The following is a 72,089-nucleotide window of genomic DNA, read 5'->3' as shown; positions in this document are numbered from 1 at the left end:
AAGTGTGGTCGCACTAGTGACTTATATAGAGGTAAAATTATGTTCTCCTCATGAGCATCTATGCCTCTTTTAATGCATCCCATTATTTTATTTGCCTTTGCAGCAGCTGCCTGACACTGGCCACTAAAAGTGAGTTTGTCGTCCACCCATACACCCGGGTCTTTTTCAGTGACTGTTTTGCCCAGTGTTTTACAATTAAGCACATAATTACAGTCATATGTAAAAGTTTGGGCACCCCTATTAATGTTAACCTTTTTTCTTTATAACAATTTTGGTTTTTGCAACAGCTATTTCAGTTTCATATATCTAATAACTGATGGACTCAGTTATATTTCTGGATTCAAATGAGGTTTATTGTACTAACAGAAAATGTGCAATCTGCATTTAAACAAAATTTGACCGGTGCAAAAGTATGGGCACCCTTATCATTTTCTTGATTTGAACACTCCTAACTACTTTTTACTGACTTCCTGAAGCACTAAATTGGTTTTGTAACCTCATTGAGCTTTGAACTTCATAGCCAGGTGTATCAAATCATGAGAAAAGGTATTTAAGGTGGCCACTTGCAAGTAGTTCTCCTATTTCATTTTCCTATGAAGAGTGGCATCATGGGCTCCTCAAAACAACTCTCAAATTATCTGAAAACAAAGATTATTCACCATAGCTTTTCAGGGGAAGGATACAAAAAGTTGTCTCAGAGATTTAACCTGTCAGTTTCCACTGTGAGGAACATAGTAAGGAAATGGAAGAACACAGGTACAGTTCTTGTTAAGCCCAGAAGTGGCAGGCCAAGAAAAATATCAGAAAATGCAGAGTAGAAGAATGGTGAGAACAGTCAAGGACAATCCACAGACCACCTCCAAAGACCTGCAGCATCATCTTGCTGCAGATGGTGTCACTGTGCATCGGTCAACAATACAGCGCACTTTGCACAAGGAGAAGCTGTATGGGACAGTGATGCGAAAGAAGCCGTTTCTGCAAGCACGCCACAAACAGAGTCGCCTGAGGCATGCCAAAGCACATTTGGACAAGCCAGTTACAGTTTGGAAGAAGGTCCTGTGGACTGATGAAACAAAGATTGAGTTGTTTGGTCATACAAAAAGGCGTTATGCATGGAGGCTAAAAAACACAGCATTCCAAGAAAAACACTTGCTACCCACAGTAAAATTTGGTGGAGGTTCCATCATGCTTTGGGGCTGTGTGGCCAATGCCGGCACCGGGAATCTTGTTAAAGTTGAGGGTCACATGGATTCAACTCAGTATCAGCAGATTCTTGACAATAATGTGCAAGAATCAGTGACAAAGTTGAGGTTACGCAGGGGATGGTTATTTCAGCAAGACAATGATCCAAAACACCGCTCCAAATCTACTCAGGCATTCATGCAGAGGAACAATTACAATGTTCTGGAATGGCCATCCCAGTCCCCAGACTTGAATATCATTGAACATCTGTGGGATGATTTGAAGCGGGCTGTCCATGCTCGGCGACCATCAAACTTAACTGAACTGGAATTGTTTTGTAAACAGGAATGGTCACAAATACCTTCATCCAGGATCCAGGAACTCATTAATAGCTACAGGAAGCGACTAGAGGCTGTTATTTTTGCAAAAGGAGGCTCTACGAAATATTAATGTCACTTTTATGTTGAGGTGCCCATACTTTTGCACCGGTCAAATTTTGTTAAAATGCAGATTGCACATTTTCTGTTAGTACAATAAACCTCATTTGAATCCAGAAATATAACTGACTCCACCAGTTATTAGATATATGAAACTGAAATAGCTGTTGCAAAAAACAAAATTGTTATAAAGAAAAAAGGTTAACATTAATAGGGGTGCCCAAACTTTTACATATGACTGTATACTGTACATCTTGTTTGCTCTACCCAAGTGCATGACCTTACATTTATCCCCATTAAAGCTCATTTGCCATTTATCAGCCCAAGCTTCTAGTTTACATAAATCCTCCTGTAATATAAAATTGTCCTCCTCTGTATTGATTGCCCTGCAGAGTTTAGTGTCATCTGCAAATATTGAAATTCTACTCTCTATGCCCCCTACAAGGTCATTAATAAATATGTTAAAGAAGTGGGCCAATACTGACCCCCTGTGGTACCCCACTGCTAACCGTGACCCAGTCCGAGTGTGCTCCATTAATAGCCACCCTTTGTTTCCTATCCCTGAACCAGCTCTTAACCCACTTACACATATTTTTCCCTATCTGTATTGATCTCACATTGACCCCATCCTTATCCTGGTATGCATGGCACCATCCTTACCCTGGTATGATTGGTTCCATCCTTATCCTGGTATGAGTGGCCCCATCCCATTCCTGGTATGATTGGTCCCGTCTTTATCCTGGTATGATTGGCCCCATCCTGTTCCTGGTATGATTTGTCTCATCCTTATCCTGGTATGATTGGCCCCACCCAGGCCTGTTATGCATGGCCCCATCAGAAAAGATTAAAAATAACAAACCATTACTCTTACCTTCCTCCACTCTCTCGCAGCATTCAGAATATTAATTTCTCTTAAGTATCGGCACACGTGACCGCCGGTAGCAGCAGGAAGCTGGTGGCTGACACTGCATGCTACTGAAGAGGAATGAATACTCACAGCTCACTGCGATGAACAGTCCTGGTGAGTATTCCGGCACCGGAGCAGAATGCTGCAAGGGAGCAGAGGAAGGTAAGTGTTATGGTTTGTTTTTTTATCTTTTCTGATGGGGCCATGCATAACAGGACCGGGATGGAGCCAATCATACCAGGATAATAATGGGACCATGCATACCAGGAATGGGATGGGACCATTCAGACCAGGATGCCAGAAAGAAATGAATATTCATTGCCCCCCACACCCATGGGTGTGGAATTCAGTGCATATTCATTTCTCTTTAGTAGCAGGCACAGGTGATAGCTGGAGCCGCCGGCTCCTGTCTTTGTGACCCGTTGCTCCACCAAAACCTCTCCCCCACCTCCCCACCACAGCCAGAGCCGGTACATCCGGACTATAAGATGCACCCCCCCATTTTCCTCCACATTTTGGGAGGAAAAAAGTGCATCTTATAGTCCAAAAAATACAGCATTTATTGAATAATTATTATTAAAAAACATTAAAGTTTACAGGAAAGTGGCTAAGAGGCTTAAAGTCCCGGAGCACCTATTTTGTACAACAGCAACATTGAGGTACAGTTTTCCACTCCTACCTGTTCATCTTTATATATTTTCACTGAAAGTTGTCAGCAATATTTTGACCTTTGTTTTAGGAGCGGCTTATAGAATTGGCAATAGATGTATTGAAGGTACATGTGTTTTGATTTGACAGCTCTTAGACTGAGGCATGAATCTGTATAGCTATATTTCTTGCGGTGACCAAAAAAATGCCCGCAAGAAAATTGCCCACAAGAAAATTGCCCACACGGAAATTGCCCACATGGAAAATTGCCCACACAGAAAATTGCCCACATGGAAAATTGCCCACGTGGAAAACTGCCCAAGCGGAAAACTGCCCACATGGAAAATGCCCACACAGAAAATTGCCCACATGGAAAATTGCCCACACGGAAAACTGCCCTCACGGAAAATTGCCCACGCGGAAAATTGCCCACAAAGAAAATTGCCCACATGGAAAATTGCCCACGCGGAAAATTGCCCACACAGAAAATTGCCCACATGGAAAATTGCCCACGCGGAAAATTGCCCACGCGGAAAATTGTCCACATGGAAAATTCCCCACACGGAAAACTGCCCACACGGAAAATTGCCAATTGCATCATCACAAAGTTTCAGATCTATGATATTTGAGGTGCAAGATGCGGATGTTCAGATGATATGTGAAAAATGCCCACAGAAAATTGCCCACAGACATGAATACCCACAGGAAAACAGTAGCGAGTTATAGGTGAGATGCTCTGCAAGACAGAGAGTAGCATAAATCTATAGGTTAAATGCTCTGCAGGACAGGGGGATAGTATGCAGGTATACGTGAGATGCTCTGCAGAGCAGAAGAATAATCTAGAATTATAGGTGAGATGCTCTGCAGGACAGGGGGATAGTATACAGGTATAGGTGAGATGCTCTGCAGGGCAGGGGGATAGTATACAGGTATAGGTGAGATGCTCTGCCGGACAGGGGGATAGTATACAGGTATAGGTGAGATGCTGTGCAGGGCAGGGGGATAGTATACAGGTATAGGTGAGATGCTCTGCAGGGCAGGAGAATAATATAGAATTCTAGGTGAGATGCTCTGCAGGGCAGGAGAATAATATAGAATTCTAGATGAGATGCTCTGCAGGACAGGGGGATAGTATACAGGTATAGGTGAGATGCTGTGCAGGGCAGGGGGATAGTATACAGGTATAGGTGAGATGCTCTGCAGGACAGGGGGATAGTATACAGGTATAGGTGAGATGCTGTGCAGGGCAGGGGGATAGTATACAGGTATAGGTGAGATGCTCTGCAGGGCAGGAGAATAATATAGAATTCTAGGTGAGATGCTCTGCAGGACAGGAGAATAATATAGAATTCTAGATGAGATGCTCTGCAGGACAGGGGGATAGTATACAGGTATAGGTGAGATGCTGTGCAGGGCAGGGGGATAGTATACAGGTATAGGTGAGATGCTCTGCAGGGCAGGAGAATAATATAGAATTCTAGGTGAGATGCTCTGCAGGGCAGGAGAATAATATAGAATTCTAGGGGAGATGCTCTGCAGGGCAGGAGAATAATATAGAATTCTAGGTGAGATGCTCTGCAGGGCAGGAGAATAATATAGAATTCTAGGGGAGATGCTCTGCAGGGCAGGAGAATAATATAGAATTCTAGGGGAGATGCTCTGCAGCACATTTGCTTCTGCTTTTTGAGGGCAGGAGTCATGATAATGTTCTGTTGGTTCTTGAACTACATTGTCATCTTTTGTTTTGAGAATTGAATGGCACTTTGAGGAGCGATGCAGTCGGCATTTCCAAGTCACCACTGCGATGATAGTATGAAAAGCAAGATATTCAAACCCCAAGTAAACCAGAACTTTATTGTTCCTCTGCCTAGAATACTTTAGATCAGGGGTCTCAAACTCGGCAGAGTAAATGGGCCGCACATAAAAAAAAAATTAAGCTGGCGGGTCGCATTCCTTTCAGGGTATGTGCACACGCTGCGGATTCTGCTGCGGATTTGGCCGCGCGGATTTTGTAAAATCCGCAGGTAAATCTGCAGGTCAAAAGACCTACGGTTTTACCTGCGGATTGCTCTGCAATTTTGCCCTGTGGTTTTTCATCTCCTCAATGGAGGAGATGGCAAACCGCAGCGGAATCCACAGAAAGAATTGACATGTCAATTCTTTCTGTGGTTTCAAAACCGCAGAAAAACCTCACGGAAAAATCCGCACCGTCTGCACTGCGGTGTTTTATTCCCATAGGGAATAATGGTACTATACACCACAGCAAAAACTGCTGCAAACCCGCAGTGGCCAAAACCGCTGCCGAACCGCAGCAGAAACCGCAGCCGTTGCACACACCCTCAAACAATACAGTCACAATTGATAGCGGTATCTAAGGGGTTAAACGGCCGCGATCTGTGCTAATACCGATCATGGCCGTTCAAATAGGTTGTCAGCTGCGATGTACAGCTTACCACATGCAGGTTGTCGGCTCTGCATGTGAGCCAGCGCTACCATCTCGCTGTACACGCACAGCCACACTCACCTGTAAAATCCAGCAATGGGGGGAAAGTCACGGCTCCGCTCTCTGCCCGCTGGCGTGATGTCACTACACAGCGCGAGAGGGATGTCATCACGCAGGGCCACAGCCACTACGGAGCGGCGCACTCCTCCTCTCTTCTAGCGTGAGCAGTAGGGTAGCAACAAAGTTATGGGCCCTGGTGCAAAGTTTCAAATGGGGCCCCCCATGCCAAAAAACACACACATCTCCGCTAAGTACACCTCATACACGCACATCTCCACTCCGAACACCTCGTACACACGCGGCTCCGCTCCCTACACCTCATACACACGCAGCTCCACTCCCTACACTTCGTACATACGCGGCTCCATTCCCTACACCTCGTACACATGCATCTCCGCTCTGTACACCTAGTCCGTACACGGCTCCGCTCCGTACACCTCGTACACACGCGGCTCCGCTCCGTACACCTCGTATACATGCGACTCCGCTCCGTACACCTCGTACACACATGCAGCTCCGCTCCGTACACCTCGTACACACACGGCTCCGCTCTGTACACCTAGTCCGTACACGGCTCCGCTCCGTACACCTCGTACACACGCGGCTCCGCTCCGTACACCTCGTATACATGCGACTCCGCTCCGTACACCTCGCACACATGCAGCTCCGCTCCGTACACCTCGTACACACACGGTTCCGCTCCGTACACCTCGTACACACGCGGCTCCGCTCTGTACACCTCGTATACACATGGCTCTGCTCCGTACACCTTGTACACACACGGCTCTGCTACAACCACCCTGTAAACCCCTCCTGACCCCACACATAAACCCGCATCCAGCACCATGGCAACCAGCACAGATACAGACACCAGCGTCCTGCACACACTGAGGCCCCTGATCATGTGACCCCTGACTTCTCCCCCTCCTGTGACCTCATCTCAAGTCCTGTGCACACAGAGCAGCCATAGCATGCTCCTGAATGCATGTCTTCCCCCTTCTACCTGCCTCAGGGGGTGAGACATGTGGTGCACCACGGGCCACAGATGACTGCCTCAGGGGCTGTATGCGGCCTGCGGGCCGCGTGTTTGAGACGTCTGCTTTAGATGAACTCAAAATACACTTTTATTGAAAAGGAATTAACAAATATGGGGATAGAGCTACTAAAGTACTTGCTTTAACTAACCAAAACCCAATTGGCTGGCACAGCAGGAAAGCCATTGTTCACTGGGGTTGTACCAAAAGGAATGACAGGATTGCCACTTGGAAACAATGGGGGTGGGGAAGCGCTGGAAGGAACATGTGAAATAATTTCAACAAGGAAAGCCCGGTGACTTCCATGGGCTCCATTGAAATACAATACAGCACAACACAAGCAGCAAAGAAAATGCAGAATGGATTTCACCACAGGTCTCTGGGCCAGCTGACTGCTCCGGGCTCTACAGGTTCGGGTCACTCATACCTAGTCCCAGAGGACAGATTCTGTTCTTACGAGTTGTCATTCCACTCTCAGTGTGGTGTGTATGGGCCTAGAGACGCTTAATCAAATCCATTCTGCATTTTCTTTCCTCCTATGCCTGCCTACACCTGCAGTATATGTGTATGATACATACGTAGGATCTGGTCACTCTTACTCTTGGTAGTCATAAGTGGGCAGGGAAGGAAGTGCAGGCACCAGATTCACTGCCACTGAAATCAATGGGAGAGCGGCGCTGCTCTGGCACTTCCGGCTCCTGTGTTGGTCAGTGACATCACTATGGAGACACTTGGGTCAGTGGGTGCTCTTGTCTGCTGATCTGGCTGTCTTTTGAGAGCCCGCAAAAACCAGGGCTCATCCCACTGAATGCCCGCACTCGATCCCCAGGGGTAGAACACCACTCAGACAACACAGGGTGAGGGGAACACACATTGGTAAGACTATTGGTTCACCAACAGAAAAAACACAGAGGTGCAACGACTGTTTTGAAGGTCACGAGCAGGCACAGGGGTACAGATACCTGCTTCTGCTGGATCTCCATCCTCACTGAAGACGCAGATCCAGATGACATGCATGGTGTTGCAGAGACCTGTCGGGTCCCTGCACTGCAATACATGCTGCACTGCAACACATGTAGTGGCTGTGAGCTGATGTCGGAGGTGCAGCCACAGGGAGCGGCGCATGACAATGGCGCACACTCCGATGTCAGCTGCCGGACTGTACGGTGGATACAAAAGACACTGGGCGACAATGGGAGCAGAGGAATGGTGAGAAGAATGTTTTTGTTTCTAATTATGCATTAGGGGCAGAACAGGGACACATACACTAGGATTGGGGGGCCATGTAAACCAGGATGGGGACATACCAGGAAGTGAGCATGTATACCAGGATGGAGACCATTTGGACCATACATACCAGGATGGGGACCATATATACCATCATTGGGACATATACTGTATACCAGGATGCGGACATATTCACCAGGATGTTGGGTATATATACCAGGATGGGGGACATTTCACTACATAATGAAAGGGGCAATTCATAAGTCTTTATAGAATTTAGAACACTACAGGGGCCCATACATCTGACCAACATGTGTGTGTGGGGGGGGCAGGTCCAAATTTGGCACTGGGGCCCATCGGACTCCAGTTACACTACTGCAAAAACATACATTCTCAGCAAGTACACAATGTGGTACAAGTGGCAGAATTTCACCTTTCTGCTGTGCCTTCTGGGCTTCCAGGAACAACTATCTCTGCCAGCAGCTCCCTGCTTTTGGTGGGCTCCCACTGAGATGATAATGTGTTAGATGTGACCTGCAGTCCCATGTAACTCCACAGATAATATAGTGATACTTTTGTGAGTACTGATAGCTGCTCTGGATCACATTGCTGCTGGTTCTGCATGTGCTGCTGTTTTGGGCTGGTGGGAGAAGTAAGGCAGAATCAGTGAGAGATGAGAGCATACTATAGCTATCTATTGCTGATAATGACAGACTGCTACAAACACAGATCTTCATTTTTGCAGTTTTGCACTAGATCAACTGTAAATCACAAGTTAATCACATATCATGTGAACATTCTCACCTTGCACCTCAAAAATCATAGATCGTAAACTTTGTGATGCTGCAATTGGCAATTTTCCGTGTGGGCAATTTTCCATGTGGGCAATTTTCCATGTGGGCAATTTTCCGTGTGAGCAATTTTCCATGTGGGCAATTTTCCACATGGGCAACTTTCCGCGTGGGCAATTTTCTGTGTGGGCAATTTTCCTGTGGGCATTTTTTCTGTGGGCATTTTTCAGGGAGCCGTCTGACAGCCATTCCATTCCAGTGTCAGTTGAATTCCAACCAGAGTACACCTCATTCTACTTAATGTGCTTCTGATTAGGCGATCACCTGAACCAGATCTTATTTAACGAAGGAAAGTATAAAATTCTCTATTGTGGTGTTCACAATCCTCTTGCAGTAGGACAAGCTGGATGCCAAAATAAGTGCTAGTAATATCCCAAAAGTAATAGGAATAAAAAAAGTAACTTTTAATCATGCCAAAGAAGTTGAAAAGAAAAGTCTTGAGTGAGGAAAAGAAGGACTCAATTCTGGCTTTACTAGCAGAGGGATACAGTGAGTATCATGTTGCCTCCATCCTTAAAATTTCTAAGACGGCAGTCCATTACAACAAGGTCAAGCAGCAGAAATTGGGGACAACAAAGCTACAGACCGGCAGAGGGTGAAAACGACTCTCCACTGACCGGCGTGACCGTCATCTTATTCGAATGCCACTTAACAACCGCAGGATGACAACAAGTGACCTACAGAAGTGTCATGACTCTGGACAGGATGGTTCTGCTTCCATCTTGGTCAGGTCAAGGTTAATTTTAGTTTGCCTCTCTTTGGTTCTTGGGTGGCTATTTAATGATGGCAGTTCCTGGATTTGGTGTCGGTGATACTTCCGTATACTCGGTTCGTGGTTGCTGACCCAGGTTTACTCACCGTAAACGTGTGTCTCTGTGCTTGTGTGCTTTGCTGTGTATGACCTGGTTTTGTCCCCTGACTTTTGCCTCTGCATCCTGCTTTGTACTGCCTTGTCCCTCCTGGTTATCTGACCCCTTGGCTTGACTCTGTTTACTCTTTGTATTATCCCTAGGTACCATGCTCTCGTCTGGCCTTGACCCTTCGCTCTCCTTGATGTTTCCTGTCTGTGCCCTGCACTCTGTGTGCTTAGTTTCATTCCCTGCATTCATGCATGGTGACTCCGCCCCCTGGTCTTGTGACTGCCTTGTGCCAGGTCCTGTGCTCACTGCTTTGTCTCAGGTCCTTGCGCGCTGCGTGCCCTGTTCTTGCACTCCCTGCACTCGTTCACGTGCCCCCTGATAGCGCCCCCTGGGCAGCGCCAGTGTCACCAATGGAGTCATCACAAAAAGGAATGGCAAATGGCAGCTGGGGTAAAGTGCACGGCAAAAACAGTTTGTAACAGCCTCCTAGAGGCAGGGCTCAAGTGATGTAAAGCTAGAAAAAAGCCTTTCATCAATGAGAAGCAAAGGAGAGCCAGGCTGAAGTTTGCCAAAAACCATAAGGATTGGACTATAGAGAACTGGAGTAAGGTAATCTTCTCTGATGAGTCTAATTTTCAGCTTTGCCCAACACCTGCTCATCTAATGGTTAGACGGAGACCTGGAGAGGTATACAAGCCACAGTGTCTTGCACCCACTGTGAAATTTGGTGGAGGATCGGTGATGATCTGGGGATGCTTCAGCAAGGCTGGAATTGGGCAGATTAATCTTTGCGAAGGACGTATGAATCAAGCCGCATACAAGGTTATCCTGGAAAAACAGTTGATTCCTTCTGCTCAGGCAATGTTCCCCAACTCTGAGGACTGTTTTTTTTTTCCAGCAGGACAATGTGCCATGCCACACAGCTAGGTCAATCAATGTGTGGATGAAGGACGACCACATCAAATCCCTGCCATGGCCAGCCCAATCTCCAGACCTGAACCCCATTGAAAACCTCTAGAATGTAATCAAGAGGAAGATGGATACTCACAAGCCATCAAAGAACTGCTTAAATTTTTGTACCAGGAGGTGGCATAAGGTCACCCAAAAGCAGTGTGGAAGACTGGTAGAAAACATGCCAAGACGCATGGAAGCTGTGATTAAAAATCATGGTTATTCCACAAAATATTGATTTCTGAACTCTTCCTGAGTTAAACCATTAGTAATGTTGTTTCTAAATGATTATGACCTTGTTTTCTTAGCATTATTTGAGGTCTGCAAGCATTGCGTTATTTTGTTTTTTTTTTACCATCTCTCATTTTCTGAAAATAAATACAAAATTTAGCGCTTGGAAATTCGAAGACATGTTGTCAGTATATAGAATAAAAGTGCAATTTACATTTTATTTAAAAATATACCTATAAAGAGAAAAATCAGACAAACTGAACATTTTGCAGTGGTCTTTTAATTTTTGCAAGAGCTGTATTTAGTAACTGTGTCATTTTATTTTGATATATATTTATATGGACATATTTGGTAACTTTTTATACCTATTTAAACTAAATTATTTAAATTAAATTATTAATTTATTGGAGCACCTGATAGGGCCCAAGGTTTTCAATTGTGTAGAGATACTGTGTTGTGTATAGATATAACAGCTGCTATATATCTATTTAAGAACTTTAACAAAAGCCTCTACTTTCCAGTACTCCCTCTTTCCTGTCAATTTAATGTTTTTAATAATAATGATTCAATAAATACATATTTTAATGTATAGTGTTGTCACTTCAATTGTTTTGTTCTCTAATTTTGAGAACAACCCCTGTGTTCATCATTGATTCAAGAAAGTGCAGCCCTTTTATGGGCAATATTGATTGTTGGACAAACTTGTTATATAAAATTCATTGTTTAAATGGGCCTTGTTACAAGCCTTAAAATAAATCGCAGTCATGATTCTCGGTGCAAGCGGGCGGTCACAGGATTACTTGTATGTGACTTCACAGACCGACTACTTTCCTCCCGCTTCCCACAGTTCTCGTCTATTGAGAGGAGCTGATGGCATCTACTCAGCAAGTGAGCACAAGTGTGCAAATGACATACACGCTGTCAAAGGAATGGGGGGGACTGCATGTGCACCGCACATAGGCACGATTCCGCGGCCTGCAGACACACAATTTGTCTGTGCTTTTGTCTCAAAGCTGGTTAACCCCTTTAAATTTATTTTAAGGGTTGTATCAGGGCTCAGTCAAACAGTTGTACATCCAGCCAGTATGATGCCAGACAGACAGCACACTGAGCCAATCATTTGTCCCAGGCCTGAACCCTTCCTGACATAGGACACAACAGCACGTCTTCTGTCAGATCCCTGTGTATGAGCTCTGGAGGTCAGCCCGCACCATAGCCTCCGACATATTCCGCAGCACTTTACATTTCAGAGGGGACTTGTACAGACGATAGACATTACAGCATAACAATAATCACATAGATCATAACAGATACCAAGAGGAATGAGGGCCCTGCTCGCAAGCTTACAATCTATGAGGATAAAAGGGGAGACACGAAAGGTGGATGGTATCAATGGCATTCATTGTTCGGACAGGTCATAATGTAAGCACTCGATTCTTGCACTATGGTTGGTCCAAACAACGAATGCAATTGTTACCATCCACCTTTCGTGTCTCCCTTTTATCCTCATAGATTGTAAGCTTGCGAGCAGGGCCCTCATTCCTCTTGGTATTTGTTATAATCTATGTGATTATTGTTATGCTGTAATGTCTATTGTCTGTACAAGACCCCTCTGAAATGTAAAGTGCTGCGGAATATGTCGGCGCTATAAAAATAAAATTATTATTATTATACCCTGCAGGTGCATCCAGCATTACACAGCCGGCATCTGACTGTAACAGCAAGGACTGGAGATCGCTCTCATCACTGCTTTTTACCCATGTAAACATTACTGTCAATCATTGACAGCAGCGTTCATGTGATGTGAGAACCCGTGCACTCATGCACCTGCTCCCATCAGCCCCTCCTGAGATTTCGGGGTGGCAATAGGTTGTCACTGCAGCTGGGAGAAAAATTAATTAACGTGAACAAATAACGATATGCAGTGAAAAAAAATTTAAATGCCATATTTGCTTTTTCTTTCTTCACCACATTTCCCCAAAAAATGAAATAAAAACCCAAGAAAACATCATATGCAACTGGGAATGGTGTCCGTACAGATTGTAGCGACATTCAGGCAAGTCCTCACACCACTCCCACGACGTAACACTTAGGATGCTACAAGACACAATCCATTTAAAAAAATTGACACATTTTTTCACAACTTAAAAGTGCATTGCAAATATCGTGTGATCAGAGGGGTCCTCAGACCCCCACACATTGCTCAAAATGCAGCTCTGACGTGCGCTGCTGTTGTAAGCAGCATGGACACAGTGTGTGGACCCACAGGGTCACTATTCACCCTGTACACTGTTCTATGTGTGTGCTGCTTACATGAGTACCCCAGTGTATAGCCATTGGTGGGATCTTTGAACCCAGACCCCCACCAATCATAAGCTATTTGCAGTGCCTATTGTATATTAAACAAAATAATATTATTAGAATACTAAATAAATTGACATACTTTAAAGGAATATATTATTCTTTTCCTGTGGGCCTAAGAACTAACTGGCAGGTAATTGCCAACTACCTGCTTATCCTGCCCAGCGTAGATCTCTTGTGGCAGAGAGCGGTAACAGACGGCTCCAGCCGGCGATTCAGTGGCTTCTGCAGAGAGAAGCCTCCTGTCTATCATCATGACGTTATTAGTGATGTCCCATCAACAGAGCAGCCTGGAAAAAAATGTGAAGCAGCAGAATCACAGGCAGGAGCTGCCTGTGACAGCTCTATGCTGGCACTGGGCAGAACAGGTAGGTGGTCAGCAACAACCTGCCTGTTAGTTCATAGGGCCCATGGAATAAGGCCTAATTCCATAAGATCTCGTGGTATTTATTATTATTTATTATTATTTATTTATATAGCACCATTGGTTCCATGGTGCTGCACATGAGAAGGGGTTACATACAAATTACAGATATCACTTACAGTAAACAAACTAACAATCACAGACTGATACAGAGGGGAGAGAGGACCCTGCCCTTTCAGGCTTACATGCTACAGGATGTGGGGAAGGAGACAGTAGGTTGGTGGGTTGCAGCAGTTCCGGTGTTGGTTGAGGTGATAACACCGGTAGTGGTGAGAGAGAAGGAGGTAGCGGGGTCATTGCAGGCTGTAGGCTTTCTTGAAGAGGTGGGTTTTCAGGATCCGTCTGAAGGATCCAAATGTGGTTGATAGTCGGACTTGTTGGGGCAAAGAATTCCAGAGAATAGGGGCTATTCAAGAGAAGTCTTGGAGGCGGTTGGGTGAGGAGCGAATAAGTGTGGTGGAGAGAAGGAGGTCTTGGGAGGACTGGAGATTACGTGAGGGAAGGTATCGGGAGATTAGTTCAGACACATATGGGGGAGACAGGTTATAGATGGCCTTGTAGGTCAATATTAGTAATTTGAACTGGATACGCTGAGGGAATGGGAGCCAGTGAAGAGATTTGCAGTGGGGAGAGGCGGAGGAGTAGCGAGGAGAGAGATGAATTAGTTGGGCGGCAGAGTTAAGGATGGACTGGAAAGGTGCGAGGGTGTTAGCAGGGAGACCACAGAAAAGGATGTTGCAGTAGTCGAGGCGGGAGATGATGAGGGCATGCACAAGCATTTTAGTAGATTGAGGGTTGAGGAAAGGATGAATTCTGGAAATATTTTTGAGCTGGAGGCGACAGGAGGTAAAAAGAGCTTGGATGTGCGGTTTGAAGGACAGGGCAGAGTCAAAGGTTACTCCGAGGCAGCGGACTTCTGGTACTGGGGAAAGTGTGATGTCATTAATTGTTATAGCTAGGTCGGGTAAGGATGATTGCCGGAGCTTTTTAGTGGTGTTATTGTGCAAGGGTTGTCTGTTGATACGTCACATTCTGCCATGAACGAGAGGGGCAACCGTGACAATAGCTGATGCGAGAGTGGCATTGTAGAAAGCAGTGGCACTGTCTGTGTCATGGAGTGAGGATATTGTTGCTAGTGGTAGAATAGAGTCAGAGAGCGCATGGGTGTCTAGGTGTGCAAGGTTTCTGCGGGGGTGTGCGTGTTGCTGGACATGGGTGCCAGGTATAAGGCCTAATTCCATAAGATCTAGTGGTATAATGTCTAACCTCTAAAAGATCTAGGGATATGAGGCCTAATTCTGTAAGACCTAGTGGTATAAGGCCTAATTCTGTAAGATCTAGTGGTATAAAGTCTAATTCTATAATATCTAGGGATATAAGGCCTAATTCTGTAAGATTTAGTGGTAAAGGCCTAATTCTGTAAGATCTAGAGGTACAAGGCCTAATTCAGTAAGATCTAGTGGTACAAGGCCTAATTCTGTAAGATCTTGAGGTACAAGGCCTAATTATGTAAGCTCTAGTGGTACAAGGTCTAATTCTGTAAGATCTAGTGGTACAAGGCCTAATTATGTACTGTAAGATCTAGTGATACAATGCCTAATAATGTAAGATCTAGTGGTATAAGGCCTAATTCTGTAAAATCTAGTGGTTCAATGCCTAATTCTGTAAGATCTAGTGGTAAAAGGCCTAATTTTGAAAGATCTAGTGGTACAAGGTCTAATTCTGTAAGATCAGGTTGAGTGGAGTCTAGAACTTAGTAATATGTAGAAGCTCCTTGGGGGTATACACTCCTTGGTGGCATACGGCGGCTCCCTGGTAGTTTACGGTGTTACGGCGCTCCTTGGTGGTACATGGTGGCTCCTTGATGATATAAGATGGGTCCCTGGTAGTTAACGGCAGCTCCCTAGTAGTATACAGTTGCTCCTTGGTGGTATACGCCGGAACTCTACTAGTATAAGGCAGCTCCCTGGTAGTATACAGTGGTTCCTTGGTGGTATGTGGCGGGTTCCTGGTAGTATACAGCAGCTGCCTGGTAGCATACAGAAGCTCCCTGGTATTTATCGGTGGCTTTGGTAGTAAACGGTGGCTCCTTGGTAGTGTACGGCGGGTACCTAGTAGTATACGGCACATCTCTCTACAGTATCGGTGTTATCGCCTCACAACAAGGGTGTATAACATGAATATCCCGTCACAGGCAGGTCACCTGGCGGCCATTTTGTACTGTGTGTATTTCACCAGTCAGAAGCAGTAATGATAAACACCATGGCAGCCATGTCAGGTGTTTACACAGCACAAGATGGCTGCCCCGCCTCACGACATGCTGCTCGCAGCACTCACCGGTGGGGGCACACTACATATAATAATAGGTCAAGTAGTGAGCAATGGGGTGGTCTCTTCAAATATAGGCCCACCACATACTAGTCATGGTGGCTGGGCCCCTGCTTATTAGTGCAGGCCAGTGGCTGCCTCCTGTCAGGGTCACACATTTGGGGTGTTGTGGGAGATTTGTCGGTTCAGCAGAGGGGGTATTATATTGTAAGTTCCTCCCTCTTTAGGGAGGAAGAATACATCCTGCGCAGGCGTAGTAGTAAAAATGCTGCGAGGGCGGGGCCATCGGCAATGACGTCAATTACCGCTCCAGTCTCTCTACCACTCAGCAAGCGTTGAGGAAATGACGCCACGATATTCATCCGCCGTGAAAGCACCGTGTTCCTCCGCTCGCCCCTCTTTGTACGCAGTGCGCCTGGTGGCGGGTGTGAGGCGGCGGAGGGAGCCCTGGGTGACACTAAGCTTACGACCGAGGAGAGGAATCCCTGGCGAGGAGGAGGTGAGATGATGGAGCAGATGCGGAGCAGCCGGGAAAGGCACAATGTGGGGTTAGGGCTGCAAGACCAAGGCGAATCAGGCCGAGGTGTAGCCCTCCGCTGCTGCCGCCATGTTGCTCTTGGGGACTATTTTGCAGGGAGGAGCGTGTTTTGGTGGCCCGTAGAGGAAGTGAATGAGGGCCCCTATAGAAACGCATCCTCCTGTACGGACCTGTGCAGCAGAAGCACCTGAGGGGTGGACAGCAACTACCAGCTGGGGGGAGAGAGCAGAGGGAACAATATGCAGCCGGGGGCCAGAAGACCTGATGCACCCAGGACCAAGTGACCAGACGCGCCTCGGCGGAGGCCAGGTGACCAGACGCGCCTCGGCGGAGGCCAGGTGACCAGACGCGCCTCGGCGGAGGCCAGGTGACCAGACGCGCCTCGGCGGAGGCCAGGTGACCAGACGCGCCTCGGCGGAGGCCAGGTGACCAGACGCGCCTCGGCGGAGGCCAGGTGACCAGACGCGCCTCGGCGGAGGCCAGGTGACCAGACGCGCCTCGGCGGAGGCCAGGTGACCAGACGCGCCTCGGCGGAGGCCAGGTGACGAGACGCGCATTCGGCCTCGGTGGAAAGGAAGACTGAGATTTACCCTCTGCTGCAGAGGATAAGTTCATCAGCTTTACCGGCTTCAGAAACCAAAAATTCACTGCCCATTAGGTAAACTGTCCTCATAAATGATGCAAATGCCTCTTCACATCTGTCAAGAGGAGACAGTGTGAAGTGGCCTTTATAGTCAAATTGCTATGTTCTGCAGAGATCGCTAGCCCATCTGCTCTGCACTAAGTGGGACCATCAGTGACTCAGAACAGGCGATGTGACCAACAAGGAGAGGAATGAAGCCTGTGCAATGACACGGCCTCAACCCAATGGTAGGGGTGAAGCCATAGAAGCCAGCAAGCGCTCGACACCTTAGAAATCCTTCATGACTGTTGGAAGACTCCACATGCGACCTGATGAGGCTGCAGAGAAGCCGAGGGGTGTTGTAATTATGTCATCAGAGTAATAAGGGGGCACATGAGGGATCTGAGATGTCACCCTCCCTGTTTGCAAATGTGTTCCTTACTGTCTCGTTTTACTGCTTTCAGTCTGAACCTACAATGTACACGTTCCAATAAGGACAAGGGAAAACCATTACATGAGCGGGGCGTCAGAACTTTCCACCGGTTGTATAACTGGTTTATTGATCTTTTATTTTTCCTCTTTTTCTTTAGATTTGAAGCAAATATCTGAAATCTTCTGGAAACCCACAGACCTTTGATCCGAGGTAATGGAGAATAAGTGAGGGTTGCGGGTGCAGGACTCCAGAAGGAGGTTGAAAATGATCCTGTGGCCCACATTTCTAGATTTGGAAGCCTGATATGTGTATATGTACAGTGCTCAGCATAAATGAGGACACCCCAACAGATTTGTCTGAAAGCCTTTAGTTTACCTTCAGGATGAACATATGCTATGGACACTGTACTCCATTGATTGCAAGCAAGATTATTTTGCAATCAAAAGTAAATTTCCTGACAAATGAAAGTCTTGGGAGAAAAGCTAAAGTTTAGGCGATAATCTTCTAATTAACAAGAATTCGCCCCCGGATCAGTCTTAACCCTTTTCGTACGTTGGGCATAATAGTATGCCCACATCAGACTCCCCCCTGTTTGGTACGGGCTGATTTATACAGCTGACATGGAACCGCGATCCACCTGCGGCTGTTAACTAGTTAAATGCTGCTGTCAATTTCTAACAGCGGCATTTAACTTGCGCTTACCGGAAGCGCGTCCTTTATCCTGCCCATCGGTGACCCTGTCACATGATCGCAGGTCACCGATGAGTCGGTGTCAGAAAAATGTTATTGCCTAAATAACCCAAACACTCATCCAGATCTGCCTGTTGCATCTCCTTGGTTTGTCAATGACATGCTTCACAAACGATTCCCTCCCTCTCTCTGCTCTGTGAGACACTATCCCTCCCCCCTTACCTTCAACACATGGTCATTTTATGACCTTGACTAGTTAAAAGCAGTTCTTCACGCCATGGATTTAAACTATCCTTTGTCTATTCAAGCTCAAATTTAATAACACACAATAATCCTAGAGGCAGGAAACATGTTTTTAGAATCTGTATAATTAAAGCTGCGCCCGACAGCATTTTACGACTTCTAGGGTCACCAGAAACCGTCATGTTTGGTCTTAAATGAAAGATAATTTCATAAGAGAAAATATAATCCCCCTGCCATCACTCTGAGCCCTCCCCCCAGCCAGAGATGTGGAGAGTAGAAGGTTTTTAATAACTCTTCAAAAAGGGGCGTACATTCTGACTCAGCCCCCAGTGAGGTCAGCAGGAGAAAAGCATAAAGTTCAGACGCTCATTTGGTGGGGCTGTCAGATGCCAGGAGTGCCAGCTAAGAAGCTGTGCGGATGGACCATTCTCCGTAGGGAAGGCGCACCTCCCTTTATCAACACGTCATATCGGTGACTGAGATAGAGTAAGTTTCTTATTTTAATCCCTTTTACTTGTAACTGTACATACTGTATTTTGTCTCTTTTTGTAATATATTTTGTAAACACTGCCTATCTTTTTCTGGAGTAGACTTTAACCAAATTTACTAGTTTGTTCTTTTGGCTCTATGATCGAACCAACATGTCCTCCGCTCCAAATCACGCTACCTGAGGGTTGGTGCCTGACCCAATATAGGCTTTAGTATCAAACGAGGAACTGGTGGCAGCAAAGTGTCCTGGTGGTATTGGGAAACCCTGGCAGTGATGGATCGAAGGTTTGTGTGTGTATTTCCTGCCTGAGACTGGTGAGATATACCGCTCTCACTGCAGAGTGCCCGATAGCCAGTACACGACCAGGCAGCCTTTCCGACGACTACTTAACCTAGGTGTCGTTCCTGGACTGACCTGAGGGTAAGGGGGGGGGGGGGCAGAGAGCTGCAAGTTCCTAACCAAAACTGGAAAGTTGGTCAGTTGAAATCCGTGAAAAAATGGAAAAGACGAATCCGTTCCGTTGTGGCTGGCCCAACGTATGCCACCGGACCGTTGATTTGACGGATCCGCTGAAGTCGGAAATTTAAAGGAACTGCAGCCAGAGAGAGAGAATTTTTCCTGCCGCCAGAACGGGATTTGGAGTTAAATTTCTGGAGAGGAAATTCTTCCGGGCATGCTCAGTGTGAAAAAGCAGATCCGTGCAGAGAAAAAAACGTTTCATTGTCCATCCACTCAAGTAAGCAGATGCCAAAATTTTGGCGGATCCATCAAAAAACGGATCCAACGGATGACCATCCGTCAAAATCCGCCGCTAATGCAAGTCAATGGGAAAAAAACGGATCCGCCAAAAAAATGGTGGATTCATTTTTTTTTTTTTTTGCAAAACGGTGGATTTTGACTGATAGAAACAAACGGAAGAGTGAAACATGCCTTAGCTACATCGGGGGTCTCCAAACGCAACATGGCACCTGCCATTGATTCCAGCCAATTTTGCATTCAAAAAGTAAAACGGTGCTCCCTCCCTTCTGAGCCCTGCCGTACGCCCAGTGGCTTTCACCCACATATTGGCGTACTCAGGAGAAATTGCACAACAAATTTTGTGGTCCATTTTCTCCTGTTACCCTTGTAAAAATAAGTTTGGGTCCATAGTAAATTTTTTGTGAAAAAAGTAAAATATTTAATTTTTCCTTCCTTATTGATTTAGTTCTTGTGAAGCACCTGAAAGGTTAATAAACTTCTTGAATGTGGTTTTGAGCACTTTAACGGGGGCAGTTTTTAGAATGGTGTCACTTTGTGGTATTTTCTGTCATATTGACTCCCCCAAACTCACTTCAAATGTGAGGTGGTCCCTAAAAAGGTTTTGTACATTTTCTTGGAAAAATGAGAAATCACTGTTCACCTTTTAACCCTTTTAACTTTCTAACACAAAAAAATTGTTTCCAAATTTGTGCTGATGTAAAGTTGACATGTGGGAAGTGTTATTAACCCCTTTGAGACCTAGCCTTTTTCGTTTTTGCGTTTGTTTTTCGCTCCCCTTCTTCCCAGGGCCATAACTTTTTTTATTTTACCGTAAATATGGCCATACTAGGGCTTTATTTTTGCTGGACAAATTCTACTATTGAACGACACAATTGGTTTTACCATATCGTATTCTCAAAAATGGGGGGGGGGGGAAATTCCAAGTGCGGTGTCATTGCAAAAAAAAGTGCAATTCCACAACAGGTTTTTGTATTTTTTTTTTTTTACAGTGTTCACCGACTGCTAAAACTGACCTGCCATTCTGATTCTCCAGTTCATTACGAGTTCATAGACACCAAACATGTCTAGGTTCTTTTTTAAGTGGTGAATAAAAGTCCAAAGTTTGTTTAAAAAAAAAAAAAAATATTGCGCCATTTTCTGAGACCCGTAGCGTCTCCATCTTTCGATTTTTCGTGATCTCGGGTTGGGTGAGGGCTTATTTTTTGCATGCTGAGCTGCCGTTTTTATTGATACCATTTTGGTGCAGATATAATATTTTGATTGCCCGTTATTGCATTTTAATGCAATGTTGCGGCGACCAAAAAAGTGTAATTCTGTCATTTTGACTTTCTTGCTACGCCGTTTAGCGGCCAGGTTAATCCTCTTTTTTTTTTTTTTTTTTTATTGATCGGGCTATTCTGAACGCAGCTAAACAAAATGTGTATTTTTATTTTTTTTTAATTTTGAATGGGGCAAAAGGGGGCTGATACTTTTTTTTACTATAATATTATTATTTATTTTTTTTTTTTATTAAAACTTTTTTTTTACTTTTGCCATGTTTCAAGTCTCTATGGGAGACTAGAAGGTGCCATAATCTGATCAGTTCTGCTACTTACCAGCGATGATCAGATCACCTGAATGTAGGAGAATGCCTCACTTGCTATGAACACTGATAACCGGGCGGCGCTCACAGCAAGCCGGCAGTGACAACCATAGAGATCTCCAGGGGACCTCTGCTTGACGTGCCAACCCACCGGTGACCCAAGATAATGTGACTGGTCTCCGGTGGGCGGAGACAAGCATGTGTTAAATCATAGAATCGTAGAGTTGGAAGGGACCTCCTGGGGCATATGTCCAACCCCCTGCTCAAAGCAGGATTCGCTAAATCATCCCAGACAGATGTCTGTCAAGCCTCTGTTTAAAGACTACTATTGAAGGAGAACTCACCACCTCTCGTGGCAGCCTGTTCCACTCATTGATCACTCTAACTGTCAAAGTTTTTTTCTAATATCTAATCTGTGTCTCTTCCCATTCAGTTTCATCCCATTGCTTCTAGTCTTTCCTTGTGCAAATGAGAATAAAGATGATCCTTCTACAATGTGACAGCCCTTGAGATATTTGTAGACAGCTATTAAGTCTCCTCTCAGTCTTCTCTTCTGCAAGCTAAATATTCCCAAATCCTGTAACCTTTCCTCATAAGACAGGGTTTGCAGACCGGTCACCATTCTGGTTGCTCTTTTCTGAACTTGCTCCAGTTTGATGTCTTTTTTTTAAAATGTGGTGCCCAAAACTGGACACAGTATTTCAGATGAGGTCTGACCAAAGTGGAGTAGAGGGCAATAATGACTTCACGTGATCTAGACTGTATGCTTCTGTTAATACATCGTAGAATTGCATTTGCCTTTTTTGCTGCTGCATCACACTGTTGACTCATATTCAGTCTGTGATCTATTAGTATACCCAAGTCTTTTTCACATGTGCTGTTGCTTAGCCCTATTCCTCCCATTCTGTATATGCTTTTTTCATTTTTATTGCCCAGATGTAGTACTTTGCATTTTTCCCTGTTAAAAACTATTCTGTTAGTTGCTGCCCACTTCTCCAGTTTATTTATATCTTTTTGAATCCTCTCTCTCTCTTCTCTGGTATTAGCTATCCCTCCTAGCTTTGTGTCATCAGCAAATTTAATCAGTTTACCCTCAATTCCTTCATCTAAATCATTGATAAAGATGTTGAACAATACAGGGCCCAGGACAGAGCCCTGTGGTACCCCACTTGAGACATTCTTCCAACTGGATGTGCAGCCATTTACGACCACTCTTTGGGTCCGATCACTAAGCCAGTTATGAATCCACCTACCAGTTGCCTTGTCCATTCCATACTTAGTCATTTTTACAATAAGGATTGTGTGAGATACTTTGTCAAATGCTTTGCTGAAGTCAAGATATACTATACAGCATTTCCCTGATCCACCCAATCAGTGATTCTGTCATAGAATGAAATTAAGTTAGTCTGACATGACTTATTAGTTACAAACCCATGCTGACTCTGTTTAATCACTTCATTCTTATCCAGGTACTTACATACATGTTGTTTAATAATTTGTTCGAAGATCTTTCCTGGTATAGAAGTCAGACTCACCGGCCTATAGTTGCCTGGGTCCACCTTCTTCCCCTTTTTGAAGATAGGAACAACATTTGCTCTTCTCCAGTCTTTTAGGACTTCTCCTGTTCTCCAAGAATTTTCAAAGATTATGGAGAGGGGGTTCAAAAATTTCTTCTGCTATCTCCTTCAGTACTCTGGGATGTAATTCATCTGGACCTGGTGACTTGAATTCATTTAGGTTAGCTAAGTGTTTCCTCACTATTTTTCTGTTTATAGATATCCTGGATTCTTCTATTCCCTTAATGGAACAGTGAAGAACAGTTGATGTTACATTTCCTTTGTGAGAGAAAACAGATGCAAAATAGGAATTTAAAAGTTCGGCTTTCTCATTGTCCTGTCTTACCATTTCATCATTTTCATCCTGTAAAAATCCTATAGCATCTTTGACTTTTCCTTTACTTTTGACATATCCCCAAAATCCTTTATTCTTGCTTTTGATGTCTCTTGCAAGCTTCAATTCATTGTCAGCTTTAATAATCTGATTTGTGCCCTGCAAGTTCTGCAGACAGCATTATATTCTTCTTTAGATATGCCTCCCTGTTGTGAGTTCATTCTCTGGTTCACCAGTTGTGAGTTCCTTCTGGACTCCCTCTGGTGGTGACGGGAGGTGGTGCGGCTGGTCTGATCGGTGGAGATCTGTCACCTGAGAATGAGGATGACGATTGGATCTCAGGATTCTCAGATTGGATTTAAGACAGCCGACGCCCTATTCAGTTGCTGGTGATTCCTTCTGGCTTGTCAGCTCTTGGCTTTCAGGTCTGTTCCAGTCATCTAAAGTTAAGTTTTTCTGCTAATATTCACACTTGATTTTGTTGGTCTATTCAGTTTTTTGTGAGGTCTGCCAGCCCCGGCTGGGGGCTGAGCTGAATTTCCACTCTCATTTATCAGTATTTTGCCAATTGGCTTTTTGTCCCTTACTAGTTCGGTCTCTTTTTGCTCTGTCTCAGAATATTTCAGAGTGCTGATATAGTGGGAGAAGTCTAGTGACTTCAGGGTTAATTTTGCTATCAGAAGTGTTGGACATTATTTTTGTAGGGTTTTTTGCAGGTTGCAGACAGTGTCTTCTCTTTCCTTTCCTGTCTAGTTAGTTAGTTTGGGCCCCATCATTTGCTCAGGATATTTTCCTGCCTGTGTTTGTGCCTTCATCTTGTTTCACCGTCAATACATGTGTGGGGGCTATCTATTCCTTTGGGGTCTGCTCTGGGGCAGTTAGTTTTCCCTTTTCTTGCTTTAGGCTTATGTAGTCCTCCGGCCGTGACGAGGCGTCTAGGTGCATCGTAGGCACGCTCCACGGCTACTGCTAGTTGTGTGGTAAGATCAGGGATCTGCAATCCGCATAGTTACCAACCACTCTGGTTTCCTGTGGCTTAGCTTGTTTTGCTTTTTCCTCCTCAGTGACCCATTCATAACACCTCCCTCTTTCCATTTTATAAACATTTCATTCTTCCTTTTTAGCATGTGCTTAAGTTCTGTGTTCATCCATCCTGGTTTCCTTAAATGCTTCCTATTCTTCCCTCTTTTCGGAATTGTTAACAATTGTGCTTTGAGAATTTCATTTTTCAAGATTTCCCATCCTTCCTGGACATTTTTGTCCTTAAGGATATCCAGCCATTGGATCCCTCCAATTCTCTTTCTGAATCCCTTAAAATCTGTCTTTCTGAAATCTAACCTTGACGTCTGAGTCCTCACAGGTCTTCCTCCTCTAGTTATCTAAAATTCTAAAATAGCATGGTCGCTACCTCCTAGGGTCCCATCCGCTTTTACCTCCTCAACCATTTCCTCCCTGTTCATAAGGATTAGACCCAAGGTAGCAGTTCCCCTTGTTTTCTCCCCTACCTTTTGGAAGATAAAGTCGTCAGCAAGAGAGGATAAGAGTTTCCTTGCCCTGTTAGTTTTGCCTGAGAGAGATTCCCAACAAATGTCAGGATAGCTGAAATCTCCCATGACAACTGTCATATTTCTCTTTCCCCCATGACGGCACCACGGAGAGGGGGGATCCGCCCCATGGGGACAGGAAACCTACAGATAAAAAGGCGGTACCTCTCTCCCGCATCAGTTGGTTTCCTGTCCCCATAGGGAACCTACGGACTCGCCAATCTTCTTTGATGTCGGGGCTGACCAGTCCGGGGGATGACAGCGGGGGTTCCCTGTCCCGGCTGGGGTGGTGACCAGAGGCGCCACCGCCGGAGGTCAGCGGGCTTCCAAGGTGTGCAGGGGGGGAGAGGCGGCAGAATACACTCCAGAAGACCGCCTCTACCTGGATTAGATGGCCGGGTGCATGAGGAGGCCGCAGGAACACACTCCAGGGACAGCGGCGCAGGAAGTATCCGGTGGAGCCGGGGCGCCGCGAAGCATCCCTGGGAGCGGGCCCTATGCCGCCGCCACCAACGCAATGCATCTCTGGGACCAATCTCAGTGCGCACGTGCGGGGGCGGGATCGAATGACGTCGGCGCCGGGTGCAGTGCAATGCATCCCTGGGAGCCTGGAGTGCCAGGTAGGGGTGGCGTGCACCTAGGGAAAGGGGGAAAAAAACCTTCCCCCAAGTGGCAGTGGCCGGAAGGGGAGCGGCCATATTTAAAGAAACCAGCAGACAAAAGACGGCTGCATCTGCTGGGAGCATGAGTGAGCCTCCAGAAGAGCAACCGCAGCTGGATATGTCCTCCCGACAGGGCGGCAGCCGCGGCAATCACCCCAACAGCAGCAACGAGAAGGATCCCAAGGAACAGCCACAGCGACACAGCAGCAGCCGCTCTGAATCCCGTCGCAGCAAAGAGTCCAGTGGGGCAGTGGCCCCAAAAGACAAGATTTCGGCAGATCTGGTGGTCCCTCCAGATCTGGTATCCTTCTTCGGCCTGGTTGATAAGTGGACTACGTGAATGTACAAGCTGTAACTAGGGCCTGTCCTCTTTTAGGGGAAGAAGTGCATGCAGAAGGCCAACCACAAGATTTGCCCACTTTGTAAAGCGCTTCCCACGGGGTGGGTGAAAAGGCTCTGCCAAGCGTGCATTGATCACACAATTTGTAAAGAATCTCCAAGGTTCGCCTCCGACCTTAGGGCCCTAATCAAACACCAGGTAGAAAACACCGTTAAAACCCTCCAGGGAGGAAGTAAAAAGCATAGCAAGGCTAAAACGAGGGACCCCGAATCAGACCTCAGCGATAGGGAGAGCAAACCTTCAACATCAAACTCTGACAGCTCAGCATCCGACTCTTTGTCCTCTGAAGAGGGGGGGTCGCAGCTGTTTCCCTATTGAGGAAACGGATAATTTAGTAAAAGCAGAACCACTATGGGGCTGGTAGACACCAGACCCAAAAGAACTATCCAGGATGCCATGTTCAGCGGGTTGGAACAAAAAAAGAGAAGAGCATTCCCCATGAACAAGAAAATCCAAGCACTAATTCAGAGAGAATGGAAAAGGCCAGAAAAAAGGGCCTCCTGGCTCCAAAAGGGAAATATCCCTTTGAAGACCCAAGCTGCTCATATTGGGAGAAAGCGCCAACGGTAGATGTAGCCATAGCAAAAGCCTAGAAAAAATTCGCTCTGCCGTTTGAGGATATGGGAACATTAAAAGATCCCATGGACAAAAAAGCAGAAACATTCCTAAAAGGTTCATGGGAGGCAGCCTGAGGACTGAAACCCGCCATAGCTGCCACATGCATAGCAAGAGCCTTGATGGTGTGGTTAGATCAGTTGGAGGACCAACTGAAGAACAAAACCTCAAGAAGCGCGATTTTAGACTCCGTCCCATTGATGAGAGTAGCGGCGGCCTTTCTGGCGGATGCATCCGCAGATTCAATCCGACTGACAGCCAGGGCAGCTTCATTTTCGAATGCGGCAAGGAGAGCTCTCTGGCTCAAATGCTGGACGGGGGGACCTGCAGACAAAATCCAAACTTTGCTCTATCCCCTGTGAAGGCGAATTTCTTTTCTGCCCCACATTAGATGATATCCTTGACAAAGCAGGGGATAAAAAGAAGTCTTTCCCCAACCAGTCCAATTTTCCCTTCAAACGTTTTCGGAGCAGGAAATTTTATCCAGAGAAAGCCGCCTAAAAACTCCCAGGATAAGTGGGAGGACAGGAGAGGAAAAGGGAAAGGGTTCATGTTCGGGAAACCAGCGGACCAGAAACAACCCCAATGAAGGTGTCGCCCAGGTAGGAGGAAGATTGGGCCACTTCTTCCCAACCTGGGAAAAGATATCAAACAGTTCCTGGATCTTAAATGTGGTTAAAAACAGGCCTCAAATTAAACTTCCACACCTCACCCAAACCCTCTTTTGTAGTGACCCCCGCAGAGACGGTCAGCGAAAGAGCAAGACGTGGTCCAACAAGAGATTCAGACCCTGGTGGAGAAATCGGTGCTACAAGAGGTCCCCCACCGGGAAAAAGGAGAAGGCTTCTATTCCCCTATCTTCCTAAGAAGGAAGCCAGACGGGACATTCAGGACGATGATAAACCTGAAAAGGTTAAACAAGTGCCTAATAATCCATCCATTCAAAATGGAAACAATAAAATCTGCAGTAAAAATGCTATTTCCAGCCTGTTACATAATGGTACTTGACCTAAAAGACTCGTACCATCACATCCCAATACACACGGACTACCGCAAGTATCTCAGGATAGCAGTCACTATAAGGGGGGAGATAAGGCACTACCAATTCAAGGCTCTCCCATTCGGGCTGGCCATCGCTCCGAGAGTCTTCACAAAAATCGTAGCGGAAGTCATGGCACATTTAAGGGAACAGGACATGCTTATAGTCCCATACTTGGATGACTTTCTAGTGATAGACCACTCCCCTTCTCACTGCAGGGATCAGCTGAACAGGACTATGGAGGCACTGACCAGCCTAGGTTGGCTGCTAAATCTGCCAAAACCTCGGATGGTTCCGAGCCAAGTACAAGAGTACCTGGGCATTACCATAGACTCGCTCAGACAAGAGTGCTGTCTCCCAGAAGGGAAAGTGATACACATGAAACAGATAGCGACAGGGGCAAAAACTCACACAGCGACAACTGAGTAAGGCCATGTCCCTGCTCGGCTCAATGACAGCCTGCATCCGGGCTGTGCAGTGGGCCCAAGCCCACACAAGGAATCTCCAGTGGGAGATACTGGCCGCAGAGGTTTCTCTTCAAGGAGATTTAGAAGGGCGATTAGACATCTCACCCGAAACAGCTCTCACTGCAGTGGTGGACAGAGCCATCCAACCAATCCCGGGGGGTGCCTTGGGTATTACCGATATCTCGAGTCCTTACCACAGATGCAAGCCCCAGGGGGTGGGGGGCTCACTTAGACAACCAGGCAGCACAAGGGGTCTGGACGGAGGGCGAAGAAGCAGCCTCCTCAAACATGATGGAGCTCTTAGAGGTAAAACTCGCCCTCCTGTATTTTCTGGGCTCCCTCAGGTCCCACCACGTAAGGGTGTTTTTGGACAACCGCACAGTAGTTGCTTACTTGAACCATCAGGGGGGTACAAGATCCCGCGCCCTAAGGGAAGTGACCAAATCAATCTTCCAGTTGGCAGAAGAAAATCTCAGCTCACTACACATAAAAGGGGCAGACAATGTAACGGCAGACTTCCTAAGTCGCACACAGCTAAGACAGGGGGAATGGGAGTTGAATCAGGAAATTTTTACTCAGATCACGAAGCTATGGGGGAAACCCAACATAGATCTATTCGCCAACAGGACAAACCGGAAGGTGAGAACCTTTTGCTCCATAGACCCCTCCGGGAACCCGGTAGCCCTGGATGCCCTCATGATCCCCTGGCACTTCCCCCTTGCTTATGCGTTTCCACCAATAGCCTTAATTCCATCAGTTCTGAGGAAGATTCGGGAGGACAAAGCAAGGGTAATACTAATAGCCCCCTTCTGGCCGAGAAGGACGTGGTTCTCGTGGTTGAGGAGAATGCCCTTCTCTGACCCTTGGGTTCTGGATATCCCGAACTTACTCTCCCAGGGCCCAGTAATGCACCCTCAGGTGAAGTACCTACATATGACGGCCTGGAATTTGAAAGGGCTCTGTTGAGCAGCAGAGGCTTCTCCAAAAATTTGGTGTCCACTCTCCTATGGAGTAGGAAATCGGTAACCACTAACTGTACGGGAGGATCTGGAGGAAGTTCCTCTCAGTATCAAACACCAGGGCAGGGGGGTGGTACCTCTATCTAAGATCTTGGAGTTCCTGCAGAAGGGCTTAGAGCAAGGGTTAGCTACCAGCATATTGAAAGTTCAGGTGGCGGCCCTAGGGGCCCTTTACAACTATGACTTGGCAGGGAACCGTTGGGTGGCCAGGTTCATTAAGGCAGCTGGTAGATCCAGACCTCTGCCTTCCCTAAACACTCCTCCCTGGGATCTAAACTTGGTCCTCTCAGCCCTGTCCAAACCTTCCTTTGAACCGTTACAAGAGGCCCCACTAAAACTGATATCACTCAAGACCTCCCTCCTGATAGCCCTGACATCGGCCCGTAGAATCAGTGATATCCAGGCCCTGTCAGCCTTCCCTCCGTTTACACAGATCCTAGATGACAGGGTGGTACTTAGAACAGACCCAGCCTACCTGCCGAAGGTAGCATCCCAATTCAACAGAACTCAGGAAATCTCCCTCCCCTCCTTTTGCCCCAATCCCAAAAACGGTGAAGAAGTGTTACACACATTAGATGTGAGAAGATGCCTAATTGAGTACCTAGCGGCCACCAGGGATTGTAGAAAGGATAGGTCTCTTTTTGTTTGCTTCCAGGGACCAAGAAAGGGGCGAAAGGCATATCGAAGGGCATGCTGGCGAGGTGGATAAGAGACGCCATCACCTTGTTGTACTCGTCGCAGGGGGCGGATGTCCCAGACAGAATAACAGGCCATTCTACAAGAGCGGTGTCAACTTCCTGGGCAGAGAGAGCAGGCATCTCCATTGAGCAGATATGTAGAGCCGACACTTGGTCATCTCCCTCAACTTTCTTTAACCACTATCGGCTGGACCTAGCCACCTCCTCAGATTTAACCTTTGATAGAAGGGTGCTGGAGGCAGTGGTCCCCCCCTGATAGTCTCTGCAATTCTCTCCGTGGTGCCGTCATGGGGGAAAGAGAAAATCGTAGTTACTTACCGTTAACGGTATTTCTCTGAGCCCATGATGGCATCCGTATATTCCCTCCCTACACGCGTGGGTGCGCACTTATTGTAAATACAGTTTAGTCAGAAAGTCACGTGGTGTCTCCTCTACGCAGTTTAGTGATTATAGAAATTTCCTTTTTTTTTTCTTAAAGTTGTTGTGTTCGTATTAGGCCGAAGTTCCGTTAATGCTCTGTAAAACAACTGATGAGGAAGAGAGGTACCGCCTTTTTATCTGTAGGTTCCCTGTCCCCATGGGGCGGATCCCCTCTCTCTTTGGTGCCATCATGGGCTCAGAGAAATACCGTTAACGGTAAGTAACTACGCTTTTTTGGAGAACTTGGCCATTTGATGCATAAAGAGTTCATCCATATCTTCAGCTTGTACAGGCGGCCTGTAGTAAATGCCTACAATGGTGTCCTTTCCATTGTCCTTGTAATCTTACCCAAACAGTTTCCACAGAACTCAGTCTCTCTGAAGCTTCAATCTCTGTGCAGATATACGCGTTTCTAACATACAATGTGACACCTCATTTATCAAGTCTGTTTCTTGCAAATAAGTTGTATCCTAGCCTTGTATTCCAATCATGTGTATTGTCCCACCAAGTTTCAGTGATTCCAATGACATCATATTTCTTTTCCTGCGTTAGTAGTTCCAATTCTCCTTGTTTGTTGCCCATGCTTTGTGCATTAGTATAGATACATTTTAGTTTGTGATTGGTTTGTTTCTCTTTCTCCAATATTTTTATTATTTAGATTCTTTTGTCTTTGTTTGTTCTTCCTTTCCACTTCTAATAGCAGAGTTCTCAATAGCATTTATCAGGTAGTATGGGTTTTTCTGGCCTTTTGCTTCCCTTCCCACATTTTTCTGGTTTAAAGCTCTCCTGATGAGTGTAGCAAGGCGACTTCCAAATACATGTTTTCCAGTCTTCGTAAGGTACACCCCATCTCTAGCAAGTAGTCCATCGTGTAGGTAATTCACTCCGTGATCCAGAAATCCAAATCCTTGCTGACGGCACTTTCGACGTAGCCAGTTGTCCACCTGCAGAATCTTATTCCACCTCCTTGATCCATGGCCATCCACTGGGAGGATGGAAGAGAAGACCCCCTCGCTCCCAGTTCTTTCACTTTCTTACCTAAGTTTTCAAAGTCACTGCAGATGGTTTCCAGGTCGTTTCTTGCTGTGTCATTTGTCCCCACATGTATTAGCAGGAATGGGTAGTCATCTGTAGGTCTGAGGAGTCCTGGTATCCTGTCAGACATATCTTCAATTTTTGCACCTGGAAGACAGCACATTTCCCTTGAGGTTATGTCCGGTCTGCAGATAGCGGCCTCTGTTCCTCCGCTGTCAGAGTTTGACAGCGGCATTTAACCCCTTCACACCCGAGCCTGTTTTTGCCTTCGTGACCGGGCCAATTTTTTCAATTCTGACCAGTGTCACTTTATGAGGTCATAACTCTAGAACGCTTCAACGGATCCTACTGATTCTGACATTTTCTCATGACATATTGTACTTCATGATGGTGGTAACATTTTTTAGATATGAGCTGCGCTTATTTGTCAAAAAAATCAAAATTTGGCGAAAATTTAGAAAATTTTGCAATTTTCAAACTTTTAATTTTTATGCCCTTTAAATCAGAGAGTGATATCGCACAAAATAGTTAATAAATAACATTTCCCACATGTCTACTTTACATCTGCACAATTTTGGAAACATATTTTTTTTTTTTTTTTAGGAAGTTATAAGGGTTAAAAGTTGACCAGCGATTTCTCATTTTTACAACAAAATTTGCAACACCATTTTTTTTTTTTAGGGACCACCTCACATTTGAAGTGAGTTTGGGGGGTCAATATGACAGAAAATACCCAAAAGTGACACCATTCTAAAAACTGCACCTCTCAATGTACTCAAAACCACATTCAAGAAGTTTATTAACCCTTCAGGTGCTTCACATGAATGAATGGAATATGGAAGGAAAAAATAAACATTTAACTTTTTTTCACAAACATTTTACTTCAAAACCATTTTTTTTTATTTTCACAAGTGTAAAAAGAGAAAATGAACCACCAAATTTTTTGTGCAATTTCTCCCGAATACGCAGATACCCCGTATGTGGGGCTAAACCACTGTTTGAGCACACGGCAGAGCTCATAACGGAAGGAGCGCCGTTAGACTTTTTCAATGCAGAATTGGCAGGAATTGAGATCGGATGCCATGTCGCATTTGGAGAGCCCCTGATGTACCTAAACAGTGGAAACCCCCCACAAGTGACCCCATTTTGGAAACTAGACCCCTTAACCCCTTCACCCCCAAGGGTGATTTGCACGTTCATGACCGGGCCAATTTTTACAATTCTGACCACTGTACCTTTATGAGGTCATAACTCTGGAACGCTTCCATTGATCCCGGTGATTCTGACATTGTTTTCTCGTGACATATTGTACTTCATGTTAGTGGTAAAATTTCATTCAAATAACTTGCGTTTATTTGTGAAAAAAATGGAAATTTGGCAAAAATTTTGAAAATTTCGCAATTTTCCAACTTTGAATTTTTATGCCCTTAGATCACAGAGATACGGCACACAAAAAACTTGATAAGTAACATTTCCCACATGTTTACTTTACATCAGCACAATTTTGGAACCAAAATTTTTTTTTGTTCGGAAGTTATAAGGGTTAAAAGTTGACCAGCGATTTCTCATTTTTACAACACCATTTTATTTTTAGGACCACATCACATTTGAAGCCACTTTGAGGGGTCTATATGATAGAAAATACCCAAAAGTGACACCATTCTAAAAACTGAACCCCTTAAAGTGCTCAAAACCACATTCAAGAAGTTTATTAACCCATTAGGTGCGTCAGGAATTTTTTTGAATATTTAAAAAGAAATGAACATCTAACTTTTTTTCACAAAAAAAATACTTCAGGTTCAATTTTTTTTATTTTACCAAATGTAACAGGAGAAATTGGACTGCAAAAGTTATTGTGCAATTTGTCCTGAGTACGCTGATACCTGATTTGTGGGGGGGAACGACTGTTTCGGCGCATGGCAGAGCTCAGAATGGAAGGAGCGCCGTTTGACTTTTTCAATGCAAAATTGGCTGGAATTCAGATCGGACGCCATGTCACGTTTGGAGAGTCCCTGATGTACCTAAACAGTGGAAACCCCCTACAAGTGACCCCATTTTGGAAACTAGACCCCCCAAGGAACTTATCTAGATATGTGGTGAGAACTTTGAACCCACAAGGGCTTTACAGAAGTTTATAACGTACAGCGGTACAATTAAAAAATCATATTTTTTCCACAAAAATGATCTTTTCACCCCAATTTTTATTTTCCCAAGGGTAACAGGACCCTAAAAGTTATTGTGCAATTTGTCCTGAGTATGCTGATACCCCACATGTGGGGGTAAACCACTATTTGGGCGCATGGCAGAGCTCGGAAGGGAAGCAGCGCCATTTGACGTTTTTGGCTGGAATTGAGATCGGACACCATGTCGCGATTGGAAAACCCCTGATGTACCTAAACAGTGGAAACCCCCCACAAATGACACCATTTTGGAAACTAGACCCCATAAGGAACTTATCTAGATGTGTGGTAAGAACTTTGAACCCCCAAGGGCGTCACAGAAGTTTATAACATAAAGCCGTACAATTAAAAAATCATATTTTTTCCACAAAAATGATCTTTTCACCCTCAATTCTTATTTTCCCAAGGGTAACAGGACCCTAAAAGTTATTGTGCAATTTGTCCTGAGTATGCTGATACCCCACATGTGGGGGTAAACCACTATTTGGGCGCATGGCAGAGCTCGGAAGGGAAGCAGCGCCATTTGACGTTTTTGGCTGGAATTGAGATCGGACACCATGTCGCGATTGGAAAACCCCTGATGTACCTAAACAGTGGAAACCCCCCCACAAATGACACCATTTTGTAAACTAGACCCCCCAAGGAATTTATCTAGATGTGTGGTGAGCACTTTGAACCCCCCAGTGCTTCACAGAAGTTTATAACGCCCGGGCGTGAAAATAAAAAATTCGTATTTTTTCCACAAACATGATCAATTAGTCCCCAATTTTTTCATTTTCCCAAGGGTAACAGGAGAAATTGGACCCCAAAAGTTGTTGTCCAATTTGTCCTGAGTACGCTGACACCCCATATGTGGGAGAAAACTACTGTATGGACACACGTCAGGGCTCGGAAGGGAAGTAGTGACGTTTTGGAATGCAGACTTTGATGGAATGGTCTGCGGGTGTCATGTGCGTTTGGAGAGCCCCTGATGTACCTAAACTATTGAAACTCCCCACAAGTGACCCCATTTTGGACACTAGACCCCCCACGGAACTTATCTAGATGTGTGGTGAGCACTTTGAACCCCCAAGTGCTTCACAGAAGTTTATAACGCTCGGACGTGAAAATAAAAAAATCATTTTTTTCCACAAAAATGATATTTTTGCCCCCAAATTTTTATTTTCCTGAAATTGGACCCCAAAAATTGTTTTGCAATTTGTCCTGAGTAGGCTGATACCCTACATGTGGGGGTAAAACACTGTTTGGGCGCATGGCAGAGCTTGGAAGGGAAGGAGCACCATATGACTTTTTCAACTCCGAATTGGCTGAAATTGAGATCAGACGCAATGTTGCATTTGGGGAGCCCCTGATGTGCCCAAACAGTGGAAACCCCCAATTCTAACTCCAACCCGAACCCCAACACACCCCTAACCCTAATCTCAGCCCTAACCCTAGCCCTAACCCTGGCCCTAACCCTAGCCCTAATGGAAAAATGGAAATAAATACATTTTTTTTATTTTATTATTTTTCCCTAACTAAGGGGGTGATAACGGGGGGTTTGATTTACTATTTGTGGCGGTTTTTATGTTTGGCAGCTGTCGCACGCTAAAAGACGCTTTTTATTGTAAAAATAGTTTTTGCATCACATATTGAGAGCTATAATTTTTCCGTATTTTGACCCACCGAGTCATGTGAGGTCTTATTTTTTGCGAGACGAGTTGACGTTTTTATCGGTACCATTTTCGGGCACGTGACATTTTTTGATCGCTTTTTATTCCGATTTTTGGGACGCAGAATGAACAAAAACCAGCGTTTCATGAATTTCTTTTGGGGGGGGGTGCGTTTACACCGTTCCGCGTGCGGTAAAATTGATAAAGCGGTTTTATTTTTTGGGTCAGTACGGTTACAGCCATTTAGGTCGTTTTTTTATGTTTTGTCGGTTTTATGCAATGAAAACTATTTTATATAAAAATTAATTATTTTTGCATCGCTTTATTCTGCGAGCTATAACTTTTTTATTTTTTCGCAGATGATGCTGTGTGGCGGCTCGTTTTTTGCGGGACAAGATGACGTTTTCAGCGGTACCATGGATATTTATATGCGTCTTTTTGATCGCGCGTTATTACACTTTTTGTTTGGCGGTATGATAATAAATCATTTTCTGCTTCGTTTTTTATTTTTATTTTTTAAGGGGTTCGCTAAAGGGGTTAACTAATGGGACAGTCTTATAGGGCAGGTCGTTACGGACGCGGCGATACCTAATATGTGTACTTTTATTGTTTTTTTTTTTTATTATTTTCAAAAAATGAATTTATTGGGGAATATTTTTTTTTTTTTTTTTTTAATTTATTTTTACATTTTTTTTAAATTTTTTTTTTACTTTATTACATAGTCCCAGGTGGGACATCACTGTCCTGTGACAGATCGCTGATCTGTCACATCACAGATCACTGTGACAGATCAGCGATCTGTCACAGGCAGTGCCGAAGGCTTCCTCATGCCTGCGCTTTGCAGGCACTGAGGAAGCCAACTTCCTCAGGTCCCCGAAGGCCCCCGTCGCCATCTTGGATTCGGGGGCCTGGAGGATAGGAGCCCCCCCGCAGCAGCGCTGCACATTGCGCTGCCGTGGGGGGCTCAGGGAAGCACGGAGGGAGCCCCCTCCCTGCCGATGCTTCCCTTTAACTCCCGATACACCGCGATCATGTTTGATCGCGGTGTGCAAGGGGTTAACGTGTCGGGGGCGGTCCGTGACCGCCCCTGACACATTGTGCTGGGTGTCAGCTGTGATAATCAGCTGACACCCGGCCGCGATCAGCGGCGCTCACCACGTGGGCGCCGCTGATCGCGGTAGACGTACTATCCCGTCCACGGTCATACGGGCCCGGGTACCGTGGACTGGATAGTACGTCGGATGTCAGGAAGGGGTTAAAGAACTTATCTAGATGTGTTGTGAACACTTTGAACCCCCAAGTGCTTCACAGAAGTTTATAACGTAGAGCCATGAAAATAAAAAATCATTTTTTTTTCCACAAAATGACCTTTTAGCCCCCAATTTTTATTTTCACAAGGGTATAACAGGAGAAATTGGACCCCAAAGGTTGTTGTCCAATTTGTCCGGAGTACGCTGGTACCCCATATGTGGGAGAAAACTACTGTTTGGGCACACGGTGGAGCTCGGAAGGGAAGTAGTGACGTTCTGAAATGCAGACTTTGATGGAATGGTCTGCGGGTGTCATGTGCGTTTGCAGAGCCCCTGATGTACCTAAACAGTGGAAATCCCCCACAAGTGACCCCATTTTGGAAACTAGACCCCCCAAGGAACTTATCTAGATGTGTGGTGAGCACTTTGAACCCCCAAGTGTTTCAGTAAAGTTTATAATGTAGAGGTGTGAAAATAAAAAAATCATTTTTTTCCCACAAAAATGATCTTTTAGCCCCCAATTTTTATTTTCACAAGGGTAACAGGAGAAATTGGACCCTAAGAGTTGTTGTCCAATTTGTCCTGAGTACGCTGGTACCCCATATGTGGGAGAAAACTACTGTTTGGGCACACGGTGGGGCTCGGAAGGGAAGTAGTGACGTTCTGAAATGCAGACTTTGATGGAATGGTCTGCGGGCGTCATATTGCATTTACAGAGCCCCTGATGTACCTAAACAGTGGAAACCCCCAATTCTAATTCCAAACCTAACCCCAACACACCCCTAACCCTAATCTCAGCCCTAACCATAACCCTAACCACAAACCTAACACCAACACACCCATAACCTTAATCCCAGCCCTAACCCTAGCCCTAGCCCTAACCTGTGTACCTGCTTTTTTCTTTTTTTTTTCTTTACTTTTTTTTATTTTTGTGACAAAATCGCTGCACTGCGATCTGACTCATAGTAACGCCACTTCTCCTCTGAACTCACACTAACAGATGATCAGAAGAGAAGCAGCGTTACTATGTGACAAGATCGCTGCCTGGCACACAGTAACGTGACTTCTCCTCTGATCTCACAATGACAGATGATCAGAGGTGAAGCAGCGTTACTGTGTGACAAGATCGCTGCCTGACACAGCTGTGCCAGGCAGCGATCTAGTCACACAGTAACGCTGCTTCACCTCTGATCATCTGTCAGTGTTAGATCAGAGGAGAAGCCGCGTTACAATGAGTGAGATCGCCGGGAAACAAGCAGCTTTCCCAGTGATCGCTCGCATTGGCTGCTGTGACGCTGACGTCATCAGGACCTGAACCAATCAGGTCTCGATGACGTCGGGGGTCCCAGCATGCATTGTGCACCGGGATCCCCGCGTTGTAAGGTATGTGGGGGTCCCGGGGGGCACAAAACCGCCGACAGTAGATAAACGTCGGCGCTGCACAAAGCCCAGCAAGCGCCAACGTTTATCTACTGTGGGCGGTCGGGAAGCGGTTAACAGGTTATTAGCCATGGGTGGATCGCGATTCCACCCGGGGCTGTTTCAGGCCAAAACAGCTGACGTGTCCCGGGAAAGATGTGGGCTCGCCGCCAGAGCCCACATTAAAGGGAGTGAAGTGACCTGCGCAATACTAAAATTGCAAAATATTCAACATTTTTGCCAAATTTCCATTTTTCCTAAATAAACACAAGTCATATCAAATAAATTATACCACTAACCTGAAGTACAATGTCACAAAAAAACAGTCTCAGAATCAGTGGGATATGCTGAAACATTCCAGAGTTGTAACCTCATAAAGTGACAGTGGTCAGAATTTTAAAAATTGTCTTGGTCGCTAAGGGGTTAAAGTGACAGTTCTGTGCCGACAGCTGAGAGGTGTGGGGACCCATGCCGTCGCTCCCAGCACCCACAACGCTGTGATCGGTCAATCTGACAGACCGATCATAGCACGATCGGGCAGGAGATGCTGAAATTTCGGCATCTCCCGCACGGTCAGTGCAGGAGCTCAGCGCTGCCATCTTGTCCCTCAAAAAACAAGCCACCATACAGCTCCATAAGTGGAAAAATAAGTTATAGCTCTCAGAATAAAGCAATTCTAAAACAATTATTTTTTCTATAAAAGTTTTTATTGTATATTGCTGTAATCGTAGTGACCTAAAGACTCAAGCCCCCGTTACACACTGCGATATCGCTAGCAATATCGCTGTAAAGTTACCAATTTTGTGACGTTGCAGCGATATTGCTAGCGATATCGCTGCATGTGATACCTCCAACTGGCTCCCCCGCTGGTTATCACTGATCGCGCGAGAAGCTCCTGGACCATGCCTCGTCGGCCACTTCCTGCTGGGCTTCCTGTGGCGCCGACGAGCGACGTGTGGAGCCGGGCGGGAGGACGCAGGATCGCCGCGTCTGACAGGTAAGTAGCGATCCCCGTCCCCAGCGATGTCGCTGGTGAGATCTGCCTATGTGGCAGCTCACTAGCGACCACCTAGCGATGCACCAGCGATCCTGACCGCGTCATATCGCTGGTCGGGATCGCTGGTGCATCGCTAGGTGTAACGGTACCCTCAAGCTGCCTTATCAATTTTACCACACCCGGAACGGAGAGAAAAAAAAAATTCCTGAAGTGCTGGATTTTGTTGATTCTGCCTCCACAAAAATAGATAGCGATCAGAATAGATAGCGATCAAAAAAGTTATGTGCCCGAAAATTGTAACAATAAAAACGTCAGCTCGTCCCGCAAAAATGAAGCCCGCATATGACTGTTGGCCGAAATATGGAAAAATTATAGCTCTCAAAATATGGCGATACCCTAAAAGACGCTTTTTTGCATGTGCTCACGTTGCGGATTTTGATGCGGATCTATCTCTACCTATCCGCAAGCGTTTGTGCTGAACAGTCCGGTATGTGCACATACCCTTAGTATGTGACAGAAGCTAAATATAAAAAAGGATATAAATTTGGTATCACTGTAATCGAGGAACAGCGTAAAAAAATAAAAACAATTCTTCACTTTTTGTGGATTCAAAATCTCAAATGATGCTCCTTCCATTCTGAGCCCTGCCGTGCGCCTAAAGATTGGTCTTCCTCCACACATGGTTTATCGGTGTACTCAGGAGAAATTGCACAACAAATATTGTGGTTTATTTTCTCCTGAAACCCTTCACAAAATAAAAAAATAAAATTGAAGTAAAATTTTTGAAGAAAAAAGTTAATGTTCATTTTTCCCTTCCCCATTGCTTCAATTCTTGTGGAGTACCGAAAGGGTTAATAAACTCCTTGAGTGTGGTTTTGCGCACCTTGAGGGGTGCAGTTTTTAGATGGTGTCACTTTTGGGTATTTTCAGTTGTACTAACCCCCTCCCCCCCAACTCACTTGATGTGGTCCCTAAAAAAAAAAAATATGGTTTTGTAAATTTTGTTGGAAATGAAGAATTGGACAGAGCTGTGGTTGGATTCTTGTTCATTAGTTTTCTAGTCCTGAACTTTACATACCCTTCCATATCTTTACTGTACTGGAACTTGCCGTTCTTTTTCTATGTAGCTGTAGCCCCCTGTCATTGCTGATATGTTGTGTTTTGCAGGAGCCATGGACACAGATTTGTTCATGGAGTGTGAGGAGGAGGAGCTGGAACCGTGGCAGAAGATCAGCGACGTGATCGAGGACTCTGTGGTGGAGGACTACAGCTACCTGGATAAAGCCAACACCGGTAATGCTCCAGTCTACTCTCACTAGACTTTTACATGTGGTGAGCTTATATTGGTGGGTGTCCACGAAGCCTAGACCATAGTGACCGCTAAAAGGCAGTTGGGTGTCTGGCTGATAAGACAAGGGTCTCTAGCCGTTCATTTTACCAATCACTGGGGACTCGGGTGTCAGACCTCCAAAGGACAAAACATTTGACATGCCTTCCTGACTGATGCTGATCTGGGCACATGTTGCCTTGTACAGATGGGAAGATACAGCTGGCCTCTGTGTATTGCCTTGTAGTGGTTACTGCCTCCATGGAGCATCAGAGAATTGCTGCTGTGATGCTACCCCCTCGTTACCGAGTCCAGGGACCTCCAAGTGATTATCTGTAAATATATCACATGTAGAGGGTAGCAGGATTTTGGCATGCCGCCTGATCAGTGCTTTCTTCTCACAGTTTCCATCAACCTTCAGCCGGCCACTGTGTCTGTGCCTGTGGTGCATCAAACCCTGGGCAGTCACTACACAACTGCCACCACCGTGACCAACACCATCAGCCAGAATACTGACCCCACGAAGAAAACCGTAGTCACACTGATCACAAATAACAGCGGTAAGTAGCAGTGCACACTGGCGGCATCACTGCCCTGTAAGAGCCGCCATAAAATCGGTCTTTCTGTTCTAGGCACCGCACCGATGGTACAGCAGAGCCCTCAGCCGCTCATACTCACCCAGAACGCAGCCCCGGGCCTAGGCACCATGGTTACTCAGCCTGTGCTTCGTCCCATGCAAGTGATGCAGAATGCCAACCATGCCACCACCAACTCCATGGCAGCTCAGCCCATCTTCATAACAGCACAGGTAGGAGCAGCTAGCGACCTAGTTCCCACCCATGCTCCTCTCTGAAGGAATTACTTTCTAAGGGGATGATAGGATGATAATCCTCCATGTCAAAATGACTGTATTCCTTGTTATAGGGCTTTCCTGTAAGAAACGTCAGGCCGGTCCAAAACACTGTGAACGCAATGAATCAGGTGGGCATCGTGTTGAATGTCCAGCAAGGCCAGACGGTCCGGCCGATCACCATTGTTCCAGGTAAGTCAGATCTTTGCTAAGTCTCCAGTATCTGCTGCATGTCCTGAGTTTTCTCTCCCTCTCTCCAGCAGCGGGCACACAGTTCATGAAGCCAGCAGTAGGTGTTCCACAAGTGTTTTCTCAGGTGACACAGGTCCGGCCGGCGACCACTGTCTCCGTGCGTCCTGCCACAAACACCTTCACCACCGTCATCCCTGCCACCCTGACCATACGCAGCACGGTGCCACAGTCGCAGAACCAGGTGAACAAACCCATCTCCAGCACCTCCACCACATCTGCACCCAGTCAGCAGCCTCTCCGACAAATCACCGTGCAGCAGCCAACCCAGGCATTGGCTATCTCCCAGAACCAGAACAACCCCAAGCTGGGTGAGTACTTGCCAGGGATTTGGCACCACCACTAGGTGCAGGACGTGCGTTTTTGTGATACTGGAGCCCGAGCAGTAAATATCCTCTCTCCGTCATGGCTGATGGGACAGCGGACTGTTCCTCTTCATGCTCCTTGCTTTTGCCCGCCTTTCATTCTCCCATCTGAACTTGCTGTGAGCTTGTGTCCTCCATGTCCGCAGCCTGATGGGTATCGCTTTGTGCTGTCTTTGTGCCTTGCAGTGAATATTTCAAGCCTGGTGACTGTTAAGAGATCTGGAGAAACCACGGATGTGGTGAAGTTTGTGAATGCAGTGAGCGGTAGCCAGACCACCACCCAGAACTCTACGCAGCTCATCCTCTCCAGTACCATTGGCAACAATGGCACAAGCCCAAATGTGGGCACCATACAGGGGGGCGTTCAGTTGGAGTCTCTTGGACTGAAAGGTACCGTTTTCTCCTGGATCATACAGTAGGGTGTGTGTCTGTACTTACACATTCTCAATTACATTTGTCTCCTATGCCCCCCAGCAGCAGCACCCGCTGGAGCCCAGATGGAGAACCCCGACTCTTCCAGGAAGTACTGCCCGAGGTGTCAGACGCCATTCCGGGTTTTGGAAGCTCTTCGGGGCCACATGTGTGTAAGTATCAGATTGATGGTAAATGCTTGTATCCAGGAGGTGACCGGCGCCATCCTTTGCTATGAAATCGCCATGCGATGGTAGTGGGATAAGTCTCTCGTTGTGTCCCTCTCTCTATGTAGTACTGCTGTCCTGACCTTGTGGACTTATCCCAAAAAGGGAAGTCTGACTCTGAGCTGTCCAACCAGCCTAGCCCAGAGAAGTCTGCCAGTGCACCCAGCAGCACAGTGCCCCCAGCTGTCAAGCCCCAGGAGACCCCAGCAGATGACGCCTCGCAGGGCAAGCTCATCATGCTGGTAGACGACTTCTATTATGGCCGAGATGTTGGCCAAACCTATCACATGCAAGGGCTTCCTAAAGTGGCCACCACCTTCCGCTGTATGCACTGCTCGAAGCGGCTGAAGAATAATATCAGGTGAGCGCAGTAATAAAGCCGCAGCTGCCTGTGTGACTTATCTTGTCCTAGTTCTGAAAGTTTCTGCTTTCTTCCAGGTTCATGAATCACATGAGGCACCACGTGGAGCTGGACCAACAGAATGGCGAGGTGGACGGGCACACCACATGCCAGCACTGCTACCGACAGTTCTCCACCCCGTTCCAACTACAGTGTCACCTGGAAAATGTACACAGCTCCTATGAGTCCACTAGTGAGTAACGGGCACTATGCCCAGTTGTAATTGTACCAATTGCATTAGTCCATATGGAGACTAATGTGCCACCCTGGTATTTCCCAGCCACTGACGTCTGCTTGGCATTGGTGTAATCTATTGCCTCCTTGTTTGCAGCAAAGTGTAAGATTTGTGAGTGGGCGTTTGACAGCGAACCGCTCTTCCTGCAACATATGAAAGACACCCACAAGCCCGGGGAGATGCCGTATGTGTGCCAGGTAAGGGCAATGTTGGCATGTGCTCACTCCCAGATGCCTGGCTTTTTCGTGTGAACACCTCTCCTTTTTCAGGTTTGTTCTTACCGCTCCTCAATCTACGCAGAGGTGGACACTCATTTCCGGCTGAATCATGAGGACACGCGGCATTTGCTCTGCGTCTATTGTCTGAAGGTATTTAAAAATGGCAATGCCTTCCAGCAGCACTTCATGCGGCACCAGGTAAGGTTGTGGTTCTGTGCTGTGCCTCATGTCTGCTCGATCAGCTGCTGTGCTGCTCTTACAATGTGAACTTTTACTTTTTTGCGTGATGGTCTCCATCTTCGGCCAAGCAGAAGAGCATCTACCACTGCAATAAATGCCGGCTACAGTTTCTTTTTGCAAAAGACAAGATCGAACACAAGTTACAGCACCACAAAACCTTCCGCAAACCTCGTCAGCTGGAGGGTCTAAAGCCGGGCACAAAGGTGAGATCCACAGTGTACTTAGCGAGTAATGGTCATGAAAGCAGTCAGCCCGTAAAGTGTAAGTGCTCTGCCCACAGGTAACCATTCGCGCCTCACGAGCACCTTCACGGGCGCTTCCATTGTCCTCTGATACCCCCACACTGCCTCTTCCGGACATGATCCCCAGCACTCTCGTTCCACCAGCTGAACCAGAGGAAGCTGAAGACTACACACAACGGTCAGTCACGAGAGGCGCCCACTGGCCTGAAGTAGGAACCTCCTATTTTACTATTTCTCAATATTTAGGGTTATATTCTAAATGTTAATCCAAGGGGAATGACAAGGTGGGGTGTGTTATGTGTTTCACTAGCCATGTGTGTGGCTGGGTGTCCTTATGTCATGTATGCACCTCCTAGGGTTCCAGCGCCGTTGCTTCCAGCTGATTCCTGACCTGCTAAAAGATGGCTAACATTTTGCTTCTTTGACGTTGGTTTCAGGGTCACCATAGGAAAGCAGTCATGCCTGGAGTGCCGCTTTAACATCTCTGATTTCCACAATCACTTCCCCACTTACGTGCACTGTTCTCTCTGCCGCTATGGCACCTGCTGCTCCCGAGCCTATGCCAACCACATGATCAAGTGAGTGGATGATGGTGGTACTAGACGACTATATTATCCTGTTGTTGTTAAGTCCGGCAGAGGGCAACGTTTGCGATAACCTGACTGTCTGTAATTCTTCAGCAACCATGTCCCACGGAAGACTCCAAAATACCAGTCGCTGTTCAAGAGCTGCTTGCCCAGGTGAGTGGTGGGCCAGTAGGGGAATGGAGTGCTGCCCAGTGATGGCTGATTGTGGCTCTTCTCTGCAGTGATGAGATGGTGCTAACCTGCTCCTCCTGCCCTTTTGTCACGAGGATTGGCGACGCCATGGCAAAACATTTGGCTTTCAACCCAACCCACTGCCATGCTTCTGTAGTGTGCACAAGTAAGTGTCCTCCATGTCCTCCGCTAGGAGATGATATCATGATCCCTCTATTGTAACTTCACTGCTTTTTCTCCGCAGGTTCTCCCTCTCCAGACCTTTCATGGTGAGTAGATCTTCTTTATCCTCTGACTATTGTAGCAGTGTCTTGTCTAGTCATTAGTGACAGATGCCGCTCGTGTCGAACTTCTCCTTATTCATATGCCTTTTTTTTTTCCGATGCAGGGTCTTGGGACCTCGGGAGGAGTTAAATGACAGGACCAGTCCACAGTTATTAGAGGAAGGTGAGGTAAAGGATGACCAGGATGTGTCCAACACCCCCAGCCCCAAAGAAAAGGAGCAGAGAATAGATGTGGATGAGCTGGAAGACGGTGAGGTGGAGTCCGGTGAGGCTGGCATAGGCAAGGAGAGTCAGGAGCAGCTCAGTGTGAAGAAGCTTCGCGTGGTGCTGTTTGCCTTGTGCTGCGGCATTCAACAGGCAGCTGAACACTTCTACGACTCTCCAAGACACATCTGCCGCTGGCTGCGGAGGTTCCAGGCTGAGATCCAAGGCAACCTGGCAGAGGGCAAATATCTGGGCACCGAGGAGGAGGAGAAGCTGGCAGAGTGGGTGCTGACCCAGAGAGAGCAGCAACAGCCCGTCAACGAAGAGACTCTCTTCCAGAAGGCCACCAAAATTGGCCGTTCCCTGGAAGGAGGTTTCAAGATCTCCTATGAATGGGCAGTGAAGTTCATGCTTCGGCACAATCTGAGCACACACGACAAAGTTGCAGTGGCCAACCGCCTGCCCAACGAGATGGAGGACAACGCCCAAACATTCATTGGGTTTGTGCAGCGGCAGATACTCAGCCAAGATCTCCCGCTCTCCATGATAGCGGCTGTCGATGAGATTTCACTTTTCCTTGACCAGGACCTCCTACATAGCAAGGACCGGAAAGAGAGCGCGCTGCAGACTGTGGGCACTGGGGAGCCATGGTGTGATATCCTGCTGACCATCTTGGCTGATGGAAGCCTCTTGCCGACACTGGTGTGTTGTCGCGGTATCCTCAAGAGCGCAGCACACGTCCCCGAGTGTGTCAGGCTAGAAACTAGAGAAGATGGATTTACTGACGATGAAGTCATGGGGCTCTGGTCGTCCATTGTGTGGCAGAAACACGTGGATGGGCCAAACAACAAAGGCATGGCAGTTTTGGACTGTTACCGATCACACCTGTCAGACGAGGTCCTGGCGCTGCTCAGCTCCACCTGCACACTGCCGGCCATTGTTCCTGCCGGATGCAGTGCGAAGATACAACCTCTGTACGTGTGTATCCGGAGGGCAGTCACCAACTTCCTGCACAAGAAATGGCAGGAGCAGGCCCGTTGCATGGCGGAGGGAAGCTGCAGCTTGGAAATGCTGCTGCAGCTGGTGGTTCGCTGGCTGACTGAGGTCCTAGATGTAATAAGTGACCACCCTGAACTGGTCCAGCAATCGTTCCTTGTGGCCAGTGTCCTGCCGGGAACTGACGGCACTGCCAACACAAGCAAGCGCAATGCCGAGATGCAAGAAGAGCTGATCGACCTGCTGGAAGGACAGCTGCAACTCAACCTAGACGAACAGGACGAGGATAGCGACAGCCCTGCTGAGGAGTACGCCGACCTTGAGGTACTGCATCAGCTCTTCGAGGGAGATAGTGACCCCGAATCCTTCTATGGCTTTGATGACACCGATCTATAGACCAGGAGACTGATGCCAAGTTCCCCCTTTGTTAACCATTCCACCGTATTTAGGACTTCATGGCATTCTGTTTATGATCATTTTTTCAAGGGTGGGGGGGACCTTTAGTCCTCTTGGTCCAGAGATGCTACCTCTCCTCTAAATGAAGACCCCCCCCCCCCCCCCCCAGGACTTGTAGCTGGGGGAACAGGCACCTCCCTTCCTGTAGTTTGGTTTTCCATTGAAGAGGTTTAGATCCTTACCCAGACAATATATAATAGAGCCAGTAAAGACTGAGTAGGTTCCACCTGACGCTGGTCTCCTTCGTTATGACCTCCGGAGCAGCGCTCCCTCGCGTGCGGTTAGTTTTATTTAGCTTTCTTTGACAGTTTTGGCTCCCCTGGAGTCGGATGGTTCTGGCCCAGTCTCTAGCGTGTACATTACTGGATCCATAGCTTGTATATAGTGAGATGCAGAATACAGGCAGCACCAGGATATTGTGTTTTATTAGGTGAAGATGTGAATTTTTTTATATAATATATATAAAGTATCCTGTATTACACCCTGCTGGTACCAATAAACCATTTTCTGTGAGCGTGCCCTGTACAGATCCTTCATCCAACCCCCAACATGTCACCACACTTACTGCTGTTTTGTATTGTTGATTCCTGTGCCCCTATAATGTACGGGACTCTGCACTGTCTGCCCCCACCGTGCAGAGGAGCCTGGGGGGAGGTGCCGTCACAGCAGGGTCACCCTTACAAGACAAACACTAGTGGATGCTGGGGTTAGAGAGCAGGGGTGTAGACCTCTGGATGAGCCCTGGATGGAGGGGGGATCCTAGGTTTTTAATGTTTTCTTTCATTTTATTTCTAATAAAATTGTATAAACTTATATCTTGTCTGTGATGACTTGGTTGTGTCTTCCCCAAACAAAACAAATCGGGTATGGAAGGAAAACTTGGCCACCCCGTTACTCCTCTGGGAAATCCTATGACTTGCAATTGGTTCAATTGTTCATTTTTGGGATAGCACAAATGAGGTCTACTCCACTGTGTCCACATAGGAAGTGAGACACTGCCAGAAAGGAGCCCAAAGTGACTCCCTCAGAATGAGGGGCTCTGTGCGAAACGTGTTCTAGTCCGAGCACAAGTCCTAAACTAGCCGGCAGACGATCAACTATGCAGTACACAAGGCACGGCCTCCATCCGCTGCAACGTGTGGGACACTGCACCACATAGGACATGGCCTCTGTACTGGGCACAGCCTCCATACACTGGACAAACTCCATATGGGGTATAGCCTCCATCCACTGCACAGGAGGCAGTCTTGACATCAGGCTTGCTTTCTCACTAGTTCAGATTCTAGAGCTTTATAATGGAGCAATTTTCAGTCTGGTGTTTCTCAAGTTTCTACCAAATATCAACTTCGGACTGCATCCATGCATTTGGGCTCCATATATGTGGATTGATGAATTTGATCCTACACTATAAACAAGGATCTCTTTCTAGGGACCACTTAGTTCCTACACAAACTCGGACGTGAACGGCAACAAAGACTATAATGGATAAGTATTCTACCCGCAAAATGTGAATGAGGACGAAGCAGTGTGGCTTATGGTGTTCCAGACCTACCATGTATGTCCTGGGGGACACTCATCTACAGAGCATGATCCCATCATACATCTAAGGATCTGTACATCACTTGCCGATGGAGGAGCCAAGATGGCATTTGTGTGACCCTGCACCCGTCATCTAATCAGGGCTCATGAGTAGAGTTGAGCGACTTTGGTCGGATCGGGTTTCGTGAAACCCGAATGAAACAAAATTTGATTCGGATGAAACTGGTCCGACTAGGGCAAAAAAAAAAAAGTCAGTTTCGTCTGAAACCCGACCCCAATGCAAGTCAATGGGAAATAAAAGTTGGCATTGAGCGGATGACATTCATCCACTCAATGCCAACTTTTATTCCCCATTGACTTGCATTGGTGTCGGGTTTTGGACAAAACTCCGACTTTTTTTGCCCTAGTCGGACCAGTTTCATCCGAATAAAATTTTGTTTCATTCGGGTTTCGCGAAACCCAATCCGACCAAAGTCGCTCAACTCATGAGATGTACTGGCAGCTGCTGTAGACCAGGGTTAACGCTCGGGCTGTGAAGGTGAGTTTTACTCCAGCAGTAGTGAGCAAACCACTTTCTTCTGGGGTCCGCAATGGCCCTGGTGTCAGGATGCCAGTTGTGTGATGTCGAATTTACCCCATTAAATACTTAATCTCCTGTCTATCCATTGCATTACAATTGGCAGCTGATCTCCTTTATATGGGATCACCGCATCATTAAAATGTGCTGTTACCACGTCGAGGAGCGGACCCATTCACAGCATTTCGGTCCAGGGCCATGGTACCTGGCAGCTTGACAGGAGGCCTACCACTCTTACTTTATAGCAGGTCCAAACCGAGTCTCATCAGGCACACTTACTACCATTTTTTTGGCCCGTGGCTTAGTAAATCAGGCCCAATGTTTCATCTCTTCACTATCTGCGCATGATGACAGGAGAGCAATGTAGACCCCATTATGAACACAGGCTGGGTATCAGATTTATTTTTCATATATAAAGAAAAAAAAAAAAAAAGCAAGAAGAATCACAGTCTTCAGGAAGCAGCAGCCACGTCTCATTCAAATCCACTGCAAGAAAAGAAGGTGCGATTAGGGTTGTATACAGCTCATTATTCCAGAAGGGGAGGGGCGCATCTCACCTGATCAGATGTGCAATCTCCCAGTTGGTTTCAGATGACAGCGGTCCCTCAATCTCCACTCCTTTCTCTGTGACGGTGGCGATTTCGTACTATAAGGCAAGAGGACGGTGAGTCGTGCACAGCACTCCAAGCTTGGGCAGTGGCCGCTAACGCCAGCAACTTACTCTGTTATAGGACCTGGCATCTCGGTAATACAGCACCTTCATACAGCGCTCTATCAGCTGCCGGGCCTCTTCCCGTGTCAGTGTGGGCTTATTCTCCACCACGTCTCGCATCAACGGCTGCAGAAGGAAGCCATAACTAAGCATGGAAGCCAATCTCCGGCCAACCGCTCACTGCCCGTGATGTCCACATACCTGAGCCAAGTAAGCGCCAAACCCTGTGGCTATTGTGGGGGCTTCATAGGCAACTCCCAATTTGTCTACATAACCCAGGAAACTGTAGAGACAGATAATCAGCTCACTACGCATTGGCTAATAAATGGCAGCCCTTCGTGCTGGCAAATTACAGGCACATGAGGCCTGTGACCCGTGTGAGGCACAGTGCGCAGCCTCCATATACAGGGTAACACCGCCGGCATATATAGTATCTGCACATTACCAGGAAATGAGGGCCAGATCCAGCCTGCGCACCGGTGTACTTGCCTCTCTCCTTTGTAGTACCCCCCCAGCACCACGGTGTTCCACAGAGGATTCATCTTGCTCCTACGGTTGTACATGACACGTGTGAGCCACGAATGGACGGCCTTAGGACTGTAGTTGTGCCCATCACCCACCAGCTCCTCGTCAATCCTGCAATACAGTCATCACATTACGGGAGGTCACTACAGGCCCGATCCCAGACCACACTTCCCCACAATGAGACATCAGACATTCGCACTTACACCATCTGGTCTAGCACCTGCTTCAGGTACTGGTAGTCGGCATAGTCTCCGGATGCCCCCAGCATGGTGCAGGAGTTCACCTTCATTATCCTGGAGATGTTGCGGAATCTGGCCAGCGAGCCATACGAGCCCAACATGTCCGCAGCGATCATCACCCCATTATCAAACTTCACCCCCAGAACTGAGGTCCCTGTCACCATCGGATTCCTGCAGAGACAAGAGCCGTTGTGTCAAACAGATCATGTGTGTCTTCTATAAGCAGTATATACAGATGTGGGAGCAAATATACACCCCATGTATAGAGAATGTTATGAATTATACAGACAGAACAATATACACACACAGGATACATATACAGGGGTTACAGACAGAACTGAACTTACATACAGGGGGTACAGACAGAACTGAACATACACACACAGGAAACACATGGGGTATAGACAGAGCTGAATATACACTCCCTAAAAGAAGTTATGTCGCTTATCCATGTTATGTAAATAAAAGCTTATAACCTGATGTTAATTATACAACCAATGGATGAATTAATTTTTTTGAAAGCTGAAACCCTCCGAAATGTGGGTTAGGTTAAGAAAATAAATTGGCATCAATGCAGAAATATTGATCATTTAATGGACACGGAATGGTCAGATTTTGGCAAGACAAAAGTTTTGTCGCCTGGTCATATAATGCACCCAATCCTAGTTTACATCCTCACCTGTGCTTAGTCAATGATCGGTTAATTAGTGGGTGTGTATAAAAAGAAACCCAGCACCCTAGGCCTTCACTTGAGCTCTGACAACATGCCAAAAATCCACCCTGCGACCAAAGCCTGGATTATCAAGAGGCTGAAGACCAGATCCACTGCAGAGGTGGCTGGCACCTTTAATGTGTCTCAGCGTCAAGTACAAAGAATTAAAAAAAGATTTGAAGAGACTGGAGATGTGTTTGACAAGCCCAGGTCCGGCAGACCCCGCAAGACAACTGCTCAGGAGGAACGTTTGTTGGTTCGAAAATCCAAAGCAAGCCCCTCTTCCACTGCAGCAGAGCTCCAACAGGCCTGGTCTCCTCAAGTCCCTGTGTCAACTAGAACAGTTTGTAGGATTCTGTCTCGAAATGGCCTCCATGGTCGAATCAGTGCTCAGAAGCCAAAACTAAACAAAAGGCAAGTAAAAAACCGTGTGGCATTTGCAAAGTCCCACGGCCTGCTAAACAGATGGATGCTGGAAAAGTGGCAGAAGGTGGATTTCTCTGATGAACCTTCAGTAGAATTACACCACAAATACTGCAGGATACCTACTGGAGCCTGTAAGGATCCAAAATACAGTCAGAAAAAGTTAAATTTGGTGGTGGAAAGATCATGGTCTGGGGTTACATTCAGTATGGAGGTGTGCGAAACATTTGCAAGGTGGAAGGCAATATCAATAGCCTAGAATATCAAGAAGTATTAGCTACCTCATATTCCAAATCATAAAAGCGGTCAAATTGTGCAGCAGGATGGTGCTCCATCTCATACATCCATCTCTACAACAAAGTTCCTCCAGGCAATAAAGATCAAGGTGCTCAAGGACTGGCCAGCCCAGTCACCAGACATGATCATCATTGAACTTGTTTGGGGTAGGATGAAAGAGGAAGTTTGGAAGACAAAACCAAAGACTCTAGATGAATTCTGGGAGGCATGTAAGACTGCAATCTTTGCTATTCCTGATGACTTCATTAATAAATTGTATGAATCACTGTTGAACCGCATGGATGCAGTCCTTCTAGCTCATGGAAGTCACAAAATTTTAAATATGACTCTAATAGCACCACAACTTCATTCACCAATGTTATGCAACATATATTTGTATTTTAAGTTAATTATTTGTTTGAATATCACATTACTTTCTGTGGGCGACAAAACTTGTCTTGCCAAAATCTGACCATTCTGTGTCCATTAAATGATCAATATTTCTGCATTGATTAACGTCAGGTGATAAGCTTTTATTTACATAACATGGATAAGAGACATAACTTCTGCCAGGGAGTGTACACAGGATACATATACAGGGGTTACAGACAGAACCAGACACACACATGGGCTACATATACAGGGGAATTTTATTGGTATATAAAAGATCATACAGACAGGCACAAAGTGAAGCTAGAAGATGGAAAGGTCATTCTAACCACATGTAGGAGGCCCAAGGTAGGCATGTCAGAAGGCAGGTACATAACATTATAATAGTGAATAGTGTTGAGCATTCCGATACCGCAAGTATCGGGTATCGGCCGATACTTGCTGTATCGGAATTCCGATACCGACATCCGATATTTTTTCAATATCGGGCATCGGAATCGGAAGTTCAAAGTTGATTGACAGCCGAAATTACGTCATCATGATGCGCGGTGTGTGCGCATCATGATGCGCCGTCATTTCGGGCCTGCGCCGGCCTGCCGGGGGGCTGTGTGGACTGCCCAGGGTCTGTACCGGCCTGCCGGGGGGGGCTGTTCACCCTGTGGGGGTCTGTACCGGCCTGCCGGGGGGCTGTGCTGATGTCCGGGGGTCTGTGCAGGCATCGTCCGATGGGACTACAAGTCCCATCTGGCGATGCCTGCTACCATGACAGTGATTGACACATTAGCCAATGATGGGACAGTAGTAGTCCCATCATCCGGCTAATGTGTTAAATGTTAAAAAAAAAAAAAATGCTACATGCATGCTACATGCATGCTACATGCATGCTACATGCATGCTACATACATGCTACATGCATGCTACATACATGCTACATGCATGCTACATACATACTACATGCATGCTACATACATACTACATGCATGCTACATACATACTACATGCATGCTACATACATACTACATGCATGCTACATACATACTACATGCATGCTACATACATACTACATGCTACATACATACTACATGCTACATACATACTACATGCATGCTACATACATACTACATGCATGCTACATACATACTACATACATACTACATACATACTACATACATGCTACATACATACTACATGCATGCTACATACATACTACATACATACTACATGCATGCTACATACATACTACATGCATGCTACATACATGCTACATGCATGCTACATGCATGCTACATACATACTACATATATACTACATGCATGCTACATACATACCACATATATACTACATACATACTACATATATACTACATGCTACATACATGCTACATACATACTACATGCATGCTACATACAATACATTCATACAATACATACATAGACATACAGTACATATAACATAGAGTAACATACTTACCAATACTTATCACATTGTTCCCCGAAGCCATTGTCTTTTACGGAATAAATATTAACATAACAAACCACAAAAATACTCACCCATGATCCGAAGCAGTCCACGAGTGTGTCCCACAACGATCTTGGGTAGAGAACTGCAGCATCAGCTGATGCTGCCGCTCTCTACGGGCTGCAGGAATCCAATGACGGGAGGTAGGTATCCTTCCGCACTGTATTACTCCGCCACTGTAAAAAAAAAAAAAAAATAGTCCCTAGTCTCACTTTTGACATTGCTGTGTGAGAAAGTTCCCACGTAGCTTTTGCCATAAAGTGAGACTAGGGACTTTTTTTTTTTTAAGTGGCGGAGGAATACAGTGCGGAAGGATACCTACCTCCCGTCATTGGATTCCTGCAGCCCGTAGAGCGGCAGCATCAGCTGATGCTGCAGTTCTCTACCCAAGATCGTCGTGGGACACACTCGTGGACTGCTTCGGATCATGGGTGAGTATTTTTGTGGTTTATGTTAATATTTATTCCGTAAAAGACAATGGCTTCGGGGAACAATGTGACAAGTATTGGTAAGTATGTTACTCTATGTTATATGTACTGTATGTCTATGTATGTATTGTATGAATGTATTGTATGTAGTATGTATGTAGCATGCATGTAGTATGTATGTAGCATGCATGTAGTATATGTGTAGTGTATATGTGTAGCATGCATGTAGCATGCATGTAGCATGCATGTAGCATGCATGTAGCATGCATGTAGCATGCATGTAGCATGCATGTAGCATGCATGTAGCATGCATGTAGTATGCATGTAGCATGCATGTAGTATGTATGTAGCATGCATGTAGTATGTATGTAGCATGCATGTAGTATGTATGTAGCATGCATGTAGTATGTATGTAGCATGCATGTAGTATGTATGTAGCATGCATGTAGTATGTATGTAGCATGCATGTAGTATGTATGTAGCATGCATGTAGTATGTATGTAGCATGCATGTAGTATGTATGTAGCATGCATGTAGTATGTATGTAGCATGCATGTAGTATGTATGTAGCATGCATGTAGTATGTGTAGTGTATATGTGTAGCATGCATGTAGCATGCATGTAGCATGCATGTATGTAGCATGCATGTATGTAGCATGCATGTATGTAGCATGCATGTATGTAGCATGCATGTATGTAGCATGCATGTATGTAGCATGCATGTATGTAGCATGCATGTAGTATGTATGTAGCATGCATGTAGTATGTATGTAGCATGCATGTAGTATGTATGTAGCATGCATGTAGTATGTATGTAGCATGCATGTAGTATGTATGTAGCATGCATGTAGTATGCATGTAGCATGCATGTAGTATGTATGTAGCATGCATGTAGTATGTATGTAGCATGCATGTAGTATGTATGTAGCATGCATGTAGTATGCATGTAGTATGTATGTAGCATGCATGTAGTATGTATGTAGCATGTATGTAGCATGTAGTATGTATGTAGCATGCATGTAGTATGTATGTAGCATGCATGTAGTATGTATGTAGCATGCATGTAGTATATATGTAGTATATATGTGGTATGTATGTAGCATGTAGTATGTATGTAGCATGCATGTAGTATGTATGTAGTATTTTATTTATTTATTTTTTTTAAACATTAGCCGGATGATGGGACTACTACTGTCCCATCATTGGCTATTGTGTCAATCACTGTCATGGTAGCAGGCATCGCCCGATGGGACTTGTAGTCCCATTGGACGATGCCTGCACAGACCCCCGGACATCAGCACAGCCCCCCGGCAGGCCGGCACAGCCCCCCGGCAGGCCGCACAGCCCACCGGCAGAGACCCCCGGCAGGCCGGCAGACCCGTACAGACCCCCGAGAGGCTGTACAAGGGCACGAAAGGGTTTTTCCAATTCCGATACCGGAAGTCTCAGACTTGAATGGGACTTCCGGTATCGGCATCGGCGATACCGATACTTTTTTTAAAGATCGGCCGATCCATTCCGATCCGATATTTTGAAGTATCGGACGGTATCGCTCAACTCTAATAGTGAACACATCACATTGCTCATACACGCACAATGGCAATAAAGGATACCTGAATTAGGCAAAATTACCAGAGCCAAAGTTAGGCCACATTCATCAAGTAGATAGGTAGCGCTAAACGTGTACCATGTAAGAAAATATATATACAGGTACCTTAAAGGAGCAGAGCTGCCTTCCTACACAGTCCTATCCGCTCCGCGTTTCGGCGTACCTTTATCAAGGGTGCACGTTTAGCGCTACCTATCTACTTGATGAATGTGGCCTAACTTTGGCTCTAGTAATTTTGCCTAATTCAGGTATCCTTTATTGCCATTGTGCGTGTATGAGCAATGTGATATGTGTTCACTATTATAATGTTATGTACCTGCCTTCTGACATACCTACCTTGGGCCTCCTACATATTGTTAGAATGACCTTTCCATCTTCTAGCTTCACTTTGTGCCTGTCTGTATGATCTTTTATATACCAATAAAATTGATTTTATTTGCTATTTGACCCTATGACTGGATTGTCCTCTGTGAGTATATTATTACAGTTGTTCATCTACTGTCCGTACCTGTTGTGGGTGTGTGAGATTGTAATTTGTTCTATCCTACTTTAATTCTCCACTCACTATGTTCATTGGATTTACCTTATACATATACAGGGGGTATAGACAACTGAATATACACAGAGGGAATAGACAGACCTGAACATACACACATAGGATACATATAGACAGATAGCACTACAAGGCAACAGAGTGCAATGGAAGGGTGTGTGCACACCTTGCGGATTCTGGTGCGGTGTACAGTACCCTTTTAATCAATGCAAAATGAAAAACGCTGCGCACGTGCTGTGGAAAATTCTGCGCGTAGTAACAGCGGTTTATTTTCTGCAGCATGTCAATTGTTTTTTGCGGATCCGCAGCAGCGTTTTCCATTCTGGCACATACAAAATCTCTCTCTCTCTAGAAGCACACGAGACAAAGTTTTGCTGCAATCCACACAGCCAAAACGCACTAGAATCCGCAAGCAATGCACAGGAACAATGCACGCGTTTTACCCTGCGGTTTCTGCCAAGAGATGCGGATTATCTGCAGAAAAACCCACAGGCTAATCCGCAACGTGTGCACACACCCTAACAGCAGAGAATGGTACCTCATATACACATACATGGGGTCAAAATTGTTGGTACCCCTCGTTTAACCCCCTTAGTGACAAAGCCAATTTGCTACTTAATGACCGGGCCAATTTTTACAATTCTGACCACTGTCCCTTTATGAGGTAATAACTCTGCAACGCTTCCATGGATCCCGCTGATTCTGTGACTGTTTCTTCGTGCCGGGGGGCTGTGCTGATGTCCGGGGGTCTGTGCAGGCATCGTCCGATGGGACTACAAGTCCCATCTGGCGATGCCTGCTACCATGACAGTGATTGACACATTAGCCAATGATGGGACAGTAGTAGTCCCATCATCCGGCTAATGTGTTAAATGTTAAAAAAAAAAAAAATACTACATGCATGCTACATACATACTACATGCATGCTACATACATACTACATGCATGCTACATACATACTACATGCATGCTACATACATACTACATGCATGCTACATACATACTACATGCATGCTACATGCATGCTACATGCATGCTACATGCATGCTACATGCATACTACATGCATGCTACATGCATACTACATGCTACATACATACTACATACAATACATTCATACAATACATACATAGACATACAGTACATATAACATAGAGTAACATACTTACCAATACTTATCACATTGTTCCCCGAAGCCATTGTCTTTTACGGAATAAATATTAACATAACAAACCACAAAAATACTCACCCATGATCCGAAGCAGTCCACGAGTGTGTCCCACAACGATCTTGGGTAGAGAACTGCAGCATCAGCTGATGCTGCCGCTCTCTACGGGCTGCAGGAATCCAATGACGGGAGGTAGGTATCCTTCCGCACTGTATTACTCCGCCACTGTAAAAAAAAAAAAATAGTCCCTAGTCTCACTTTTGACATTGCTGTGTGAGAAAGTTCCCACGCAGCTTTTGCCATAAAGTGAGACTAGGGACTTTTTTTTTTTTTTAAGTGGCGGAGGAATACAGTGCGGAAGGATACCTACCTCCCGTCATTGGATTCCTGCAGCCCGTAGAGCGGCAGCATCAGCTGATGCTGCAGTTCTCTACCCAAGATCGTCGTGGGACACACTCGTGGACTGCTTCGGATCATGGGTGAGTATTTTTGTGGTTTATGTTAATATTTATTCCGTAAAAGACAATGGCTTCGGGGAACAATGTGACAAGTATTGGTAAGTATGTTACTCTATGTTATATGTACTGTATGTATGTATGTATTGTATGAATGTATTGCATGTAGCATGCATGTAGCATGCATGTAGTATGTATGTAGCATGCATGTAGTATGTATGTAGCATGCATGTAGTATGTATGTAGCATGCATGTAGTATGTATGTAGCATGCATGTAGTATGTATGTAGCATGCATGTAGTATATGTGTAGTGTATATGTGTAGTATGTATGTAGCATGTAGTATGTATGTAGCATGCATGTAGCATGCATGTAGCATGCATGTAGCATGCATGTAGTATGTATGTAGCATGCAGTATATGTGTAGTGTATATGTGTAGCATGCATGTAGCATGCATGTAGCATGCATGTAGCATGCATGTAGCATGCATGTAGCATGCATGTAGTATGCATGTAGTATGTATGTAGCATGCATGTAGCATGCATGTAGTATGTATGTAGCATGCATGTAGTATGTATGTAGCATGCATGTAGTATGTATGTAGCATGCATGTAGTATGTATGTAGCATGCATGTAGTATGTATGTAGCATGCATGTAGTATGTATGTAGCATGCATGTAGTATATATGTAGTATATATGTAGTATATATGTGGTATGTATGTAGCATGTATGTAGTATTTTATTTATTTATTTTTTTTAAACATTAGCCGGATGATGGGACTACTACTGTCCCATCATTGGCTATTGTGTCAATCACTGTCATGGTAGCAGGCATCGCCCGATGGGACTTGTAGTCCCATTGGACGATGCCTGCACAGACCCCCGGACATCAGCACAGCCCCCCGGCAGGCCGGCACAGCCCCCCGGCAGGCCGGTACAGCCCCCCGGCAGGCCGCACAGCCCACCGGCAGAGACCCCCGGCAGGCCGGCAGACCCGTACAGACCCCCGAGAGGCTGTACAAGGGCACGAAAGGGTTTTTCCAATTCCGATACCGGAAGTCTCAGACTTGAATGGGACTTCCGGTATCGGCATCGGCGATACCGATACTTTTTTTTAAAGATCGGCCGATCCATTCCGATCCGATATTTTGAAGTATCGGACGGTATCGCTCAACTCTAATAGTGAACACATCACATTGCTCATACACGCACAATGGCAATAAAGGATACCTGAATTAGGCAAAATTACCAGAGCCAAAGTTAGGCCACATTCATCAAGTAGATAGGTAGCGCTAAACGTGTACCATGTAAGAAAATATATATACAGGTACCTTAAAGGAGCAGAGCTGCCTTCCTACACAGTCCTATCCGCTCCGCGTTTCGGCGTACCTTTATCAAGGGTGCACGTTTAGCGCTACCTATCTACTTGATGAATGTGGCCTAACTTTGGCTCTAGTAATTTTGCCTAATTCAGGTATCCTTTATTGCCATTGTGCGTGTATGAGCAATGTGATATGTGTTCACTATTATAATGTTATGTACCTGCCTTCTGACATACCTACCTTGGGCCTCCTACATATTGTTAGAATGACCTTTCCATCTTCTAGCTTCACTTTGTGCCTGTCTGTATGATCTTTTATATACCAATAAAATTGATTTTATTTGCTATTTGACCCTATGACTGGATTGTCTTCTGTGAGTATATTATTACAGTTGTTCATCTACTGTCCGTACCTGTTGTGGGTGTGTGAGATTGTAATTTGTTCTATCCTACTTTAATTCTCCACTCACTATGTTCATTGGATTTACCTTATACATATACAGGGGGTATAGACAACTGAATATACACAGAGGGAATAGACAGACCTGAACATACACACATACACTCACTGGCCACTTTATTAGGTACACCTGTCCAACTGTGTGTTAAGACTTAATTTCTAATCAGCCAATCACATGGCGGCAACTCAGTGCATTTAGGCATGTAGACATGGTCAAGACAATCTCCTGCAGTTCAAACCGAGCATCAGTATGGGGAAGAAAGGTGATTTGAGTGCCTTTGAACGTGGCATGATTGTTGGTGCCAGAAGGGCTGGTCTGAGAATTTCAGAAACTGCTGATCTACTGGGATTTTCACGCACAACCATCTCTAGGGTTTACAGAGAATGGTCCGAAAAAGAAAAAAAATCCAGTGAGCGGCAGTTCTGTGGCCGGAAATGCCATGTTGATGCCAGAGGTCAGAGGAGAATGGGCAGACTGGTTCGAGCTGATAGAAAGGCAACAGTGACTCAAATTGCCACCCGTTACAACCAAGGTAGGCAGAAGAGCATCTCTGAACGCACAGTGCGTCGAACTTTGAGGCAGATGGGCTACAGCAGCAGAAGACCACACTGGGTACCACTCCTCTCAGCTAAGAACAGGAAACTGAGGCTAAAATTTGCACAAGCTCATCGAAATTGGACAGTAGAAGATTGGAAAAACGTTGCCTGGTCTGATGAGTCTCGATTTCTGCTGCGACATTCGGATGGTAGGGTCAGAATTTGGCGTAAACAACATGAAAGCATGGATCCATCCTGCCTTGTATCAACGGTTCAGGCTGGTGGTGGTGGTGTCATGGTGTGGGGAATTTTTTCTGGGCACTCTTTGGGCCCCTTGGTACCAATTGAGCATCGTTGCAACGCCACAGCCTACCTGAGTATTGTTGCTGACCATGTCCATCCCTTTATGACCACAATGTACCCAACATCTGATGGCTACTTTCAGCAAGATAATGCGCCATGTCATAAAGCTCGAATCATCTCAGATTGGTTTCTTGAACATGACAATGAGTTTACTGTACTCAAATGGCCTCCTCAGTCACCAGATCTCAATCCAATAGAGCATCTTTGGGATGTGGTGGAACGGGAGATTCGCATCAGGGATGTGCAGCCGACAAATCTGCGCCAACTGTGTGATGCCATCATGTCAATATGGTCCAAAATCTCTGAGGAATGCTTCCAGCACCTTGTTGAATCTCTGCCACGAAGAATTGAGGCAGTTCTGAAGGCAAAAGGGGGTCCAACCCCTTACTAGCATGGTGTACCTAATAAAGTGGCCAGTGAGTGTAGGATACATATAGACAGATAGCACTACAAGGCAACAGAGTGCAATGGAAGGGTGTGTGCACACCTTGCGGATTCTGGTGCGGTGTACAGTACCCTTTTAATCAATGCAAAATGAAAAACGCTGCGCACGTGCTGTGGAAAATTCTGCGCGTAGTAACAGCGGTTTATTTTCTGCAGCATGTCAATTGTTTTTTGCGGATCCGCAGCAGCGTTTTCCATTCTGGCACATACAAAATCTCTCTCTCTCTAGAAGCACACGAGACAAAGTTTTGCTGCAATCCACACAGCCAAAACGCACTAGAATCCGCAAGCAATGCACAGGAACAATGCACGCGTTTTACCCTGCGGTTTCTGCCAAGAGATGCGGATTATCTGCAGAAAAACCCACAGGCTAATCCGCAACGTGTGCACACACCCTAACAGCAGAGAATGGTACCTCATATACACATACATGGGGTCAAAATTGTTGGTACCCCTCGTTTAACCCCCTTAGTGACAAAGCCAATTTGCTACTTAATGACCGGGCCAATTTTTACAATTCTGACCACTGTCCCTTTATGAGGTAATAACTCTGCAACGCTTCCATGGATCCCGCTGATTCTGTGACTGTTTCTTCGTGCCGGGGGGCTGTGCTGATGTCCGGGGGTCTGTGCAGGCATCGTCCGATGGGACTACAAGTCCCATCTGGCGATGCCTGCTACCATGACAGTGATTGACACATTAGCCAATGATGGGACAGTAGTAGTCCCATCATCCGGCTAATGTGTTAAATGTTAAAAAAAAAAAAAATACTACATGCATGCTACATACATACTACATACATACTACATGCATGCTACATACATGCTACATACATGCTACATGCATGCTACATGCATGCTACATGCATGCTACATGCATGCTACATGCATGCTACATGCATGCTACATACATGCTACATGCATACTACATGCATACTACATACATACTACATGCATGCTACATACATACTACATACATACTACATGCATGCTACATACATACTACATACATACTACATGCATGCTACATACATACTACATACATACTACATACATACTACATACATACTACATACATACTACATGCATGCTACATACATACTACATACATACTACATGCATGCTACATACATACTACATGCATGCTACATACATACTACATACATACTACATGCATGCTACATACATACTACATACTACATGCATACTACATGCATGCTACATGCATACTACATGCATGCTACATGCTACATACATACCACATATATACTACATGCTACATACATACTACATGCTACATACATACTACATGCATGCTACATACATACTACATACTACATGCATGCTACATACATACTACATACTACATGCATGCTACATACATACTACATGCATGCTACATACATGCTACATGCATGCTACATGCATGCTACATACATACTACATGCATGCTACATGCATGCTACATACATACTACATGCATGCTACATACATACTACATACATGCTACATGCATGCTACATGCATGCTACATGCATGCTACATATATACTACATACATACTACATATATACTACATACATACTACATATATACTACATGCTACATACATGCTACATACATGCTACATGCATGCTACATACATGCTACATGCATGCTACATACATGCTACATACAATACATACATAGACATACAGTACATATAACATAGAGTAACATACTTACCAATACTTATCACATTGTTCCCCGAAGCCATTGTCTTTTACGGAATAAATATTAACATAACAAACCACAAAAATACTCACCCATGATCCGAAGCAGTCCACGAGTGTGTCCCACAACGATCTTGGGTAGAGAACTGCAGCATCAGCTGATGCTGCCGCTCTCTACGGGCTGCAGGAATCCAATGACGGGAGGTAGGTATCCTTCCGCACTGTATTACTCCGCCACTGTAAAAAAAAAAAAAATAGTCCCTAGTCTCACTTTTGACATTGCTGTGTGAGAAAGTTCCCACGCAGCTTTTGCCATAAAGTGAGACTAGGGACTTTTTTTTTTTTTAAGTGGCGGAGGAATACAGTGCGGAAGGATACCTACCTCCCGTCATTGGATTCCTGCAGCCCGTAGAGCGGCAGCATCAGCTGATGCTGCAGTTCTCTACCCAAGATCGTCGTGGGACACACTCGGGGACTGCTTCGGATCATGGGTGAGTATTTTTGTGGTTTATGTTAATATTTATTCCGTAAAAGACAATGGCTTCGGGGAACAATGTGACAAGTATTGGTAAGTATGTTACTCTATGTTATATGTACTGTATGTCTATGTATGTATTGTATGAATGTATTGTATGTAGCATGCATGTAGTATGTATGTAGCATGCATGTAGTATGTATGTAGCATGCATGTAGCATGCATGTAGCATGCATGTAGCATGCATGTAGCATGCATGTAGCATGCATGTAGCATGCATGTAGCATGCATGTAGTATGTATGTAGCATGCATGTAGTATGTATGTAGCATGCATGTAGTATATGTGTAGTGTATATGTGTAGTATGTATGTAGCATGTAGCATGTATGTAGCATGCATGTAGTATGTATGTAGCATGCATGTAGTATGTATGTAGCATGCATGTAGTATGTATGTAGCATGCATGTAGTATGTATGTAGCATGCATGTAGTATGTATGTAGCATGCATGTAGTATGTATGTAGCATGCATATAGTATGTATGTAGCATGCATGTAGCATGCATGTAGCATGCATGTAGTATGTATGTAGCATGCATGTAGTATGTATGTAGCATGCATGTAGTATGTATGTAGCATGCATGTAGTATATGTGTAGTGTATATGTGTAGTATGTATGTAGCATGTAGCATGCATGTAGCATGTAGCATGCATGCATGTAGTATGTAGCATGCATGTAGTATGTATGTAGCATGCATGTAGTATGTATGTAGCATGCATGTAGTATGTATGTAGCATGCATGTAGTATGTATGTAGCATGCATGTAGTATGTATGTAGCATGCATGTAGTATGTATGTAGCATGCATGTAGTATGTATGTAGCATGCATGTAGTATGTATGTAGCATGCATGTAGTATGTATGTAGCATGCATGTAGTATGTATGTAGCATGCATGTAGTATGTATGTAGTATGTATGTAGCATGCATGTAGCATGCATGTAGCATGCATGTAGTATATATGTAGCATGTAGTATGTATGTAGCATGCATGTAGTATGTATGTAGCATGCATGTAGTATGTATGTAGAATGCATGTAGTATGTATGTAGCATGCATGTAGTATGTATGTAGCATGCATGTAGTATGTATGTAGCATGCATGTAGTATGTAGCATGCATGTAGTATATATGTAGTATGTATGTAGCATGTATGTAGCATGCATGTAGCATGTATGTAGCATGCATGTAGTATATATGTAGCATGTATGTAGCATGCATGTAGTATGTATGTAGCATGCATGTAGTATGTATGTAGCATGCATGTAGTATGTATGTAGCATGCATGTAGTATGTATGTAGCATGCATGTAGTATGTATGTAGCATGCATGTAGTATGTATGTAGCATGCATGTAGTATGTATGTAGCATGCATGTAGTATGTATGTAGCATGCATGTAGCATGCATGTAGTATGTATGTAGCATGCATGTAGTATGTATGTAGCATGCATGTAGTATGTATGTAGCATGCATGTAGTATGTATGTAGCATGCATGTAGTATGTATGTAGCATGCATGTAGTATGTATGTAGCATGCATGTAGTATGTATGTAGTATATATGTGGTATGTAGCATGTAGTATGTATGTAGCATGCATGTAGTATGTATGTAGTATTTTATTTTTTTTTTTTTAAACATTAGCCGGATGATGGGACTACTACTGTCCCATCATTGGCTATTGTGTCAATCACTGTCATGGTAGCAGGCATCGCCCGATGGGACTTGTAGACCCCCGGACATCAGCACAGCCCCCCGGCAGGCCGGCACAGCCCCCCGGCAGGCCGGTACAGCCCCCCGGCAGGCCGCACAGCCCACCGGCAGAGACCCCCGGCAGACCCGTACAGACCCCCGAGAGGCTGTACAAGGGCACGAAAGGGTTTTTCCAATTCCGATACCGGAAGTCTCAGACTTGAATGGGACTTCCGGTATCGGCATCGGCGATACCGATACTTTTTTTAAAGATCGGCCGATCCATTCCGATCCGATATTTTGAAGTATCGGACGGTATCGCTCAACTCTAATAGTGAACACATCACATTGCTCATACACGCACAATGGCAATAAAGGATACCTGAATTAGGCAAAATTACCAGAGCCAAAGTTAGGCCACATTCATCAAGTAGATAGGTAGCGCTAAACGTGTACCATGTAAGAAAATATATATACAGGTACCTTAAAGGAGCAGAGCTGCCTTCCTACACAGTCCTATCCGCTCCGCGTTTCGGCGTACCTTTATCAAGGGTGCACGTTTAGCGCTACCTATCTACTTGATGAATGTGGCCTAACTTTGGCTCTAGTAATTTTGCCTAATTCAGGTATCCTTTATTGCCATTGTGCGTGTATGAGCAATGTGATTTGTGTTCACTATTATAATGTTATGTACCTGCCTTCTGACATACCTACCTTGGGCCTCCTACATATTGTTAGAATGACCTTTCCATCTTCTAGCTTCACTTTGTGCCTGTCTGTATGATCTTTTATATACCAATAAAATTGATTTTATTTGCTATTTGACCCTATGACTGGATTGTCCTCTGTGAGTATATTATTACAGTTGTTCATCTACTGTCCGTACCTGTTGTGGGTGTGTGAGATTGTAATTTGTTCTATCCTACTTTAATTCTCCACTCACTATGTTCATTGGATTTACCTTATACATATACAGGGGGTATAGACAACTGAATATACACAGAGGGAATAGACAGACCTGAACATACACACATAGGATACATATAGACAGATAGCACTACAAGGCAACAGAGTGCAATGGAAGGGTGTGTGCACACCTTGCGGATTCTGGTGCGGTGTACAGTACCCTTTTAATCAATGCAAAATGAAAAACGCTGTGCACGTGCTGTGGAAAATTCTGCGCGTAGTAACAGCAGTTTATTTTCTGCAGCATGTCAATTGTTTTTTGCGGATCCGCAGCAGCGTTTTCCATTCTGGCACATACAAAATCTCTCTCTCTCTAGAAGCACACGAGACAAAGTTTTGCTGCAATCCACACAGCCAAAACGCACTAGAATCCGCAAGCAATGCACAGGAACAATGCACGCGTTTTACCCTGCGGTTTCTGCCAAGAGATGCGGATTATCTGCAGAAAAACCCACAGGCTAATCCGCAACGTGTGCACACACCCTAACAGCAGAGAATGGTACCTCATATACACATACATGGGGTCAAAATTGTTGGTACCCCTCGTTTAACCCCCTTAGTGACAAAGCCAATTTGCTACTTAATGACCGGGCCAATTTTTACAATTCTGACCACTGTCCCTTTATGAGGTAATAACTCTGCAACGCTTCCATGGATCCCGCTGATTCTGTGACTGTTTCTTCGTGACATATTTTACTTAATGTTAGTGGTAAAATTTATTCGATATGACTTGCGTTTATTTATAAAAAAAACGGTAATATGGCAAATTTTTAAAATTTCACAATTTTCAAACATTTAATTTTTATCCCCTTAAATCAGAGAGATGTGTCACACAAAAATAGTTGATAAGTAACATTTCCCACATGTCTGTTTTAAATAAGCACAACTTTGGAAACAATTTTTTTTTGTTAGGAAGTTATAAGGGATAAAAGTTAACCAGCGATTTCTCATTTTTAGAACAAAATTTACACCATTTTTTTTTTGGGACCACATCACATTTGAAGTCACTTTGAGGGGTGTACATGACAGAAAATACCCAAAAGTGGCACCATTCTAAAAACTGCACCCCTCAAGGTGCTCAAAACCACATTCAAGAAGTTTATTAACCCTTTACGTGCTTCACAGGAACTGAAGCAATGTGGAAGGAAAAAATAAACATTTAACTTTTTTTCACAAACCTTTTACTTCAGAACCAGTTTTTTTATTTTCAGAAATGTAAAAAGAGAAAATGAACCACAACTTTTGTTGTGCAATTTCTCCTGAATACGCCGATACCCCGTATGTGGGGGGAACCACTGTTTAGACGGACGGAACAGCTCGGAAGGAAAGGAGCGCCATTTGACTTTTTCAATGCAGAATTGGCTGGAATTGAAATCTAACGCCATGTAGCGTTTGGAGAGCACCTGATGTGCCCAAACAGTGGAAACCCCCAATTATAACGCTATTTTAGAAACTAGACCCCCCCCCCAAGGAACTTATCTAGATGTGTGAACACTTTGAATCTCCAAGTACTTCACAGAAGTTTATAACGTAGAGCCGTGAAAATAAAAAAATCATTTTTTTTCCACAAAAAATGATCTTTGAGCCCACAATTTTGTATTTTCCCAAGGGTAGAGACCCCAGAAGCTGTTGTGCAATTTGTCCTGATACCCCATATTTGGGGGGGGACCACTGTTTGGGCACATGGCAGAGCTCGGAAGGGAAGTAGTGACGTTTTGGAATGCAGACTTTGATGGAATGGTCTGCGGGTGTCATGTTGCCTTTGGAGAGCCCCTAATGTACCTAAACAGTACAAACCCCCCACAAGTGACCCCATTTTGGAAACTAGACCCCCCCAAGGAACCTGTCTAGCTGTGTTGTGAGAACTTTGAACACCCAAGTACTTTGCAGAGGTTTATAACATAGGGCTGTGAAAATAAAAAATCTTTTTTTCCACAAAAATGATTTTTTAGCCCCCAATGTTTTATTTTCCCAAGGGTAACAGGAGAAATTAGACCCGAAAAGTTGTTCAATTTGTTCTGAGAACGCCAATACCCCATATGTGGGGGTAAACCAGCACAGCAGAGCATTTCTGTGACCACTGGGGGTTTTCCTGTCATTAAACGAGGGGTACCAACAATTTTGACCATCTCGTGTACAGATAAGGAAACGTGCACACGCGAGGGGGCGCGCACGGCCCGTGTACATATACTGTACTCACTGCATCAGAAGTGAAACTGAAAGTACAGAGAGATGATCATGAGGAGGGTCTGATGAGATGATGGGGGCACAGTGGCCTCTGTGGAGCATTGTCCAGGCCCCTCGTGTTAATGGGGTCCGAGCAGGGACATGCGGGCTCCGGGTACAGAGTTTTGGGGCCCTTCCCCCAATTATACCGGCGCCGCCCTCCATGGCCCCATTACTTACAGCGTGTGTCTGTAGGGCCCCAGCCCCGGAAAGCTGTGCAGTTCTCCCGGCGCCGGTCCTCCGGGGAACAGCCGCATCTCACTGCTCATCATCCTGGCTGCACACAATGACTCTGCGCCTCTGCAGGAAGTAGTGACGTCACTACCGCGCCGCCTGACGTCACTTTCCCGTCGCCATGTAATGACTGCTAACAGGGCGGGGCTCCTGAGTGGTCCGGACCTCGGCTCTGGCAGGCAGTGTGCTGAGGTGACGGGGTGTAATGCCTCCCCACAGCAGAGATCAGTGTGCTGGGATTATGGGGTGGTCAGCACACGGTGACATCACACCTCAGTATGGCGTCTGTGGCCCTGCAACAAGGAATACTGGGAGATTACCTGTCCAAGTAGTGAGGATGGCCAAAGTGTCCAACCACTATTCACCCCAGTACTAGAGCGCAGCGTGTGCACAAGGCCTGATCCAGCACCACCCCGGAATCACAGCAAGGACAGTGGTGGCGAGGAGGGTTACTAGGATGTCACTGGTGGAGAGATGGACATCACTGGTGGAGAGGAGGGTCACTGGTGGAGAGATGGGCGTCACTGGTGGAGTGGAGGGTCACTGGTGGAGAGATGGGCGTCACTGGTGGAGAGGAGGGTTACTGGGATGTCACTGGTGGAGAGATGGACATCACTGGTGGAGAGGAGGGTTACTGGGATGTCACTGGTGAAGAGATGGGCATCACTGGTGGAGAGGAGGGTTACTGGGATGTCACTGGTGGAGAGGAGGGTTACTAGGATGTCACTGGTGGAGAGGAGGGTTACTAGGATGTCACTGGTGGAGAGATGGACACTGGTGGAGAGGAGAGTTACTGAGCTGTCACTGGTGGAGAGGAGGGTTGCTGGGCTGTCACTGGTGGAGAGGAGAGTTACTGGGCTGTCACTGGTGGAGAGATGAGGGTCACTGGTGGAGAGATGGGCGTCACTGGTGGAGAGGAGGGTTACTGGGATGTCACTGGTGGAGAGATGGGCGTCACTGGTGGAGAGGAGGGTTACTGGGATGCCACTGGTGAGATGGGCATCACTGGTGGAGAGGAGAGTTACTGGGATGTCACTGGTGGAGAGATGGGCGTCACTGGTGGAGAGGAGGGTTACTGGGATGTCACTGGTGAAGAGATGGGCATCACTGGTGGAGAGGAGGGTTACTGGGATGTCACTGGTGGAGAGGAGGGTTACTGGGATGTCACTGGTGAAGAGATGGGCATCACTGGTGGAGAGGAGGGTTACTGGGATGTCACTGGTGAAGAGATGGGCATCACTGGTGGAGAGGAGGGTTACTGGGATGTCACTGGTGGAGAGATGGGCATCACTGGTGGAGAGGAGGGTTACTGGGATGTCACTGGTGGAGAGATGGGCGTCACTGGTGGAGAGGAGGGTTACTGGGATGTCACTGGTGAAGAGATGGGCATCACTGGTGGAGAGGAGGGTTACTGGGATGTCACTGGTGAAGAGATGGGCATCACTGGTGGAGAGGAGGGTTACTGGGATGTCACTGGTGGAGAGATGGGCATCACTGGTGGAGAGGAGGGTTACTGGGATGTCACTGGTGGAGAGATGGGCGTCACTGGTGGAGAGGAGGGTTACTGGGATGTCACTGGTGGAGAGATGGGCGTCACTGGTGGAGAGGAGGGTTACTGAGATGTCACTGGTGAAGAGATGGGCATGACTGGTGGAGAGGAGGGTTACTGGGATGTCACTGGTGGAGAGATGGGCGTCACTGGTGGAGAGGAGGGTTACTGGGATGTCACTGGTGAAGAGATGGGCATCACTGGTGGAGAGGAGGGTTACTGGGATGTCACTGGTGGAGAGATGGGCCGTCACTGGTGGAGAGGAGGGTTGCTGGGCTGTCACTGGTGGAGAGGAGAGTTACTGGGCTGTCACTGGTGGAGAGATGAGGGTCACTGGTGGAGAGATGGGCATCACTGGTGGAGAGGTGGGTTACTGGGATGTCACTGGTGGAGAGATGGGCGTCACTGGTGGAGAGGAGGGTTACTGGGATGTCACTGGTGAAGAGATGGGCATCACTGGTGGAGAGGAGGGTTACTGGGATGTCACTGGTGGAGAGGAGGGTTACTGGGATGTCACTGGTGAAGAGATGGGCATCACTGGTGGAGAGGAGGGTTACTGGGATGTCACTGGTGGAGAGATGGGCGTCACTGGTGGAGAGGAGGGTTACTGGGATGTCACTGGTGGAGAGATGGGCGTCACTGGTGGAGAGGAGGGTTACTGGGATGTCACTGGTGAAGAGATGGGCATCACTGGTGGAGAGGAGGGTTACTGGGATGTCACTGGTGGAGAGGAGGGTTACTGGGATGTCACTGGTGAAGAGATGGGCATCACTGGTGGAGAGGAGGGTTACTGGGATGTCACTGGTGGAGAGGAGGGTTACTAGGATGTCACTGGTGGAGAGATGGACACTGGTGGAGAGGAGGGTTACTGGGCTGTCACTGGTGGCGCGGAGGGTTACTGGGCTGTCACTGGTGGAGAGGAGAGTTACTGGGCTGTCACTGGTGGAGAGGAGAGTTACTGGGCTGTCACTGGTGGAGAGGAGGGTTACTGGGCTGTCACTGGTGGAGAGGAGAGTTACTGGGCTGTCACTGGTGGAGAGGAGAGTTACTGGGCTGTCACTGGTGGAGAGGAGGGTTGCTGGGCTGTCACTGGTGGAGAGGAGAGTTACTGGGCTGTCACTGGTGGAGAGATGAGGGTCACTGGTGGAGAGATGGGCGTCACTGGTGGAGAGGAGGGTTACTGGGATGTCACTGGTGGAGAGATGGGCGTCACTGGTGGAGAGGAGGGTTACTGGGATGTCACTGGTGAAGAGATGGGCATCACTGGTGGAGAGGAGGGTTACTGGGATGTCACTGGTGGAGAGATGGGCGTCACTGGTGGAGAGGAGGGTTACTGGGATGTCACTGGTGAAGAGATGGGCATCGCTGGTGGAGAGGAGGGTTACTGGGATGTCACTGGTGGAGAGGAGGGTTACTGGGATGTCACTGGTGAAGAGATGGGCATCACTGGTGGAGAGGAGGGTTACTGGGATGTCACTGGTGGAGAGATGGGCGTCATTGGTGGAGAGGAGGGTTACTGGGATGTCACTGGTGAAGAGATGGGCATCACTGGTGGAGAGGAGGGTTACTGGGATGTCACTGGTGGAGAGATGGGCGTCACTGGTGGAGAGGAGGGTTACTGGGATGTCACTGGTGGAGAGATGGGCGTCACTGGTGGAGAGGAGGGTTACTGGGATGTCACTGGTGAAGAGATGGGCATCACTGGTGGAGAGGAGGGTTACTGGGATGTCACTGGTGGAGAGATGGGCGTCACTGGTGGAGAGGAGGGTTACTGGGATGTCACTGGTGAAGAGATGGGCATCACTGGTGGAGAGGAGGGTTACTGGGATGTCACTGGTGGAGAGATGGGCGTCACTGGTGGAGAGGAGGGTTACTGGGATGTCACTGGTGGAGAGATGGGCGTCACTGGTGGAGAGGAGGGTTACTGGGATGTCACTGGTGAAGAGATGGGCATCACTGGTGGAGAGGAGGGTTACTGGGATGTCACTGGTGGAGAGGAGGGTTGCTGGGATGTCACTGGTGAAGAGATGGGCATCACTGGTGGAGAGGAGGGTTACTGGGATGTCACTGGTGGAGAGGAGGGTTACTAGGATGTCACTGGTGGAGAGATGGACACTGGTGGAGAGGAGGGTTACTGGGCTGTCACTGGTGGAGAGGAGAGTTACTGGGCTGTCACTGGTGGCGAGGAGGGTTACTGGGCTGTCACTGGTGGCGCGGAGGGTTACTGGGCTGTCACTGGTGGGGAGGAGAGTTACTGGGCTGTCACTGGTGGAGAGGAGAGTTACTGGGCTGTCACTGGTGGAGAGGAGGGTTACTGGGCTGTCACTGGTGGAGAGGAGAGTTACTGGGCTGTCACTGGTGGAGAGGAGAGTTACTGGGCTGTCACTGGTGGAGAGGAGGGTTACTGGGCTGTCACTGGTGGAGAGGAGGGTTACTGGGATGTCACTGGTGGAGAGGAGAGTTACTGGGCTGTAACTGGTGGAGAGGAGGGTTACTGGGATGTCACTGGTGGAGAGATGATAATCACTGGTGGAGAGGAGTTACTGGGATGTCACTGGTGAAGGGATGGGAATCACAGGCGGAGAGGATAGTTACTGGGCTGTAACTGGTGGAGAGGAGGTTTACTGGAATGCCACTGGTGGAGAGATGGGAATCACTGGTGGAGAGGAGAGTTACTGGGATGTCACTGGTGGAGAGATGGGAATCACTGGTGGAGAGGAGGGTTTCTGGGATGTCACTGGTGGAGGGATGGGAATCATCATAGGAAAGGAGGGTTACTGGGATGTAACTGGTGGAGGGATGGGAATGACCATAGGAGAGGAGGGTTACTGGGATGTAACTGGTGAAGGGATGGGAATCACTATAGGAGAGGAGGGGAGCTGGG

At 46.1% G+C, this 72,089-nt stretch overlaps 2 protein-coding genes across 4 annotated transcripts; one reads left to right on the top strand and one right to left on the bottom strand.

Moving 5' to 3' along the window:
* Positions 1-16,266: 16,266 nt before the first annotated feature.
* On the top strand, positions 16,267-46,863 carry POGZ (pogo transposable element derived with ZNF domain). Of its 3 annotated transcripts, none has more exons than XM_073552415.1 (20): positions 16,267-16,443; positions 17,695-17,747; positions 39,756-39,881; positions 40,320-40,475; positions 40,548-40,723; positions 40,840-40,957; positions 41,029-41,325; positions 41,566-41,769; positions 41,854-41,963; positions 42,086-42,378; positions 42,456-42,610; positions 42,749-42,849; positions 42,922-43,068; positions 43,182-43,313; positions 43,391-43,530; positions 43,790-43,930; positions 44,033-44,092; positions 44,161-44,276; positions 44,355-44,379; positions 44,499-46,863. In XM_073552415.1, exons 3-20 carry the CDS (start codon positions 39,761-39,763, stop codon positions 45,988-45,990), a joined length of 3,984 nt encoding a protein of 1,327 aa, XP_073408516.1. In that variant the 5' UTR covers positions 16,267-16,443; positions 17,695-17,747; positions 39,756-39,760; the 3' UTR covers positions 45,991-46,863. The 3 variants fall into 3 exon arrangements, with proteins under 3 accessions (XP_073408516.1, XP_073408515.1, XP_073408514.1); XM_073552414.1 differs by having other exon boundaries at positions 41,026-41,325; positions 41,857-41,963; XM_073552413.1 differs by having other exon boundaries at positions 16,268-16,443; positions 41,026-41,325.
* Positions 46,864-48,539: 1,676 nt separating this feature from the next.
* Positions 48,540-67,765, bottom strand: PSMB4 (proteasome 20S subunit beta 4). The gene is made up of 7 exons (XM_073552416.1): positions 67,603-67,765; positions 49,607-49,813; positions 49,368-49,514; positions 49,080-49,161; positions 48,888-49,004; positions 48,724-48,812; positions 48,540-48,652 (listed from the first exon to the last, which is right to left on the bottom strand). Exons 1-7 carry the CDS (start codon positions 67,692-67,694, stop codon positions 48,640-48,642), a joined length of 747 nt encoding a protein of 248 aa, XP_073408517.1. The 5' UTR covers positions 67,695-67,765; the 3' UTR covers positions 48,540-48,639.
* Positions 67,766-72,089: the final 4,324 nt, after the last annotated feature.

This window comes from Dendrobates tinctorius, unplaced genomic scaffold, assembly GCF_039654945.1.
Source record: "Dendrobates tinctorius isolate UK_male_01 unplaced genomic scaffold, ASM3965494v1 ptg000189l, whole genome shotgun sequence".
Classification (NCBI taxonomy): Eukaryota; Metazoa; Chordata; class Amphibia; order Anura; family Dendrobatidae; genus Dendrobates; species Dendrobates tinctorius.
Note: the sequence above shows the minus strand (reverse complement) of the source record. Positions and strands in the feature narration are given on the sequence as shown.

What these genes read in the sequence shown, in the direction of transcription:
- PSMB4 (XM_073552416.1), bottom strand. Translation starts at nt 67,694, where the DNA reads ATGATGAGCAGTGAGATGCGGCTGTTCCCCGGAGGACCGGCGCCGGGA. An exon ending in GGGCCCTACAGACACACGCT is followed by an intron (nt 49,814 to 67,602) that starts GTAAGTAATGGG and finishes TTGTCTCTGCAG; the next exon opens with GAATCCGATGGTGACAGGGA. An exon ending in GGGTACTACAAAGGAGAGAG is followed by an intron (nt 49,162 to 49,367) that starts GCAAGTACACCG and finishes CTGTCTCTACAG; the next exon opens with TTTCCTGGGTTATGTAGACA.
- POGZ (XM_073552413.1), top strand. Translation starts at nt 39,761, where the DNA reads ATGGACACAGATTTGTTCATGGAGTGTGAGGAGGAGGAGCTGGAACCG. An exon ending in GTCTAAAGCCGGGCACAAAG is followed by an intron (nt 43,314 to 43,390) that starts GTGAGATCCACA and finishes CTCTGCCCACAG; the next exon opens with GTAACCATTCGCGCCTCACG. An exon ending in TATGCCAACCACATGATCAA is followed by an intron (nt 43,931 to 44,032) that starts GTGAGTGGATGA and finishes GTAATTCTTCAG; the next exon opens with CAACCATGTCCCACGGAAGA.